At 32.1% G+C, this 72,089-nt stretch overlaps 1 long non-coding RNA gene and 3 pseudogenes across 1 annotated transcript; 1 reads left to right on the forward strand and 3 right to left on the reverse strand.

Annotated features, from left to right (window-relative positions):
* Positions 1–2,413: 2,413 nt before the first annotated feature.
* Positions 2,414–3,477, reverse strand: LOC143389110 (dnaJ homolog subfamily A member 1-like; annotated as a pseudogene).
* A 15,780-nt stretch (positions 3,478–19,257) lies between these two features.
* Positions 19,258–21,649, reverse strand: LOC143410081 (uncharacterized). The gene is made up of 3 exons (XR_013092699.1): positions 21,557–21,649; positions 20,507–20,578; positions 19,258–19,455 (listed from the first exon to the last, which is right to left on the reverse strand). It is a non-coding gene; the product is annotated as an uncharacterized LOC143410081 (long non-coding RNA).
* A 2,381-nt stretch (positions 21,650–24,030) lies between these two features.
* Positions 24,031–37,039, reverse strand: LOC143410796 (RNA-binding region-containing protein 3-like; annotated as a pseudogene).
* A 4,339-nt stretch (positions 37,040–41,378) lies between these two features.
* On the forward strand, positions 41,379–43,062 carry LOC143389113 (uncharacterized; annotated as a pseudogene).
* The last annotated feature ends 29,027 nt before the right edge of the window (positions 43,063–72,089 follow it).

The raw sequence follows: 72,089 nt of genomic DNA on the forward strand, positions 1-72,089 counted from the left end.
AGAGACATGAAAAATTGTGGTATATATGTGTAATAAGTATTGTAATGCAAAAAAAGCACATGTATAAAGACATGAATTGGCGTGAACATACTTTATATACAAAGATATGAAAAATTGTGTTCTATATGTGTAATAAGAATTGTAATGTATTCCGCTGTCATGTATTTAAAAAAATAAAATCATTGAGAAAAGAGATGCTGTAGGATTTTCTGCATAATCATGGCATTTGAGAACAAAACATTTTCATTTTTTTCTTTTTTTCATATCTATGCCTTTTCTTGCCTTATTGCATTGGCTAGAACTTCCAACAAACTATTGAGTAGTTTACATCCTGACCTTGTTCTTGATCTCAAAAAAGAAACTAATAGGGTTGGGTTGTGTATCCTTCAAAAATTCACAGGTTGGAGTCCTAATGCCCAATTCCTCAGAATGTGACCTTATTTGGAGAAAGGGTCTTTACAGAGGTGATCCAGTTAAACTTAGGTTATTAGAATAGTCCCTAGTTAAAGATGACTATTGTCCTTGTAAAAAGGGTAAATTTGGCACAAAGATACTATACATGAGGAAAGATAATGTAAAACCACATAGGTAGAGGAACATCATCTATAAGTCATGGAGAAGAACATATGAAGGATCCTTCCTACTCTGGCATTAGAAAGAAGCAACAATGCTGTCTCATTAACTTTAGACTTTCTAACTTCCAACAACAAATTTCTGTCATTGAAGCCACATAGTGTGTGTGTGTGTGTGTGTGTGTGTGTGTGTGTGTGTGTGTTTATGGTAGCCCTAATATAGAAACATTCAATTTTTTACCATTTAGAATGACATAAACTATAAAATTTTTACAAATACCTTAATCAAGTTGAGACTATTTTCTTCTTAAATTGTCTTTTACAATGAATATTTAAAGAATTTTGTTGAATACTTTTTTCATCTCCTTTGATGTAAAATAGTAAATTAGATCATATTGGTTTTTGTTGTTGTTTTTTTTTTTTGTTTGTTTGTTTTTGTTACCTGGGATTTCACTCAGGGGCACTCGAACACTGAGCCATATCTCCAGCCCTATTTTGTATTTTAATTAGAGAGAGAATCTCACTGAGTTTCTTACTGCCTCACTTGTGGTCCTCCTGACTCAGCCTTTCAAGCTGCTGGGATTATAGGCGCGAGATTAATTGTTTGTTGAATATTAAAAAAATCATTCCTAGGGCTGGAGTTGTAGCTCAGTGATAAAGTGCTTGCCTAGCATGTGCAAGGCACTGGCTTTGATTCTCAGCACTGCATATAAATAAATAAAATAAAGGTCCATGAACAACTAAAACAATATTAAAAAATTGCCTTGCTAGAATAAGTTCCATGTGGTAATGATCTATTATCTTATTTTCCATATTAGAAAGTTTATTTTCTTAAGGATTTTGCATCTATGTTCATGAAGTATGTGGATTTAACGTTTCTTTTCTTACAAGTCTTGTTAGGTGTTAATGTCCTCAAAAAAATAGCTACTTACAGTAGAATAGCATGATTAAAACTGACACATACACACATACACACACACACACACACACACACACAATAAGATACATGTGAGAATGGCATGATTAAAACTAAAAAGACTGACTAGGTCAAGTGTTGTAATTTGATAAGATATATCAGATTTTGAAGTATTATAAGGTCATTTTTTATCTCCATTTTTTTCTAATTTCTCTTGATTTCCTTTTGAAGGCAAAGATGACTCAGAAGTATGTTAATAAATTTGCAAATGTTAGGAACATTTCATAGATATCTGTTATATATTTCAATTTAATGATGATGTTTTCAACATAAACCTCTTCTTTTGAAAGTTATCATTTCTTTCACGGACACCAGAAGTGAAATTATGCATTATACATATACAACCTTCAAGTAGGTTGAGGCCATGCAGGAATATGCGAGGAAAGATAATGTAAAACCACATAGGGAGAGGCATTACAAGAGTCCCACTTAATACAAATAACTAGAAAGACCAACAATCTTTTACAAATTAAGGTTTCTTGTCAGTTAAATATAGAGTTTTAATTTTATAGCTTAACAACAAAGGGTCATACACTGAAATCAACACATATACCTAGTATTTCAGTCTGTTTTTCATCCTACACAGCTGAAATCAATTGTAAGGTATGGCCTAACAAATGCTAGGGGAACTTTTTTAAAAGTAGTTTTTACAGGTATTATACAACTTCTTGCACACTGAAGTCATCATACATACAGGGCAAAGTAAGAGCTTTTATATTTGCATTTCTTCTTCATTTAACTTTTAAAACACTACTATAATTAGACATTAAAACAATAGGAAGTAGTGAGATATTATGATTGTATTCCTTCATGCATTCACTACTGCATATAATATGCCTGCAGTGAGTGTTATTCACTAGCCCCATTAAGAGCTTTGACACTGAACACCACCTCTGGGATGATGTTCATCATCCTCATATGCTTCTCCATTATAATGGTGCTATTATTCCTGATTTGGATCAAAGTCCACCAGTTATACTTGACCGTTTTATCAGTCTCTTCTAATTCCTTCCTCTCAGGTAGGAGTTTTTCTAGCAAAGAGAGTTTGTCAGGAGAGAGAAAGCCATTTTTAGGAAAGTTTACCTTAAACTCGATGATTAGGCGACCCTTTTCACATTGTACAATAATTGGCATACCTTCATTTAGCACATACTTTATATTGCCGTGCTTGACAATCTGACTTGGATGACAGGTGATGATCTAACACATCTGATCTAACACAATGATAATATCTCCTGGTTCCAATCCTGGCTCCTGGTCTCCTTCATCTTCTGTCCATCTTTCATGCCTTTGTCAATATGAACTTTCAGGATCATCTTCTCTTGAATTATCTTCCTTCCATTGCAGCTTTACATCTATCTTTAGGACTGATTCATTCCCCATTGCCCTGGCACTCCACATACACAGACTGAATTTGCTGAACCATTCCAGGTCCTATCTGATGAATTCTTATTTGCATTCCAGTACTTCAGCAGTTGGAACATCACTCTACTGATCCTTCTTACCACCTTGGCCTTGACATTTGTCACAAATCACATTATTTTGTAGAGCCAGTTTTCTTGTTGCACCATTATATAAGTTTTCTAATGTTACTGAGAGATAGTACACAACATTTTTACCTCTCCTTTCTCTCTGCATCCTTCCTCCTCCTCCAAAAAGCATATCAAAGATGTCCATAGGGGAGCCAAAACCACCACCTGCTCTAACCTCCTTAATTGCCTGTTTTCCTCCTTTGTCATATAATTCCCTTTTCTTGGCATCAGAGAGAACTTCATAAGCTTGAGAAATCTGTTTAAACTTTTCTCCTTCATTTGGATTCTTATCAGGGTGGTACTTCAAGGCCAGTTTTCTCTAAGCCTTTTAAAATTCTTCCTGGGTGACATTGGGTTTAATCCCCAAAACATCATAGTAAGTGGTTTCTTTCACCATTTTCTACAGCCCATGAGCGTGCTGGGGGAATTGTGGGGGAGTGGGAAGGAGCACTTAACTGTGTACAGCCCAGGCAGCTGCTGCTCCTCCGCCTCCTCCGCCTCTCACTGAACATTCTGGAAAGTTCCCTCTTCTGGAATTTTAATAGTTTTAGATCTCACATTTGGTCATTAATCCATTTCAAATTAATTTTTGTGTGTGGTGTAAGATCCAACTCATTCTTTTTGTATGTGGCTACTCCATTTTCCAAGTGCTATTTGTTGAAGACAAATGTTTAGTCTAGGAATTTCTGTCAATAATCACTTGGCCATATGTGCAGGGGTTTATTTCTGGGCTTTCTGTTCTGTTCTTTTGGCCTGTATATTTCTCTTCATATCCAGTAGCACATTCCTAAACTATTTTTTTTCTTTGTTGTATACTTAAAATCAGGCAGTGTTGGGGCTGAGGTTGTAGCTCAGTGGTAGATTGCCTGGCAGGTGTGAGGCACTGTGTTCAATCCTCAGCACCACATAAAAGTAAATAAATAAGTAAAGGTAGGTGTCCATCTACAACTAAAAATATTAAAAAAAAGTCAGGCAGTGTAAGCCCTCTAATTTTGTTCCTCTTGAAGATAGTTTTGGCTGTCCATGACTCTTTGAGATTCCACATAAATTTTGAGACATTCTTGCTACTTCTGTATAAATGTTATTGGGGTTTTCATAAAGATTGAATTGAAATTAGATAATTTTGGGTAGTATGAACATTTTAACAATTTGATGTCTTCCAATTCGCGAACACAGAATGCATTTCTATTTATTTGTTGTATTCCTTTCATTTCGCTTAGCAATATGTTTAATGTATGTTTTTTCATCTGCTTAAGTTTATTCCTAAGTATTTTCTTCTCTTTGATGTCAAAATAAATAGATTTCTTCTATTTCTTTTATTGTTTGGTTATTGCTGCAACTGAATTTGCTGATATTGCATCCAGCAGCTTTGCTAAATTCACTTATTATTTCTAATAAGAACAAGTTTTATGTGTATAAATCCTTAAGAGTTTTCTATGGAAAAAATCATGCTGTCTGTGAGCAGAAATTGTTTAAATTCTTCCCCTTTTCAATTTGAATGTTTTTATTTCTTTTTCTTGTCTGATATGGCTAGAACTTCCAATTATATGTTGAAAAATAGTGGTTAGAGGGGGCATCTTTGTTTTCTTCCTAATCTTAGAGAGAAAAAATAATCCAGCCTTTCCCATTGAGTATGATATTAACTACAGGCATTTCATATATGAAATTTAATATATCAAGAAACTTTCTCTTCCTTTCTTAATGAGTATTTTTATCATAAAGATAAATTGAATTTTATCAAGTTCCTTTTCTGCATTATCATATTATTTTGTTATTCATTCTGTTAATGTGGTATATCACATTCATTGATTTATATATGATTAATTATTTCAAATTTCATGTATAAATATCAGTGGCCATAATGTATGGTCCTTTAAATGTACTCTTCAATTTAGTTTGCTATTATTTTGTTAAAGATTTAGATACAACATTCACCAGATATATTGTTCTATAATTTTGTTGTGCTGAGTATTTTGGTATTAGGGTAACGTTGGCCTCACAGAATGAGTTTGGATGTGCTCCTCCTGTTCCTTTCTTTGGAAGAATTAGAGCGAAAAAATGATGTTAATTCCTTTTTAAATGTTCAGTAAAATTCTGCAGTGAATGCTGTGATCCTGGGCTTTGCTTTGTAGTAGATCATACTTTTGTAGGAATTTCTCCATTTCTTCTAGGTCAACCAATTTGTCAGCATACAATTCTCATTCAGTTGTAATGTCTCCTTTGTAATTTCTAAGTTAGATATTCAAAACTTCTTTTTTTGTTAGTCTAGCTAAGTACTTGTCAACTTTGTTGATCATTAAAAAAAATCTTGATTTCATTGATTTTTATATTGCTAGTATTTATTCATACTCTTATTTTTTGTTTCCTGCTGATTTTGTATTTAGTTTGTTCTTCTTTTAAGATATAAATTTAGGATCTTGATTTGCTATCTTTCTTCTTTTTTGATGCAGGTGTTTACCACTATGAACTCCTCTCTCAGAACTGCTTTGCTGCATTCCATAAGTTGTTATGGTTTTGTTTCCAAATATTTTATAATTTTCCTGGTCATTTCCTCTTTGACTCATTGGTCATTTAAGAATGCATCATTAATTTCCAGATATTTGTGGATTTTCCTGTTTCTCTTCTGATATGATTTTTTACTTATATTCCATTATGGGGTCAGAAAAGATGCTTTGTATATTTTAAATCTTCCTAAATTTGTTAAGATTGATTTCATGATCTAATGTGGCTATCTGGGAGAATATACCATTGTTGCTTGAGAAGAATGTATGTTCTGTTGTTGGGTGAACTATTCTATATAGGTCGGGTAGATTTGATTTTTCTAGTGTGTTGTTCAAGTTCTGTTTCCTCATTGATACTGTTTTTCAATCCATTGCTGGAAAATGGAATATTGAAGTCTCCTGCCATTATTTTTAACTTGTATTTCCCATGCACACTATCAATGTCTGCTAAATACATTTAGGTGCTCTGATATTAGGTGCATATTAAACCATTTATCTTCTGTTTAAATTGATCCTTTAATCATCATACAATGTTCTTCTCTGTCTTGTGACAATTTTTGTCCTAAAATCTATTTTGTGTAAGTATGGTCATCTGTGCTATCTTTAGGTTCTAATATAACTGAAATGATCTTTTTCTACCTTTTCATTTTTAACTTTAGATGTGAAGTTAGTTGCTAATAGGCAACAACATATCATTGTATCTTATTTTTTATCCATTTAGCTTAAGTATTTTTGCTGGTTCATGCAACCCATTTTCATTTCAATAAATTACTGATTTTTTTTGTCTTATAGGATTTTTGTTGCTCTTTTCCTCTCTAATGGTCTTCCTGTGTGTTTCACTGATTTTTTTTTTTTGGCAGTGGCATGTTTTATTTCTTTTCTTATTTGCCAGTTTGCATATCACAATGGTTACCATTGCACTTATAATAATCTAAGGGCTTGGGGTGTCATGAGGACCTGGGTTATATTCCCAGTACTACAAATACTAAATAAAAATAAGTAAAGATATAACAATCTATTTTAAACTGATAAAAACTAATTTTATTTGTATATAAAACACTATTTGGTTTATACCATGTTTCATGCTTTAAAGAATGTTATACCAGATTTATAAGTGATTTGTTCACTTACATTATAATTCCATAGGCTTCTGTATTCTCTGTATATGTATCTTTACCAGGGATTTTACATTTTTGTGTGATTTTGCATTATTTGTTTTCTTCATTTCAACTTATCAGACTCTTTTTAATATTTCTTGTAGAGCAGAACTAGTTGTGATGAACTTTCTTATCTCGTTTATATAGGAGAGTCTGAATTTTTCATTCATTTTTGAAAGACAGCTTTGTTAGATATATTATTGTTGGTGTGACAATATTTTTCTTTCTGTACATTGAATTTATAATCCCACTATCATCCAGACTGTGAGGTTTCTGCTAAAATAAATCTACTGGTAATCTAACAGCTCCTTTTTACATGGGAATTTTATTTTGATGTTGTTAAGATTCTATTTTGACAGTTTGGTTATAATGTGTCTCAGTGTAGGTTCTTTATATGTATACTTTTGGAGTTCTTTGAGCTTCTTGAATTTGAATGCCCATCTCTTTTCTGATATTTGAGATATTTTCACTTATTAGTTCTTTAAATAGGTTTTCTGTCACATACCTTCCCACTGGAGTTCCATAATATGAATGCTGTTCCATTTAATGGTATGCCATAAGTCCTTTCAAGTCTCTTCTTGTCTGGTAAGGTCTGCTATTGAGTCCCTCTTGAGTTTTAGTACTTATTGTGTTCTGCAGCTACATAATATCTGTTTGCCTCCCCCTCATAATTCCTCTCTCTTCTGTTGGTATTCTTGTTTTGTCCATGCATCATTTTCCTTTTATTTAATTAACTATTAACCAAGTTCTCTTAATTCATTGTGCATCTTATGACAGTAATTTTTATTTCTTTGTCTATTTCTCCATTTTTTAGTGTTTGGTTCATGGAAATTTAATTAGTTCCTTTAAATGTGTCTGGGTCAACTGTTTCTTTGTATGATTTCCTTTTCTCCATTTTCTTTTTCTTCATTTGTCATTTTATTAATCAGCTGACACACCCATATTTTACAATTTAGTTTCACAGAGATTTCATAGAGTCTGGCTACAGTTTCTCTCAAACCATTGTTCTGAGTATGAGTCCCTTCTGAGCTTTTGCATGTAATCTCTTTGAAGTTTTCTCCTTTTTTTCTTGATGTTGCCTTAAATCAAGGATCTTGTGAGCCATCTACTGTCTACCAGAGGATTTGCAGACTCAACTGTGTTTCCTCTAATTATTCAATACCCACCACCTGGTACCTTGTTCTGTCATTCGGTGGATACAGACAAGACAGAAAAAAGTCCTTTAGGCAGCCTCCTTCAATTCAGTTGGCTGTATGTTCTACTGGTTTTCCTTCCTATAGAGAAACAGGAAGTTGCAGGATTCCTCCTAAATAAGCCTCTCATATGGATTGGAAAAGTGGTATGGTTCTGATGAATGGACAGAATACTGAATTTCCTATACAGCTTTTATGCAATTGGTTTTGTGCTTGTTTGAGACTCAGACCTTTTAACCAGTTTCTAGGTATCTCCTATAAGTATTTTGTTGATTTTCTGTAGGGAACATGTGAGGGCCTAGGACTTAGCTATTTTGCCATCTTGCTGATGTCATTTTTCTCATTTGGTTCTTTTTTACTGTTTCAACTTCTTAGCTGAGATTTACTGTGTTGAGTCATTATCATCATATTTCATTTGATTCTTTAAGCAATGTTTATTTTAATTCTTAGAACATATTTATCATCTTTATCTGGACACAGTTGTAGTTAACAATTGTTAGTATGTCATATTTGTTTATCTGAACATCTGTATTTGGGATGAGAACACAAAGTTCTAGGAGTATTCAAGTCTGCTTTGGGTTTACTTTCTAATGATCTCTTTCAATCCTATTGGAAAACAACAATTTTCTTAAGAATGTTTGTAAACCTTATCTCAGACTTTGGTTCTCTTATTCCCAGGATCTTCCTACTAAATCAAATTTATGGCTGTTTCACAACTCCCCCGAACTGGGATCATAATATTGCACTAACAAGACTGTTTTCTAAATGTTTCCTAAAGCATCTGCTACATTTATGGGTACTGTCACCATAAATTTATAGTCTCCACATCAAAACAGTTTCACTGTGTGTGGCAGAAGGGCTGCAGGTTAACCTGGAGAGCAGTTCTAGACAAGAGATCCAAACTGTATCTGTTCTTTTATGTTATGGCAGCATTGCATTGATACCTTTATTGCCTTTATTCAATTTTCATTGAATTGGGGATTAAAATCTTATCCATGCCATAATTCCTTAATAGTCAATATAAAAATAATTAAAATCTGTCTTACATAAAGAGATTTAAAAGCAAAAAGTAAAAACGTCTAACATCTGATTACAGAGTATTTACCTTGTCTAGTGTTATGGGTTTTAGAAAAAAGTTTATCAATTCACACTACATAGTCAAAGTGTTCCTATACATTAAAAAACTTGACGAATCCAAGTCATCTATACAAATCTAAATCTTGCTGTTACATATACCAAGATGTTTTTAATACATTTCTGTAGGCTTTATATTTTGTGTATTAAAATCTAACTTATGCCATGATTCTTAATGAATCAGTATTAAACATATAAAATTTAAAAATTTTACAATGTTAAGATATTTCCTTACAGCAAAAGGAGATATGTCTAAATTCTGATTACACTAGTAATGATCAGTATTTAATCAATAATACAATGAATTCACAGTAACTTAAAGAAGCTTAATGTCACTGTTTCAATTAAGTCTTGCCCCATTTATACTGTGATTATATTTACCAATTATATTTTAGGGCAGTGATTATAAAGCTCATAAAGATTACTTCTATATTTTTTTTATCACTTAACTACTCACCTCTCTTAAAACACCTCTATCTGAGGTAAGACCTGTCAATTCTGTTTCAAGATAGGATAATTTAGGAATGCAAGGCCAAAGATATTAAACCCTTACAAAGCTTAGGTTGGCACAAAGTGCTCTCAAAAGTCTTATCTGTGGGCTGGGGATGTGGCTCAAGCAGTAATGCGCTTGCCTGGCATGCGTAGGGTGCTGGGTTTGATCCTCAGCACTACATGAAAATAAGATGTTGTGTCTGCCAAAAATTAAAAAATATTAAAAAATTCTCTCTCTTAAAAAAAAAGCCTTATCTGATTTGAGGCACTAGATCAACAGTAAGAAATTTGCTTCTTTGTTAAATCCTTTCCTTAGTATTAGACAAACTTTGTTTGCTGAATCTAAAGGGGGATGTAAGGCTGCCCATCTCTTAGGAATGGCATGAAGATTTTATGTATGAAGGTTCTTTGTAAAATATGTCACAAACACGAATACATACATTTTAATATAGAGGTCACCTCATATGTATCTGGAGTAGTAACAGATGCTTTTTATATCTGTGGGCATGTATTTGCCTCCTAAACAATACTGCTGGGTTGGTTTAATTATACCCAAATTATATATGGGAAAGCCAAAAGTCAGAAAGGTGAGATAACTTATTGAGGTCAAGAATTAGTTTTTAAATTACAATTCTGCGTCCAGAGAGAGAGTAAAATGTTCCTTTCTACACAGAGATAGAGTAATGCACTATTAAATACTTTAAATAATGGTTGGTGTGTTTATAGAAATAAAAATTAATGAATACCATCTCCTTTAGCAAAGCTAAAGACATTGTTTACATTTGAAACTGATCATAAATTAAATTAAAAAATCCTTGAACTCATTCACTTGAAAAAAGAAATTCTTTCATAATTTTAAAGGTGAAAATAGCATGTTTAAAATTAAATAATAGCATATTTCATGCCAAAGATAACAAAGTGGATCAGAGCTTAAATTTTATCAACAGAGGTTCTATCCTACTTATATCAAACGGTGATAAAGGGGCAGGATTTCTTCATCAAATGCAGTTTTATTTTTTCTATAGAGTGAAATTCTTTGTGCAATGTATACAGATCCACAAGTTTTAAACACAGTGAATAGCAATAACCACAATCAGAATGTTTCTATTATGCCACCAAATTCTCTTGACCCTCTGTAGTCATTCAACTTACTCATTCACATCTGACTTTTGGCAACCAGTTATTTTCTCTGTCACACAAGTTACCTTTACAAAATTTCATGAAAATGTTGTCACAGTATGTAACTTTTTTGACTCTGGCTTTTTAACACGATGTACTTAAGATAAAGTCATATTGTTTCACATAGTAGTTATCAGTACTTTATACAGATGTACTACAATAGTTGAAAATACCTGGGTTTCCATTGTGAAAGATGAATACAAGCACTGCACTCACATATACATTTTTGTGTGAGCAGCTTTTCTTGGATACTTCTCTAATTGAGTCACATTTATATGTTTAACTTTATAAGAAACTTCCCCTCAAAGTGTTTTGCAATGTGGCTATCCATTTTGCATGACTACAAGCTATGTAGTTATAGTTGTACTACATTCTTGATAATTCTTGCTATTATTAGAATTTTTCAGGCTATTCTAAGTGTGTTGGTGTTATTGTAGCTATTTTTTTACATTCTTTTATAGTCGAATGATGTTGAGTAACTTTTCACATAATTATTTGCCATTTGTAAATCTTGGGCAAAGTGCCTGTTCAAATTAATTGTCCATTTTTTAAAAATACCTTTGTTTATTTATTTTTATGTGGTGCCGAGGATTGAATCCAGTGCCTCACACGTGCTAGGCAAGCACTCAAAAACACTGAGCCACAGCTCCAGCCCATTATCCATTTTGAGAATGTGAGTGAGATTTCTTTTATTAGTTTTGAGATTTCTTCTTATATTCTGGATATAATCTTCATCAAATACATGGTTGTAAAAATTTTCTCCCAGGCCCTGACTTAAAACAATATATATGTATGTATATGTGTAAACATATATATATATATATATATATATATATATATATATATATATATATATATGTATATGTATACTTGTAGGTGGATACAATACCTTTACTTTCTATTTATTCATATATGATGAATCCAGACTCTCACATGCTAGGCGGGCACTCTACCACTGAGCCAAACCCGAGTCCCCATGCTCTGTCTTTTTAAAATTTTACTGTCTTTTAAAAAGCAAAATATTTTTATTTGATGAAATCCTCTTTATCATTTGTCATTTAAAAATAATTGACCCAATATTTGGTGTTGTATGTAAGAACTCCTTGCTGACTTATTGTCACAGTGACTTTAGAGTTCACATTTTACATTTAGGTCTATGATCCATTCTGAATACACTTTTTTGTAAAGTGAGAGAAATGTGTTGAGGTCCTTTTTATTTCATACAGATGTCAAATTTTTCTCTTATATACTGAAAAAAACCTATCTTTTCTCCACTGATTTGGTTTCTCCCTTTGTCAAAATTTAATTGGCCACGTGTGAGCCCATTGCTGATCTTTTCTGTTTCAATGATTTATGTCATTTATTTTGTCAATACCACACTATGTTCAGTAGCTTTAAATTAAGTTTTGGGATTTGTAATACAAGCCATCCGGTTTTATATGCATCTTCAAACCTGATGGTTCTTCTAGTTCTGTTGCCTTTAAACCAAACAAATCTGAGTTAATCTGGCAACATCAACAAAATATCCTGCAGGGATTTTTTAAGAAAATGAACCAAGTGGGGAAAGAGTAGACATCTTAACAAATCTTCTTACCTAGCTAGGGTATACAACTTTCTATAAAAATTGGCAAAGATTTTTCAACATTCAGCCCTAGCAGATATTTCAGTTATATACACCAAATTTTTTCTTACATTTGGCATTATGAGAAGTAATATTAAAAAGGAAATTAAATTTCTAGTTGTTTATTGAAAATATATAGTACAATTGATTTTTTGATATTCACCTTAACTCATTTATTGTTTGTAGGAGCCATATTGCTAATTTTTAGTTACTTGTTACATCCAAAACCATGCCATCTCTAAGAATAACTTTATTTCATTCTTAATTTTTATACTTTCTTCTTTTTTCATTTCACTGGCCATACTGCTTGTGAGAGGCTGAACCGGAATCTAGAGTTTGTACCTCCTTTCCTTGTTTACAACTTTAGGAGAAAGACTTTCATTATTCAATATTTCGCTATCAAAATGAAGATAGGTTCTGTACACACTGGTAGTTTAAGGGTCTGTTTCATTCCTGGTTTCCTGAGTTTTTGTTGTAAGTGGATATTTAATCTTGTAAAACACCATCTCTTCTTCCCTAATTAAGATGATCATATGCTTTTTCTTTATTGTTATACTTGATTACAATGATTTTTAAGGCTCAAATAGTCAGTATTTCCCAAAATAAATCCCACTTGACAAAATGATTTTTTTCATATTCATGAAAAGTAGTAATTTGTAGTTTTCTTGAATGGTCTATATGCTGGATTCGTACTGTACTTTCTTCCTTTATTTTTTGGCAGAATTCACCAGTGAAACAATATGGGAAAATTATTGAGTTTTCCTTATGCGAAAACTTATCTACAGTAAGTAAATTTCTTAAACATATATAGAATTCAGATAACCTACTTTTTAAATAGGCAGCAGTTTGTGATCTTCATGAAATTGTTCTTTTCATCAAATTTTTGGAGATAAATTGTTCAAAATATTTTATTAGTACCTTCTTAGAATTTGGGGATTTAATGATAGCCCACATCAATGATAACCTTTTACTCTGGACATTTGTCATTCATCTTTTCTTTGTAGCCTAGCAATAACTTTTTCAATTTCTCAGGTTATTTATTGGAATTACCTATTATTTGCACAATTTATTTTCTCTTTCTGTTTCATGTTTAAGTTTACTGGTTCATGTTTCGTTTTTTTTTTTTTTTCTTTCTACTTGCTCTGGGGGTTTAATTTAGTCTTCCATTTTTAGTTTCTTAAAAAGAAAAATTGAGCTGGACGTGGTAGCACATGCCTGTAATCCCAGCAGCTCAGGAGGCTGAAGCAAGAGGGTCACAAGTTCAAAGCCGGCCTCAGCAAAAGCGAGGTACTAAGAAAAACTCAGTGAGACCCTGCCTCTATAAATAAAATACAAAATAAGACTGGGGATGTGCCTTAGCAGTGAGTGCCCCTGAGTTCAATGCCTGCAACCAAAAAAAAAAAAAAAAAAGAAAAGAAAAGAAAAATTAAATCAACTTGTGATTTTCTTTTTAAATACTCCTTTAGTTATATCTCACAAATTTTGATATTGTATTTTTATTTTTGCTCAGTTATTCAAATATTTTCTAATTTCCCTTGAATAGTCCATTTAAACCCATGTTAATTAGCAATGTACTTTTTTTCTATTATTGATGTCTAGTTTAAATCAGCTACAGTTAGAGAATTCACTCTATGATTTCTTAAGGTCTTAATTTTTAAAATGTTTTATTGAACAAGATCATGTGTCTTAATGTCGTATATAATTTGATTCCAGGGGCAGGGAAGGGAGAAAAATCTTACTCTGTATTCATAGGGACACATAAACAGATATACAGTATAGTGTGGCTTTAAAATACTGCAGAAGGTGATTAGGATTGAAAAAAAAGTCTAAAAGATGTTCCCTGGGGGCAAGGCCAATATAGGAGAAAAAAAATAGTTGAGAAACACTGGTTTATAGGCATTTGATTATTTTATTTTTGTTTAAGTTGTGAAACACTAATATACAGAAAGGCTATTAAAAAAAAAGAGGCCACATTTCCCATGACTCAGATTTAATGGAAGTTGATATTTTGCCAAAAATTTCTTTAAGTAATATAATAGACATGTATACACACCCACAGGCACACACATCTTTAAGTAACATAATACACATGCACGCGCACACACACACAGTTGTCTACAAACCATAGACTTTTTTTCATCTTTTCCTTCCACAGAAGAAACCATTACCTCACACAGTTGGTACTATCAATTCCATGCACGTTTTTGTAATGTTTACTTAGGTTCCCAAGAAAAATGTAAAGCAGTATTTTGTATACCAATCTTTCTAAGCTCTGAAAAGTTTCATACAATTGCTCATATTTTCTTCTTGAATTTTTAAATTTTTCAAAGATTCCAGTACATAAGGACCATAAGTGCTCCCTCATAATTTTAAAAAGATAGAATTGTTCTTTTAGAGTCAAATACCCCTTTTCTCATTTTTAATTGATATGTTTTAAAAATAGATATAATTGCCTCTCAGGTCTTTGTAATAATTAATATATTAAATTTCTGTCAATATCCTATCACTTTCCATGTTGCTTTAAAGCTTATAATTGTCTTGCTCCCTGTACCCTCATGACTTTCATGTGAATACTGTACCTCTCTACTTTGCATGAAATCTCAGGGTAGGATATACAGTAAAGTACTTGAAGTGGAAATTCTCTATTTCCCTTAAGAACCATCAGTTCTACCTTTTATGTTACTGACACATATGATTAGCTCTCATTTCTCCTGAATAATCCCAATGAAGTTACCATTTTTATATGCATTAGTAAAGACAATTGATGTAATGTATATGTTATTCTTACAGATGAGACATGAAGAACTTTCTACTACATAGGGAAGTGGAATAAAGATAAAATAATTACTATCACCATTAAGCAAAATGCCATTTGAGCGTTAAATGCTTCATAGGTACTGACTTCTTCCCTTTCCTTCTTTGAAAGAATATTTTGGACTTGATTCTGAAGGAGTCTCATTTGCACAACAGTATTTTCTAAATAGAATCTAAAACAGCAACTTGAAAACTATTGCCCTTTGGTGATTTACCTAATAAAGATTGATTATGCTGTTTCTGTTCATGTTATCAATACAAAAGACACAATCATGAATAGGACTAGGTGAAGGGTATTTGTGCCATTTTGAGAGAAACTGCCTCCTTATATATTATACCCTTGGTTCACATTCACCTCACACTAGTCCAGCCTTGGATGGAGGCACAAATGGAAAACCACGAGAATAAATTTTACATATCTTACATTGCAGTAATTTTTGTTTTCAGCTGCCTAAAACCTAGTTTCCCACTTGAATGTGTAGTACGATGCTTCTTCCTTTAGATGAAATTTCCTTTAGATAAAATTTCACTTTTCACCCTCAGCTGTAATGTATTTGACCTATACACTGCCAGTTACATGCCAAATCCTCTAGTAAGAAGAAAAAGAAATAGGGAAGTAAATAGGCTCAAATTATATTATCAGTACTTTCTCAATACCTCGATTACTCCTTTTTTGGACTCAGGAATGATCAGGAACTATCATTAGATTACTGACAGGATTATGGTTAACACATCTACGTCTATTTCTATCCAGAAGGGAAAAAAAAGTTTCTGAACAATTTCTAGAAATCTTTCAAATTCGACAGTTGGGCCATATGCTCTCTTTATGAAGAACAGGTAGGGTATATTTGTATGATACTTATAATCCTCAATATTTAAGTTCCTAAATTTGTTAAATAGCATCATCCTCCAAGTAAGGCAAGAAACTAGTGGAAGTGCTGGGCATCTAAGTGATAATTAAAATGGAAGAATGACTGAGGTTTTATAACACTTAAGAATATTCACACAGGGGCTGGGGATGTGGCTCAAGCGGTAACGCACTTGCCTGGCATGCGCGGGGCCCTGGGTTCGATCCTCAGCACCACATAAAATAAAGATGTTGTGTCCACCAAAAAACTGAAAAATAAATATTAAAAAAATTCTCTCTCTCTCTCTCTTTAAAAAAAAATATTAAAAAAAAAGAATATTCACACAACTCAGAAATGAGATGAGCTGATACTATAATATGGCAGTTTCAGCTTGTCCTCCAAGGGTATAAATGTTGGCAGCTTGTTCCTCAGTGTGGCAGTTTTGAAATGGAGAAAACTGTAAAAGTGGAACCTTGTACCAGCCTAGTAACCCTAATGACTGGGTCATTAGGGACATCACCCTCAGACAAGATTTCATAGTTCTTGTGGGAACCCAGTTAATTCCCAAGAAAGGGGTTCCTGCAAAAGAGAAAGACTAGCCTCTTCCCACTGTCTTGATTTTCCTGTTTCACTATGCAATCTCTTCTCACCATGCACTCTTGCCTCTGTGATGCCATACACTTTGGAACCCTGAGACTTAAAAGGTCAGTGGCATATTCTTGGACCTTCAGAATTGTAAGCTAAATACATTTTTCCTTTCAAAATTATTGTATCAGAAATGGAAAAGAAATTAATACAGTTGAAAACCACTACCATGAGACCTAACATAATACTTGAATAGCATATATCAGACTTGTATTCAATATTTATGTTCACCGAATTGTCTTTATAGCCTTAAAGTAGATACTATTATCCCCATGAAAAATGAGGAAAAAAGTCAAGTTAGGCTAAAAGTCAAGTCATAGATACAAGATTTCGATTTAAAACCCATACTCATAAAACCATTATATCTCAGTAAAGTCAAATAGTTTATTATTTAATTCCCTGTCAGTATTGCAGGATAGGGACTCAAGAGTTTTAAAGAGTTTTAAAGTTTTTAAATTATTTTTTCTTACATATTTGACATTTATATGCTCTAAGGATAATTTACTCCTTAGACCTGTATGTCGTCTTCTCTACTGCTTCTTACATTATCTGTATGCCTGTTTTTTAAAGTTTTACAGAAAATCTGTTGGCAGTGACTCTAATGTGAACACATACTCACAGATTATAAGTAGAACAAGTAAACTTTAAAAAAAAGAAATCAAATTTTCCCACTTATATATCCCTGGAACTAATTTTACTAAGAGGGATAGAATAAATCCATATGGGAAACATTTTCACAGGTGAATGATGTTCTAGTAGGTAAGAGATTCAGGGGAATAAAAATGAAATTTCAACTTAAGACAAGAGTACAAAATCCCTAAACTGGAACAAATTTCCCACTACCAAAGAAACCTACTAGAATAATTATAAGAAATAAGATTATTGTAGAAAAAGTGCACTGTATCAAGTTAAGAATGAAATGGTTATATAATCATAAAAGAGTACTTAAAATTTACTATTAAATTATCTTAGTGAGAAATTCAGATGATTTATACTTTTCTATATTTATAAACTAATATAATTAAAAATACAAGCAGTATTTTATTGGAAAGAAAATAATTTATTATATATGAGAGAAATCATTAAAACACATTATATATCTTCAATAATATGATCTAAAGGCATATAGATTTAATTTTTAAATATACTTTCAAAGATGTTACGCACAGTTCCATAGCCAGATGGTCAATTTCTTCTCATCAAAGTTGGAAGCACTTGAAAGATATGGAATTCAAAAGGAACCTAAAATATCAGAAAAGCACTTTAAAAATAATCATGATTATAAAATAATCTATTAGTTCAAAAATAACTAAAAGCTAAAACATTTTTACTTAGAAAATTAGTGAATCATGTCAGTACAACAAAATTTTTATGCAAATAAACATGTTTCACAGAAACTGATTTATAACATTAGAAAATAAAACATTTTAATTGTGCATATCAAAAAAATTGTAATTTCAGTTATCTATGAACTTTTTGAACTCTTAGGATTATAATGGTTCTTAACAAAATTTTGAGTAGTTTTCATAGTATGTATAATAGCAAAGTTTCCCAAAAAGAGATGTAGAGATTCTACCCCTTTATTTTTCTGTTTATAAAAGGTTGGATGACAAAGTTGGTAACAGATGGCCAACCATTTACTCTAATAAAGTAATATCCCAATAGGACAGTCCTTAAAATTACTAAGGAAACCTTTTCAAATTTGGTTATTGGACCTCTTTCTCAGAGGTTCTAATTCATCAGTGTTGTTTCACACAGTCTAGGAATCTTTATGCATAAAAATCCTTCTTTGGTGGCTTTCTACCTTGACTGCACATTAGAGAGGCTTGAAAAATTTCAACATCCATGGTACACCCCAAACCAATTAAATCTAAACTCTGTGAGAGGGAAGGAACTAGATATCAATATATATTTGAGGTTATTTTCACCCCTTTTAAAGATATATATACATATATATAGATAGACAGATAGATAGATAGATAGATAGATAGATATAGATAGATAGATAGATAAATATATAAATTTTTTTTAAGTTCCCACGGTGTTCCAATGTGCAGCCAAATTTGAGAACCACTGTGTTCCAGTGGATTTTGGACACCAACTGGTCTGGAAATCTCTGTTCTTATATTTCTACCAGGAAAAAGAAATGATCTTTTCACTTACTGAACTACCCTAGTCAACATTATGTTTTTTCTCTTTCCTTATTATTATTGTTTGTTTGGGAAAAGAAACAGGGAGAAGAAACTTCTACTGCTATCTCTGTCAAAAAAGATTTCAAAAAGAAGACTTCATATGTGAGGTGCACTACTCTTATTTGGCATTTATACAGAAATCCAGTTATTTCAATATATGTACATTAAAAAAATTTTCATTAAAATTGGAGAGCATGTTATACAGAACACCTAAACTAGGTGTATCATAAAATAAAAAGCATGTTACTGAATTAGATTTAGGAAATACATAAATAGAAGAAAGACCACATTCTCTGTTAAAACAAATGCATACATTCTCTAAGTTGACCTGATTCACTAACTTTCCTTGGCAAAACTATACAACGTAATGAAAGCATAGAAAATTCAACAACAAACCTGTTCAAGCCATAGAAATAATTTTAGAAATAGTTCACTTGAATAAAAGTATAGAAAAATGACTACTTAATCTGGATCAGTGGATAGGAAAGGGAAAAAATATCTCTAGGAAAAAAACAAAAAACACTGCCCCAAAAAGGATACAACAAGAAAGGATACACTTTGCATGACAGTATTACAGCAGTATTTACGCAGGAATGCTTCTAAAGAAGAACAGCAGAATGCAGTTTAATTTGTTTCATATTTTTTCAGCATGAGATTTACAAATAAATGACTTTAAAACATACTGAAATTATTCAATTTTTCCCCTAAGATACTTGACTTCTGGTTACAATAGTATAGATAGTTTGAAACAAAATTCAAATATCCAAGGCTTCTCAGAGAGACTAAACACTGTAAAATTTTCTTATTTAGCATTTTTTCAGCTAGACACAGTAATTTTGACCAATTTATTTCATGTCCTTCCAGTTTAAAAAGGGAGAAATTTTTTTTAAAAATAAGGAAAGTAATTTACTTTTGCTTATTTCTTAAGTAACAAACTTTAGAATATATAATGCCTAATTTATTATTTCTAATCATAACATTAAAATTGCTTGATCCAGAGGGGAAAAATTAATTCCACAAATTTTTTTTTTACATTTTATATTAATAATTAATTGTATATTCTCAGCACTGCAGAATTTTAAGAGTTGAAAAATCTTGCTTTAACTGTTTCCTGTCAGTTTCTAAGTGTGGGCTCTGGACCAAGTTGCCTTACTGTTATGAGGGAACACGCTACATAAATTACCAGGTGCCACCCAGAATAACCAGCTTGTTCTGGCATGCTGGATCTTTTTAGCACTGAAGGTAGTGTATACTGAGAAATCCCTCAGTCACAGGAAAACTAGGACGACTTGTCACCCACATCAGTTTTCCTGAATGAGAAATTCTTGGTAGGGAGGGAGAAGCCTAGCAGACTGTTCTACCAAGCTCTCTAAGGGATTTAATATTTTAAAGGTTAAAACCCGCTTCTTTATAAATAAATACTAATAGATATATACTTCATAAAATTCTTTCTCCAAACTTAATTTTTACATACAAATGAACTTTTTTCTGCAGTCAATAATTCTGACATTTTCTGGAATTAACTGTATACACAGAAATTTCCTTAAAATTCTTAAGAGGTATCATAATTATTATTTTATCAGGCTTTTACACTTCTTTAATTTTGATTGTATAGAAAGTCTTGTCTTTTTATGTTTTCTCCACACTTACCTTTGTTAATATTTAACACTTTCTTTTCCCTTCTTTCGCATCTTGTTTGGGTCTAGCAGATCGAGCAAACTGCTAATATTTTAAAATTAAGGTTTCCTTCATAAAAATGAAAGTAATTTTTTTCTACATAATCATTGTGGGGGGGGTGGATATAATGAGAGCAACTAAGAACAGAGCAGGGAGGAAGAGCAGGAAGAAAAGATTAACATTAAACAGAGACATGAGGTGGGAGGGAAAGGGAGAGAAAAGGGAAATTGCATGGAAATGGAGGGAGACCCTCATTGCTATACAAAATTACATATAAGAGGTTGTGAGGGGAACGGGAAAATAAACAAGGAGAGAAATGAATTATAGCAGATGGGGTAGAGAGAGAAGATGGGAGGGAAGGGGAGGGGGGATAGTAGAGGATAGAAAAGGTAGCAGAATACAACAGTTACTAATAGGGCATTATGTAAAATTGTGGATGTGTAACTGATGTGATTCTGCAATCTGTATTTGGGGTAAAAATGGGAGTTCATAACCCACTTGAATCTAATGTATGAAATATGATATGTCAAGAGCTTTGTAATGTTTTGAACAACCAATAAAAAAAAAAATTAGCCTTTCCTTTAGTATCATTAGTTTTTATATCTGGACTTTCTACCTTTATACATTAATAACTAAAAGATGATTAACCAATGATATGATCTGGATATTAAAATTATCAAGCAAAATATTAATAATAATACAAGAGAATAATAATGGTATAATGAATGTTTTTGTGACTCCAAATGTATTTCTAGATACCCTTTGTAAGGCTTAGTAAGAAGATGTACTTTTGAGCTGTGTAAGTGAAATATTAAGTAAACTTGGCTGAAATTTAATAACTTCATGCAATAAAAGTCTAAATAAAATCATCACCTGCCTCAGCTAAGAAAAGTTTAACTGTAACTGCATATTTCAAGGTAGAATGCCAGATGAGCTTTTTAAAGGGTAACAAGAGAATTAATTTCAGTTATACCCTTTTCCCCAAAATTAAATAGTTTTGAAATATATTGATATAAAGGATACAACCACCATGGGTTTTCCAAAAAGAACATATCCATTTGCTTCCTTTAAGGCTTTTGCTGCTGCTTTTTCATTTGGAAGTCCAATGAAAGCTTGTCCTTTCATGCGGCCTTCTTTCATCAGGCGTATATCAAACCTAGAATACAAGGAAGAAAAGTAGTTTTGCTTCAAAAAATGTAAAATTATTTTGATGCAATGAATAAGAATGTGTTCAACAATTCAAAAGTTGCTATTTCAAAATAAAAATGACTATACTCTCTGATTAACACAGTTAGGCTTTCTAAAATTCTATTTTGTATTCTATTTTTCTACAAGCAGGTAATACAAATTTCATGTTGTGTGAATCTCTATATTTTAACTCTTAAACATATATTTATGTTATTTAAAAGTTATAAAGTAACAGTAAAAGCACACACAGTTTTTGGTTGTTATTGTTTTGGAGCTTTAACTCAGAGTCCTGTGCATACTAGGTATGTTTCTATTACTTAGGTTTGCCACATATATCCCTATTTTCAAAAAGTTTCTTGCAATCGATTCAATACTTTCTGCTCAAAGTGACAACAACAAATAAACAAAAAACCATATGACCAAGGATAGAAGATTAATAGGAACCAAATATAAGCAACTGAGTAATTTATTATATTATTATTATTATTACTATAAGAAATTATAATGCAGGGAGAGGGGGAGAATAAATATTCAGTAGATTAGATAAAGTGAAATGAAGGGAAAGGAGGGCATGCAAGAAAAAGGGAAGACTGTGAAATAAATCTAAAATAATTTTCTTATGTACATATACGAACATACCATAGTGAATCTCACTATGGTGTACCTCCATAAAAATAGGGTCCTAAATCATAATAAGATATATTCCATGCTTGTACAATTATAGCCAAATGGATCCTACTGCCATTTATAACTAAAAAGAACTAATAAGAGGGAAAAAAAGGGAAAGAAATTATAGTATCAGGATAGAAAAAGACCTTACTTATTTTCTAGTCAAAACTATCATTTTAAAGTGATACCTAGAGAGAAGACTCTGAAAAGTAGATGGCTCAAATTACAGAGTTTATTCCTAGTACAGTGTTCTATTATTCTACAGCATACTCATTTTTTCAACATTTCTGAGAGAAATCTATACTCCAAAACTACTTAGAAAAATGAGTATAGTTTTCCACTAAGATATGGTATACTGGATGGGTAAAGAATACTAAGATGTAAAGGTATCAAATAAAAAAAATGCACTGACCTTTTTTAATCACATGGTCAGTCTCATGGGAAACAATATACTATTTTGCTACCTATAGTTTTCTCAACATAGAAATATATTTTAAGTTCAAATTCTTATTATAGACAATACTGAAAATAATGTTTACATATATACACAAATATATGAATGCATATATATTTTTTCCCCCTGTACAATCATGTCCTATTGGCAACAACAAAGAACAGCATTTTGCATGGCCAGAAAAATAAACTTGATATCCTGATGAGACATCTGCCATTAATGAATACAGACCGAGAATGTTATGATGTGGTCCTAACTCTGGATATCTATCGAAAAAGACATGCAGGTCAGATAAGAATTAAAAAGTACTTTTTTGACTGAAAGTTAAAACAAAACTAACTTGTTATTTTAACTCCACTCAAACATTTCTCATCTTCTACTTCATTCTACTTTTTATTTATATGACAAAGAATCTTTACTTTGAAATTAACTAGTATAACATTTTAAAAAATGAAATTTTAACTCCAAATATTAACTTTATAGCAATAATGAATCACATCCCTTTTTTCTACTTTCACAGAGTTGCTAGCTTTGACTAATACAGTTCAATTAAAAGATGAGAACTTTCTTGCCAGAGTACAAATTCTTAAAAAACTTTCCTGGTTACTGTATATTCTTGGATAAACCACTAAAATAATATTTTTCAAAGTGTCCTCTTTGGACCAGTAGCTTCATATCACCCAAAAGCTTTTGAAAAAATGCAAACTCATGAGTCTTATTACATTTTAGAAAACCAGACTCTCTGGAGATGGGCCCAAGAAACTGCTTCACCACAATCTTCAGGTGATTATTGTGCGGTATACTAAAGCCTGAATACCTGTGCTTTAGAGCAGGGTACAGGAGCAGAATTTACCAAAAGTCCATTCCTGTAAGTAAAGAAATACCTGAATAAAGCCATAAATATTTGTTTATGTATCACAGATATTTTGAAGCTAGGACTACAAAAATGATTAGCTACAGTCAACATGGCCTGCAATAAAATAAAAACATTGTATTTTTTCCTGTTTGTCCATTTAAAGAAGTTTGTCAATTCCTATTCTAGATGTCTAAAAAGTTACTTGTGAAAGAAAATACACCAATATATTCATTCAATCTTCATCTTTAAAAGGAAAATGGTGGCATAACAAAAAGTGTTAAATTCACAACAGAGAAAAACCAAAACATAACTTGAGGTTATGATTGCTACTTACATGATTCGTTGTGTCTCTGATGAAAAGTCAACAAAGCGCCCCAAAATAAATTTAAGATCCTGGAAATTCAATAAGAAAGAAATAAATAAGGAAGCCAGCGGGGAAAATGTAAAATAACAAAATCGATTTGTAAGTCCAACTTACCTTTTCTTGAACATGTTTAGCTAAATTCTTTACATATATTCTACAGTTTGGTTCGCCAGGTTCATAACTTCTAAAAACTGAAAGCGTTTCCATTTCTTATTTAAAGACAAAACAAAGATATAAAATTAAAATATTTTTACCAATTTTTCAAAGAAACTTATAACATGCAAATAACTATTAAACAGGTAAAATAGGCTTTATGAAAATGTTAAAGCCATAGATATTAGTAGCAATATTACTGATGGTTATATAATACAAATTAAAAATCTGAAATGATTATAAGGAAAAAAATTAAGTATTGTTTTGAAAAATCTCTGACATCTACAATAACTAAAATCTGTTTAATAAAATATTTACTATTAAAGGTCCTAAGATGAGTTACTTATTAAAGAACAAAGCATATCTGATATTGTTTGTATAACATTTTGATTAAAATAAATTTTCCAAACCACCAGCCACTTCCACATTCAAAAATAATTATGAAGTACTCCAAAATAACAATCGTGTTTTTTGGACAAATGTATTTCAGATTCCCTTTATAAGTTCCCCAAGTTTACTAAGCAATCTGTTCTTCATAACTAGAAGTTATATGCAAAAATACTAGCTGGAAGTCTATCTCTCATTATCGTGGGAAAAAAGTTACATGTTACGAAAAGTGCAAAAACCTTATATTTTTCTGAAATGAATTAAATAATAAAAAATCTTTTAAAAGTGAAAACTATTATGTGAGAATATAAAATCCTAATATATGCATTTTTAAACATCAACATTGTTTTAGAGTTGCTTTGTATGCACCTCAGATATAGTATGTTAAATCCACAACAGAGAAAAATAAATTATCAATTAACAGTTCTATATTTGTAACACATAACTCCAGACTTGTGGATATAATTATTTGTTTTACATGCCATATAAAAAAGTTTTAGGAATGAAAAGAAATATTTTTCCAAAATGAATATAAGCAGGAAACAGTATGGAAATGAAATTTACCTATAAAGTATAGGGTTTAAAACCCAAAAGAGATGAAAAACATTAATCAGATAAAAATTGATGTTTATGCTTTAAGTTATGTTTCTTGATATAAATGGATTTGTTTTGTTTCTGTGTAGTTAAAGAACTGTGAAATGGAATATAAACTGGTTTATTTCATAACATTACCTTCTTTGGAAATTCTGCCCTTTTCCAACTCCCTTCTAGAAATACATTCTGAGGGCATTTCATCAGAGTCTTCTTTAGTTTCTTCTGTGATGTTCAGATTAGGTTTGGGGAAGATTTTCCCAAATCCTATACTGGATGCATCAACTTCAAGTAGCAGGTAATTCTAAGAGTTCAGCATTAATATTAGCCATTAACTATCTCTCTTTTCAATATAGTTTTCAAGTTTCTCTTTCCTATTTTAATTTAACAAATATTTTTGGCATCACTGAATTTTTTGGTGTTTCTCAATGTTCTAGAATAGACATAGGAAAATAATATCCTGTAAAGGTCCAAATAGTAAATATTTTAGGCTTTGTAGGTCATATGGTTTCTATCATGACTATTTAATTTTGTTATTGTAATATGAAAACACCCATAGACAAGAGCTAAGCAGCTTAACTATTGCTTTGTGTTGCTACATAGAGGTTCTGCAAAGAGGAAAAAATAAATTTAGTTTCAACGTATTCAGTCTGAGGTGCCAAAGGGGCATCTGATGAAACGTTTACTGGGTAGACAGTGTGAAATATTAATAACTGCAGGAACAAAAAGAAATTTGCAATTAAATAAATTACATAATTCTGCTAAGATAGTCACTCAGTGTTATATAATAGTTATGAAGATTATATTGTTACATCAGAACATTGTGAAACAACCTCAATCTTTTCAATAATTATAAGATTAGGATAAGTAAACTATGCTGAAATAAACACCATAACAAGGTATGTCCTTCCATTAACCTCCCCACACTACAAAGAAAAAAAGATAATTATAATCTTGATTCTTTAAGAAGAAACCCCAAATTTAAAAATTACTCATTCAAATTAAGAAAATTTAAAAATACTAAAAACATTTTACTTTAGTTATCAACATACTGGATTTCATTAATAAAATATGAATTTTAGCATCAATAATAATTAATCTGGCATAGGGGAAAAATTCTTAGAAAGGGTTAAACATTCTAGTTAATATTACCTAAAAAAGAAAACCTAAAACCTCTAAAATGCTTCTACTATTAATTTTACTGCTTTGCCAATGATGTAGAATGCTCCCTTTTTGTACATGTATAAGTCTTTGAGCAAATTAAACCTAAGAAAATTGTACCACGTAAATATGCACAATTTTCATATACTAGTAAAGAAAAAACAGATTAATAAATTTTTATGTTAATGAGTGACTTATAAGATGAACTTACAAAACAAAAAATAAAAATATTGAAAAAAAAAAATGAAGCTACCCCCCAAAATCAATGCATTCTCACTAACCATCAGACGGGAATTAAAATTCACTAGAGATTTTCACTCATTATGTCTCTAATACCTACTAGAATTCTACCTAATAGTCACAGAAGTATTCAAATATATACGTAAAAAAGATGTATATTTTAGTGTTTTCTGTAACAGTAAAGATTAGAAAACTCATAATATTGTATGATTAAATAATGACTGATATTACTATACTCTGTTCTATTACACAGCCATTAAAAATTATGGTACATATTTTTATGCTCTGATATAGTAAGTTATCTCCACTAGACTGTAAATTATAAAATACAAGAGAAAATGTCTTTGTCCAGAGTCTGCTATATAACAAACTTTCAATAAGTCACTGAGTGAAAGATGAACACCGTAAAATATGATGTGCATATTTTATTCATATTCATGTTCAAAAACAAGAATAAAAGAAAAATGTGTTTACATGTACTGACTGCTATAGTTTGGATCTACACTGATCTTAAAAAAGACTATGTGGTAAAGGCTTGATTAGCCCATGGCAATATTATGGGGTCTAGTGGGACGTAGTCTCGTCACCAGGAGCTTGCTCTTGACAGGACTTATGGAACACTGGTCTATGACACTTTCTTTCTTTTTGCTTCTTGGCTGTTATGAGATGAGCAGCTTCCTTTGCCATGTGTTACAAATACCATTTACTGCCTCACCATAGTCCCAAAAGCAATGAGTCTATTAACTATGGACTGAAACTTCCTAAACTGCCAAAATAAACCTTTCCTTTAAATTGATGATCTCTGATGTTGTGTTTTAGCAACACAAAGCTAACCCACAAGATAAAGTCTTGAAGAATGCAGAAACAAAAACATTGGTTACCTCTGCACAGTAGAACAGAGAATAGTAGGGTTTGGGAATGCTAACTTTTTAAAAAATTTTACTTTATGTTTCTGTCCTGAGTCAATTTCTAATAAGCTTGTATGATTTTGGAAATAAAAAAATTAATGTCAAAAAAGCTGAAAAAAAACCCTGTAGTTTTTAATATGCTAAATTTAAATGTAAAAATAGTATCTGGTAAACAATCCTCCAAAAGTTTTGGATTAAAAAAAAATACACTAATTTTCTCTCTCTCTCTCTCTCTCTCACACACACACACACACACACACACACACAAATATAGATACATGTGTAAAATCTGCAACTCACAGGATAGCTATGTTGTTTCCTAATAATACAATGACATTAATAAAACCATAGAACATCACATTAAACAAGCAATGAGAAGTTATCACAACACAAAACTCTTGTATTATTAGTGTATATACCAGCCAGAAAACATAAATTTCACTCTAGATGTCATTACTAGCAAAAAAGTAATAGTGACAACCTTGCAAAGTAAGTTTTATGTATATAAAACAGTTGAAAATGTATATTATTTCATGATATTAAGGAAGCCTAATCACATATTTTAAGTAAAACTGACAAATACGAAAACAGACAAATATTATATATGAAACTTAATTCTAGTGCAATAAGACTGACTTTATCACGTGAAAGAACTCAAATATTCTTACCAGAATTTTTTTCTTCACAATTCTGTTCTTTCTCTAAATCTTTCTTCAATGCAGCTGGCAGGTCCGTTGATATGTGGAATTCAATTCTTTTATTACCTACAGGTTGTGGTTGGTCAAATACATCCGAAGGTAACAGCACAGGATGTACATTGCTATTTAAAAATAACCACAGCATGAATTTGTAATTGCAAATCCTGAGAATATTATTTCATTCTCAATTTAAAAGTAACAGTTTGATAAAACATTCAATACACTTATAAGCACTGCATAAAGTGTTTTAAATACTTCAGTAAACTCTAAGATATGCACTAATGTATTACTAAATTTCTGTTTTACAGATGAGGAGATTGAGGTTAAAAGATGCTAATAATTTGCATAAAGTTACCAGGTAAATGAAGGGCAGTACTTGAATTACTTGACTACTGATTTTATACACCATGGTATTTACTAATATACTCAAAAAAGTTAAATTTATATTAATGTATAAATTTTTAATGCACTATATTTTATACAGTATGCAGCAGCACTGTGTTAACAAAGTAAATAACAGCTATAAGTGGCTGCTGATTCTTTATGAAAAACAAATATATAATAAATATCTCAATTTTATACTGAGTTCAGCTTAAATAATATTTTGGGTATACATGTTACATAGTCATATTATCAACATTAATTTCATCTGCTTCTTTTTACTTTTTTAATTTGGCTACTGGAAAGTTTAATGTGGCTCACATTGTTTCTGCTGTTCAGTACTGCTATAGAGATTAAAAGTATGGAATTGCAGTGTCAAGTCAGGTGGGTATCAAATTATATATCACATTATTTCTACTTAAATTGAAATAAGTGATTAAAAATATATTCCCTTAAAAATAAAAAAAAATTTAAAACTCCCCTCTTAATTTATAAAGTTAATTATAAGACAAATATATCTAATAGAGAAACTAAAAGAAGTTAAAATTTCAATTAATATTGAGACACTAAATAGAAAAGACAAAAAGAGAACATGATGTTATAAAATGAAACGTGGAAAATTCTGAGACCCGGGCTACTCAGTATTATTAAACAATGGTAAACTGTGAGAAAATTATGAATAGTTGTGAATGTGGCAAACAGGAAGCCACTGGTGAATCAAGTAAATGTGTACTAAACAAAAGCTACATTTAGGAATAATGTAGTTAAGCAAGTAAACAAAGTACATATGGACAGCATTCACTTTCATAATTGTATATAAAACTACCTGTGTGAAGAAGATGAGGGTGTATTCAACATATCCTTTATTTTTCGCTTTTTTCTCACATGGCGCTGCTTTACCATCTTTGGTCTTTTGGGCTGAAAATTTGCTAGTTCCATTAGTTTGGTCATTCTATGTTGGAAAAGAGGGAGTGTAAACAAGATCCTTATCTAGAAGCATAATTATTCAATACTGTTGGTGTTAAGCTTAAATTTGAATTTGGATAAATAAAAATAAGTTATAACACAATTCACTTATCTAATATGGAATATATTTACATAGGATAAGAAATTCTAAGACATAAATAAAGGGATAAAAAATTTGACAGAGCTTAAATTCTAACTTTCTTTGAAAGATTTGACAGACCTTATATTCTAACTTTCTTTGAAAGAATTAAGAATTTACTTAAAATTTATCAAATTATCTTAAAAATATTTTTCATTATAAACATTATTAGTTGTCCAAATAAAATGGTGGACTCATACCAAACAGAAGAACTGATACCTTAAAACAATTTATGTAATTTTATTGATATTTTCTTGACCAGATATTCAAAAGACTTTACCAAGAGAGTAAAACTATTTTGATTCATATTCAAAGAGAACATAGACCAAAAAGTATTTCACTGAAAAGTATCATATGAATAAATGCTGCAAATAAATCATTATATAAGCAAGGTAAGGTAACAAGCTAAGTAAGAACAGTTTTCAAATACTTCACTCAAAGTAGCTTGCAGGGTTGGGGATTTAGCTCAGTGGCAGAGCACTTGCCTAGCACATGCAAGGCCCTGAGTTCAGTCCCCAGCCCTGGGGTAGGGAGTGGGGTGGGAGTAGCCTGCAGGTAATAATTAGGAAGTAGTATTGATACCTTGTACATAGCTTTCCTCCATTGTAAGTATGAATAGCTAATATATATATCTTACCTAAGCATTCTTGAATTTCCCATAAAGAAAGAGCTCAGAAGCCACCAGTCACAATTCTAACTCTCAGAATTTCATTTGTAAAATTTGGAAGCACAACAAATACACTCAACAAGAGAGGAGGATGGCTCAAATAGGTTTTAAATATTTTTCCCCCAGAGAAAAATGTAAACATACAATGTAAATTTTTAAACTCTCTTAATTACACAACTTACCAAAAATTTTATGAAAAATCTAGTGATTTAAATCACATAAATTGCTCACCTGAAGTACACCAAGTCTCTAAATCAAGGTCATGCACATATATTAGATACTCAAAAAACATATGCTGAACCAATAAATATTCCCTTTTTTTTTGAAAGTTCTGTTACAGAGTGACAGAAAAGCATGGAAACACAGGTTACTATATGCAGTTTTGTTTTCTCTCATAAAGATGAATTAATGGCAGAAATGAATACAAGGTAACACTTCAACACTAGGCAGCGATTCTAAACAGCAAAATGACCAACAAAAACTCAAAAATGTGAAAAATACGACACTGAACAGACTATGCAAAGAACACTTGTATATAGTATGAGAGCTAAAACAAGAAGACAGAGAGTCACTGACAAAGTTTGCATCTTGAACATCCCCCAAAGGCCTTGTGTTTAAAAGCCTGGTTTTCAGGGTGGCCCTATTAGGCAGTAATGGAATCTTTAGGAGGTAGGGCCTAGTGAAAGGTCCTGATGTCAACCAGGGCATGCCCTTGAAGTGTACTGTGAGCTGTGATCTCTCTCTTTCTGACCGTAAGGCAAGTAGTTCTGCTGTGCCTCATCGCATGCCTAAAATAATGAGGCCAATCAACCAGAACCTCCACAATTGGAGAGGCCAGTAAATAAATAAATAAAACCCTTTTCTAAGTTCATTATCTCAAGCACTTCATTATAATGATGTAATGCCAACAAACACAGCCACTTTATTTGACCTCATTTGATATCTGCATGTCAGGTGACTTAAATAAATTTGCACCAAGCTATACACATCCAGTTCCACAAAATACTTGAAAAGTATATTATAAACTATTTGGGGGCTAGTTAAAATATCAAGTAGGCAAATTCACAAACACAAATCAACAAATAATGAAGTTTCATGGTGTGCTTTTAATGCCACAATCACTCATCTAAAAAATTATGCATACTCCCCCAAAATACCCTTAGGTCCTAGTACCTATTCTTAGGTCTTAATTTATAAAACTTTACATGCTAGAGGGGTGATGGCTATGAACAAATTCTAATGATTCCAAAATCTGAAGAATTATGCAAAGTATAGGAAGAACAAAAAAGTCTTTCCCACATTCTATGCTTCTTACAATCTAAACAATTTATTCTTATTACTAACCTCTGTCGGTCCTCATCATCACTGCTTTCATATTCTGATTCTTTACTAGATAACTCCTCATCCTCATCTGGTAAAGGAGGGTCCTCAGGTGGCCGAGGAGATGTAGGTGGGAGAGGTGCATGCAATGGCATATAGTCTTCATACTAATTTAAAAAACAAAACAAAAATGCTATGGCAATCCGTGATATTTACAGAATAGACAAACCAATTTCCATGTAAATTCTTGATTCTTGTTTCCCTTTACTTCATAATATTCTTTTGCATATTCAGCACAGAAACATATTCATGTGTGCTGTGGCAGACTACTAATTGATCACAAAATTTATTTTGTCTTCTTTGGCCTCTAGCTGGACCAACTTTGAAAGCCCCTCTTAGAGTTATTGTTTGCCATGTAACCAAAAATAGGAGAAAAAAGAACTCTAACATAATTTTCCCTTCCTGATCTGCAGACTATTTGGTAATGCCCTCATCAACCTGACAAGGCACAGGGTGAAGACAACTCAGGCTTTTGAATAACTTAGAAGAGATTATCTTTCTATCATAATTTTGGAATGGAAACAACGTGAACAAGAAATAACTTACTGTATTAAAAGAGTTAAGAGTAAATTTTGTTCATTAACAGCACAATCTTTTTGCTTTTTTATATACCTTTATTTTGTTTATTTATTTATTTTTATGTGGTGCTGAGGATGGAACCCAGGGCCTCACACATGCCAGGCAAGCACTCTTCCACTGAGCCACAATCCCAGCCCCTAGCATAATCATAAAAACCCTGTAACAAGCACTGAGTAGGTGCTAAAGCTCCAAAGAAAAATTATAAAGCTAACACTACATACAGCAGAAAAGCAGTCAAGCCCAATGCAAATTCTCTTCTATGGTAACACTCAAAATAATTTTGCATTATTATTATCCATAAATATATACAGTATTACATTGGAATAATTTTAAGAGTAGACATAGCTTAATGTCTAAATTACTACAAGATTTGCAGGTAAATTCTAATATAGTATTAGCAACCTTTTTTTCTTGTCTTTCTCAAATGACACAACAGAGCGACAACAATGGAATTTTTAGATGTTTCTATTGTTGTGGTTATGTTGTAATGATGCAACATTGTCGGTTAAAGAATTGAACAATACTATAAGAAATTTTGGTCTCTATTACCAAAACTTTCATATTCTGGTTTTCCTCTTTCCCTTCTCAGCTTTATTATTAATATCACATTTACTTTATATGCATTTCTTATCTTCACTATACATCAGAGGTGGACATAATACTTGTATAATTTATCCTCAATAATTTCATTCAGTAAATGAAAGTTGAAAATTCTAAGTGGTTTCTTACCATGGGAGGTCGTGCAGTAATTGGTCCAAAAGGTGTAGGCAAATTCATTTTATTCATAAGATGAAGTACCTTAAAGTGGCAAGACATTTAAAATCATACAGTATTAACATAATGTTTCAACTCACATCCTGTATTTCATGTACTAAAAACCTTCTGTAAAAATACTACTGATTAATAGAGTGAAAAGAAAGGCCATTTCTTCTCTTTATGATCCCAAGACAAGGAAAAACAAAGCACTGATATATCTCAGGTTAGTCTTCCTAAATTTTTTTGTCATTTCTATCAATATAGTTATCCCCACTAATAAGAATGTAATGCTCTTATAATGTAAACTCTAATGTTACTCTATCAATGTTACTGATTACTGAGATAATCAAACAGAGTACAATAATGAAAAACACATATATTTTCTACTTCAAAGTATCCAATTACTGCTGAAATTATCAAGCACTTGCTGAAGGACCCACTCTTTCCTTACGAAATTCCATACTAATGGTATATTCTAAAATAACAGAAAATTATCAGAAATGACATTTCCCAAATTAGGTTCTCTTTATTAGAATCCATTTTCAATGTAGTTAATGAATGCATTGTATATCATTGCCTGTCTAGAATTAGTCTGATTGATATTATTATACATAAGTATGAAAATCATCGTGGAAAATATAGTACTGAGCTAAACAAATAAGTATTTTGAGAAAAATAAGTTTTATTTTATATACCTGTACATAGAACTTAGGTACACTTGCTAAAGCATTTACTATGTTTGCTAAGATTGTGCTTGAAGGTGGCGGGTACATATACTTGAGGCATGAATTCAGAGGAAAAGTCAACCTAAAAAAAATAAATTAAAAAAATTGAGTGCTTATTACATTTTAATAATTTCATATCAATAACTCACTTTAGATAAACTGACAATATAAAAATTGTTCAAATGATACACTTAAAGTTAGTTACCTTGTTCCTTAAAGATCCAAACAAGTACTTTTAAAAAGAAACTTGCCTTCTGATTGCATCACAAAAGGAGGAGACATCAGAGCTTATATAGTTCTGAACACATTAATAGGTGCTTCTTGAACTGAATTCAGTGACAAGCACCTAGCTCTAAATTTTATTCAACATATTACAATTATACATGACATGCTAAATTTATTCATTTAAATTTTTTTTATTTGCAATATATGTCTTATTTGCAATATATATATATATTGCAAATAAGAAAAAATTTTTGCATTATTGCAAAATATGTACACACACACATAGAGAGCAACAAAAGCCATAAAATCAACAAAAGAACAAACAAAAAATGCTAACCCGTGGTGTGGTGCAATTCAATTTTCTATTGTTAAACAACCAAATTCTTTCTTTTCTTTATCATCTTCTACAGTGTCATCAGACCTAGACAGAATATAAGTTGATCTTATCTTAAAATTACATACAGAAAAGAAAAAGAATTTTTTCAAACATGACATTATGAAAACAATTCAGTTATGGAAAAAAAAAAACCTTCAAGCATTTCTCAAGCAGGCATCAATGAAGAGAGAAGCAGAATTGTACTGAAAACTTTTGCATTATTGTAAAATTGGACATTCCACGTTTTCATTTACTTTTCACAGGAATTTATAAATTTGGTATGATAATTCTCAAAGATCAAAAAGAAAACTAAAATTTATATAGTACATAGTGGTACTCCATTTTTTTTTATATCTTTGTCCAATCTCACAGATGTCTAGCACTGTACTTCCTTGTACCTCCCCCTTTAGTTTCTGATTCAGTAAGATTGAGTATTAAGGCCTAGAATTCTGTAGAATTTGATATTTTTATCAAGTTTCTACATGATTCAGTTAGTCCAGGGATTTACTTTGAGACCCACTTGTATAAAGCAAATTTGTGAAGATTATATAACAAAGAGTCGTAACTGAGAACCAAATACTGGTCATCGTTTTCAAATGCCACACGTATTCATGACAGCCTAGTTTCATTACTGAAAGGAATCTCTTCTGTAAGTTGAAATACCAAATGCTCTCAAATATGAAACTTTTTGAGAGCCAACATCATGCCAGAAGTGTAAAATTCCATACCTAACCTCATGTAACAGGCACACTATTAATATTACATAAAGTTATCTTCAGGCTATGTATATGAGGTATACATGAAAATACATAAACTTCATGTTGAGTCTCATCCCTAAGATAACTCATTATGTATCTGCAACTATTTCAAAATAAAAAAAAAATCTGAAACATCTGGTGACAACCATTTTGGATAAGAAATAAACGAGCTGTAATTACCTCCTTTCCACTAAAAGTGGAATGCTTTCACCACATTTCCATCTCACTTTACATTTATTTTATCATTACTCAGGATCCCAATGCACAATTAAAAGTGAAATTAGATATTGTTTTACTATACTTGATTTAATGAAGAAATTTATCATTATGGCTTCTGAGAACAATGAAGTAATTACACAACTGGCTAACACACACGCACACTCCCCAACCTAAAATGGTAGGAAAACCTAAATGAATCTACGTACCTTTTCTTTTTTTCAGTGCTTGAAGTGGAACATGGAGAATGAATGTGATCTTGCTCTTTTGCAAATTCAACTACTAAAGTATGACCTAAAAGTTTCAGCTGATGAAGTCTTGTCAATGCCTTCAATTGGAAGAACAAGAGTAAAAAACTTTCTTATACCAAAAACTGTTTGCTAAGTATCACATTAAAAAGAAAAAAACAAACAAAAAACTGTACACGTTTTATTGTTGTTAAGGCTGTAAACATTTACTTACTCAGTATGTGTCGTCACAGGAGCTGGTCTTCTTAACACTCTTCTTTTTGCATTTATGAAATTTTTTTTTCTAGTTACCCTACTTCCTTAACTTTTCCCTCCCAGTCTTTTCTCTGGGTTCATCTTCCAATGGGTCATGATATCTACCATATCTATTCACATAGTTGAAGAAATTTTCCATTGTTGACCTTGCCTTAACTCTAGACTGGTATTTTTAAATATTTACCAAATATTCCACAGAAGTAGCCCAATGACCTCTCAAAATTAATAGATAATATATGAATTCACTACATACCTTTACAAACATATTCCTACTCCAAATTCTTATAGAAGATCCTCAGAAGCTGCATGGTCCCAATTTAAATTCTCAACCACAAAAATCTTGACTATTCTCTTTCTCTCTCAACCCCTACGCCACAAGACTTATAAACTCAATCTTTACCAAATGTTTATGTAATTTGCCCTTTGTTTTCTTCAGATATTTATTCTTGCCTTGGCCACTAAAACATCTTTCTATTTGCTTTTCTCATCTTCAATATTTCTCCAAATCCAATCTGAGATATAAACACCATTGTGTATTTTTCAAAGGTCTGGTTGTATTTTTAGCCAGCTCAAAACTATCCAATGCCTTTAGAACAAACTACTAAATAAAATTCCATACCTCTCTTCTACTCAAATTTAGACTCTCTATATTTTTGAAAAATATTTATTTTTTAGTTGTAGTTGGAAGCAATACCTTTATTTTATTTATTTATTATTTTATTTGGTGCTAAGGATTGAACCCAGGCCTCGAACGTGCTAGGCGAATGCTCTACCACTGAGTCACTACCTCAGCCCACAGACTCTATATTTTTCAAGTCCTCTTTCCATCTCAGGTCCTAGCTCCCACTTAAAACTTTCTATGGGAACTTTTCACTAATCCTGGGAAGCTGAACTATGTAAGCACTATGACACAGAGTATTAGTTGCCTGTTTCTTTCTCAAATCAAAGCTTCAGGTAATGTGTTTTCAGACCAAGAGTTGACATTCATTTCTGTAGTTTCGAGAAAACGGGACCCTATGCTCACTTTTCAGTCCTGGCCTCCTCCTAACACAACCCTCCTTTGCTTTTAACCTATCAGAGAACTATTCATTTAAATTTCATTTGTACCTTACTCTCAAACCATAAGGACACTGGAACACTTCCTTTGTTTTTGCAAAATGCCCCATCATTACTCTAATGTGTAGACTCTCTTACTATAACAAATTAATAAACCTAACTTTGTCAATCCATGGATCTGTTATTGTCTGGTGGTCTATAAAAAGATTAAAGAGTGAATTTTGAACATTTTCTGTGCCCAGCACTCTCCAAAACATTAAAATGACACGTACAGTACCATATTAGATGGAAACCAGTACATAACTTGAGTTGTTACAGTACTCTCCTGGAAGCTATATAAGGCCAAGAGAAGAAATAAAAACTAAAGGAGGGATTAATTTTATCTCCCTAATCCTTTGAGTGCTTCCATTGGCCTTAATTTATATTTTACTCTTGTATTCACCTCATGCTGCAGGGAAATTGAACTATTTCCTTCTTTTTGAAGATCCATTTTTATTTCTATATGCTCGTATATGCTGCATATGCCACTAGGTGATGATTTTCTTAATCCTCATTTAAATGTGGTCTTTCCTTTGATATCCTATATGTTTTGTTATTACATAGTTTCCCATAAAATCATTTGTAAATTTATTTTGTTTATTCAATTTAATCTTTATCCTTTATCTGGAATGTTGCAGTACCAATTAAAGAACTTATCTTGTCCTATGAAGTCTTTCTAGGCACTTCTAAAATCTCCTATCCTACTATGCTGCTTCATGAGATTTACTCATTTAGTCACTCTTGCTTCAGTGGAGGTGGAGATACACAATTAACTGGAATCCCTCCTGATGCCTTTGCATTCACTGTCTTTCTGGTATTCTGCTTCCAGATGCTCATATTTTTCATCCTTATTCAGATGTCTTTTCTTTACAGAGGATTTCCATGACTACTCTGCAAACAGTGCCTTCCTCATGTACCCATCCCTAATCACTTATTCTGCTTTATTAATTTCTTGTACTATAACAGCCTAGAAAGTAAATGCTAATGCCTGTGTATGTGCATGTTTAAGACATAAGCTCCATTAGGCTAGTCTTTATCATGTTTGCTACTTTATCCTCAGGCCAAAAGTAGTACCTGGCACATTGTAGATACTCAATATTTATTGAATGGATAAACAGATGAATAAATAATAAAGGTTGTCTCATCATTTGTTTATCTTGTCATTTATCAGTCTTTCAATTTTTCATTTAGAGATGACTAAAAGAACAAATTTGGGGATTCATACAAACGGGGTTTATATTCATATTCTACTGTATATATAAAGGAAGTTACTTAACTACTCTGCCATAATTTTCAAATCTGTAAATTGGAGATAGTGTCCAGCCTAATGGGCTTAGTGGTGGTAGTAAGTGGATTAGTATGGCAGAGAATCTGTGTCATAAAAGTTCTATAGAAGTTATATTTATTGTTTTTATATTTAATTGGTAATTATTTGACTACAAAACCATTCTTTTTCACTATAATTTTAGTATAACATTAATTTTTCATAATTGAATCTACAAATTTATGCTTATAATAGGAACTCTATAAATATTTTTCAAATTAATTAAAAAATGACTTAAAATTTAAGAACACCAACAGGTGTTTTGTGTACATAACGCACATTACCATTTTCTGTAGTTACCATCCATTGTCACTAGATGGAAGCCTTATCCTAGGAAAATGAAAGTTTTACTAGCGCTAGGCCCTTATAAACTAAAGACAGCAGGGCTGAAATAGGGGAAATTGTCATACATGTATTTATAGATTACTTAAATGATAAAAGGCTAAAAGTTTAGTAATAATTAATGTTGGCTTATATGATATTTATGCTTTTCCATTATATTGTAACCCTCATGAATAGTTCATTTTTTGCATAGTGATATTTATTATTTCCACTAATCTCTTGTTACTATAGTAATTTAATTTTTCTATTTAAAAAGCAATATTAGAAAGAAATCTTAATGTATTGTTTCCTAGTTCTTTCAGTCTCAAGCCTTTTACCTGATTATTCCAAAATATTTTTTTATTTTGACTGGAACATAAATTATTCTTTATCATATCCTTGCTATGCTCCATTACTGAGCAAGAACTCTGACATTATTTTCGGATTATTGGTCATTTGATTTTGATGTAAAGCTTATACTGCTTTTTGTTCTCTTCCAACTCTCCATGTGCCATCTTTGGAAAATAAATTACTAGGCCATTGCTTTTGTTCATATCCAACCTCATATTTGTGTAGTAAGATTAACAAACAAGTTTCCTAGTATAAGGAAGTATTCAGTAGCCTACAGATGAAATAACCAATCTCTAAATGTTTTTCTTTTGAATTATCAAAATTTTATACATAAGTTACTTATAATTGTTAAAGTCTGTGTGTGTATATGTGTGTGTGTGTGTGTGTGTGTGTGTGTGTGTACACATATGCTTTTGTAAGCTACATTTATCAATGTATATTCAAATTATGGGAATATCAAAATGAACAATAGCATTTTAAGACAGCAGTAATAGTTTTCATTATAGTAGTATTTAGAGTCATTATGTTCTTATTTCTTGAAATAATAGCTACTTAATGATGTAGACTTTAAAAATGTTTAAAATATTCTTTTATTCTTTATTCCTGGATGTGGCAGATTATTGACTAAAAGAAACTTTTTCCCTTCCCTTTCTCTTGTTTCAATCAGTCCATTTGAGATGATTTAGCAAAATACCACTAAGCATCTATAAGTGACAAAAATATATTTTTCTCAGTTTAGGAGGCTAATAAGTCCAAATCAAGGCACCAGCAGATTCAGGATCTGGTGAAGTATTTTCCTGGTCTCTTGGCATCTTTTCAGTATGTCTTCAGAGTAGAAGGGGAAAAGAAGCTCTCGGAATCCTCTTTTGTAAGGACACTAGTATACTCAAGACTTAATCTTTACCCCAAAGGCTACTTCTCCTAATGCCATCATTTTGGAATTAGAACTTTAGCATAATAATTTTGCAGAGATACAAACACCTCTCCTTAGTAAGAAAAGTGATTATAGATTATTCTCATATTTCAATTGCTGACATTAAATTTCTTTCTATATTTTTCAAGTTAAACTATTAATGATGGTAGTTGGGATTCAAACATACTGATAATCTTTCTCAGCTTAAATGATTCAAAATGGAAGGAAACATTTCATCAAGAGTAATTTCTTATATCATGGGTATATATAGTATTAATTTTGAGACTTAGAATTGACTTCAGCTTCCTCTCTGTTCTCACTATCCCATTTCCACTTCTCCTTCAAACATAATTCATGAAATTATTTTATATCCAACCTCAGGGAGGATTTCATGAGATGAGCTATTATAAGGAGAAGGTGTCATGCAAGTACGTTTTTCAGCTACATTATGTCCCATAAATATCCCAGACTTAGTCACCCTAAAGACCAGTTTTGAAAAATAATTATAACTTAGTTGAAATTATGCATTATTATTTTTAAAGTTAATATTTATTGTTGAAACTTTATACTTACTAGCAAAATGAAAAAAAAGTATAAACTACCAACCACTGAAAGTTTTTTTTTTTAATAACTTGGAATAATTCTAATTCTTACTCTACCTGTATTACAGGTATTTGTAAAAATTAAATATTACCATTTATACTATTTATTTTGCCTTAAAATTTTTAGCAATGTGCAGGTTACATCTTTTTGTGTGATGATAATTCTTTTTCAAATTACAAATTCTGGTGTTATTTCACATAGATAACAATAATAAACTGCACATTTCAAAAAGCTAGAAGAAATTATTTAAAAAATTTTTTACCAAAAATTAATGATAAATGTTTGAGGAGATAAATATGTTTAATCTGATTTAAGCATTACACAATGTATACATGTATAAAATCATCACACTATTCTAACAATTTGTATGAATTTTATGCATTTATGTGTAAGTTTAAAAATTGATAAAAATAAAAGGTCCTTAGTAGCAAATGTGTATATCAAATCATCTAAAATTTATACCAAATAAATATGTTAATGTACTAACTTTATAGCCTCAAACTACCTATGTACATTTTGCCTTTAATGAATTTTATTCATCTCACTCATATTTATCTGGCAAATTAGCAGCAAAGACAACATCTTGGCATAATATATGGTACAACAATATATTTTCAAGTAAGCGTAAAGTAAACTGAGGAAGAACTTTTTGTTATGTAATTCTATTTTAAATTCATTTATATTATGATTATTCTCAAAAACATTTATAGAGATTACTCACAAAATTTTTAAATAGGATGGGCCAATCTGAGCACTCTCCAGGAGCGAGTTGCGGAATCTGGGGTTGGGCAGCTCTCAGGGACCAGTGAGGACTGAGCATTCTCTGGCCTCTATGGACTCTCCTCCTTCAGTAAATGAACCTTGAGGAAAGCTGACCATTTCTTGAAATTCTAAAATTATGGCTTATGATTTGGTGATGTTCAGAGATGTGACTGTAGGGTTTTCTCATGAGGGTTGGGAATACCTGAACTCCTCTGAGAAGAATTTGTACGGAGATGTGATTTTAAAGAACTATAGCAATTCAGCACTGCAATGTTCCATTTCTAAAGCAGATGTGATTACTCTGTTGGAACAAGGGAAAAAGCCTTGGATGATTGTGATAGATGTAAAAAGAAGATGGAACCTAGATTTGGAATCTAAATATGACACTAAAAAGTTATTTCAAGAAAATGATATTTATGAAATGAACTTATCTCAATGAGAAATAATGGAAAGAATTAAAAGTTGTATCCTTGATTATTTCTTTTTTGGAAAAGACTGAATATGAAATGTTGGAGGAAAAATGCAAGTGACAAAAAAAAAACACCCTTTACAGAAAACTCACATGTCTTACTGTATATCAGAAAAGCACTGTATATAGAGAAAAGCACTCTGAATGCAGGGAATGTGGGAAGGCTTTTTAGAGTATGCCAACAACTTACTTTTCCATCAGAGAATCCATACCTGTGAGAAACCCTATGAATGCAAAGAATGTGAAAAGGCCTGAGTAGACATCAGAGAATTCATACATCTGGCAAACTCTATGAATGTAAAAAATGTGGAAAGATATTTACATGTATCCCAGACCTTCGAGTGCATCAGAGAATTCATATTGGTGAGAAGCCCTATGAATATAAGGGATTTGGGAAGACCTTCAGAGTGCAGGGACAACTTACTCAGCAGATTCACACTGGTGAGAAGCCTTATGAGTATAAGGAGTGTGGGAAGACCTTTAAACAGTATGCACATCTTACTCGACCCTAGAGACTTAACATTGATAAGAAGTGCTGTGAGTGTAAGGAATGTGGGTAGGCTTTTCTTTGCAGTACTGGCCTTCGAATCCATCACAAACTTCATACAGGTGAAAAACCCTTTGACTGCAAGGAGTATAGAAAGGCCTAAAGAGTGGGCAACAACTTAAACTGCATCAGAGGATTCACACTGGTGAGAAGCCCTATGATTATAAGGAGTATGGGAAGACTTTTAGTTGTGGTTACAACCTGACTCTTCATCAGAGAATTCATACAGGTGAGAAACTTTACAAATGCAAGCAATGTGAGAAGTTCTTTCATCTTACTCAGAAACTATTTCACAGGCTGGGTTTGTGATTCAGTGGTAGAGCGTTTGCTTCGCGTTCATGAGGGACTGGATTTGATTCTCAGCACCACATAAAAATAAACAAAATTAAGGTATTTGTCCGTCTATAACTAAGAAAAATATATATTAAAAACAAAAAGAAATTATTTCACATTAAGGCATTCACACATTGTAGAGAAACCTTACGAATGTGAGGAATCTGGGAAGGCCTTTAGGCTGTTCTCACAACTTACTCAACACCAGAGCATTTATTTTTGTGAGAAACTGTAAATGTAAGGAATATGAGAAGACTTTCAGACTGCTCTTACTATTCAAAATCAGAGTACTCACACTTGCGAGAAACCCTATGACAGTAAGGAATGTGGAAAGGACTTTAAACTTCATGCACTGCTTATGCAACTCTAGAGAATTCATTCTGGCAAGAAACCTTAAACTTGTTTAGAATGCAAGAAAGCATTCAGACAACATTCACACCTTACCACCAGCAAATTCATAATGTAACTTAATAATTATAAGAATCCTTCAAATGTGAACATAGTATTAAGGAGCATTAGAAAATAAACCCTGGAGGAAAATTTTTGCATGTAGAAATCCCTTTTGCTTCATGCTCATAACTTAGTTATTTAAAGGAAACAGTCGTTAATTTAATGACTAGAAGCCTTTCTTCACAATCAAACCAAGTTAAACTACAGGAAATTCACTCTAGAAAGGAACTTTGTTAAAGAACTAAATGTGAAAGGCTTTTGGCTTTACCTTTTATCATCCCTATTCTTCTATCTGTGTAGTGTACTTCTGAAATTTGCCAGGGCACCAGCTCACACTGAAAATGGATGAAAAGAAAGAAAAATCATTTAGCTTGTAATTCCTATATAAACTGTATTTAAGGAAACCAGATTTTGATAAGGTAAAGTTCTTTGTTAGAGAATTCCAGCTAATGAATGCAGAAAGAATTATAGAATTAGAAATTCTATTAGAAAAAAAACATCTTGTAACATATAATAATGGATATAGAACCAGTTCTACAGGTTGACTTGAGTGTTATGGTGAACAGATCAGGTTGACAGCATCTGAATCCACTGATTAGAAGTAGTACAAGAAAATCTTATGTGCTTCCCAATGTGATGCAATAAAATACACACATCTTACCAAAAATATTGAAACTGAATTTAAGCTTGAAGATCCAACTCCAAGTTTAGAGAAAGCAGGGAATGGAATAACAAATGTCATGACACAACAAGAAACAAATCTAATTGTGGGTGATTGTACAAGAGAAGTAACCCAGCTTTTCAACCAATAAAATGATATTGGAAAAAGAAGCTAGGACTCCTAAGATATTGAAAAAACTTTAGAGACATATCAAATGCAATGAAAGAATGGTTCTTCTTCAGGTTGTGACATTTTCACAACAATTGGGAAAATAGGAATATTCATACTAGTAGATAATATTAAGAGATTATGCTTTCATTGGGTGTGGAAAATAGCATTTGGTTATGCAAAATGCTTTTTGGTAGGAATAAATTCTGAAATTTCTATACACTATATACTATGATATCTGGAAAGTCCTTTAAATATTCATGCAAAATAGGGACCAGGCATATTGTTACATACCTGTAACACCAGCAACTTGGGAGGCTTAGGCAGGAGGATCACAAGTTTGAAGCCAGCTGCAGCAACTTACTGAGAGCTTGTATCAACAAGTAAAAAGTTCTGAGTATGTGGCTCAGTGGTTAAGCATACCTCCATTCAATCCCCAGTAACAAGTTTTTTTTTTTTTTTTTTTTTTTTTTTTTTTTTTTTTTAAAAAGCAAAAAGGAGGATATCAGAAGTTTGGTAGAAAGATGGCCAACTAAGGCTGGGGTTGTGACTCGGAGGTAGAACGCTGGGCTACCATGCATGAGGCACTGGGTTCAATTCTCAGCACCACATAAAAATAAAATAAAGATATTGTGTCCACCTCTAACTAAAAAATATATATTTTTTAAAGAGATGACTAAATGTTGTGTGTGCATTTCTTGTTTTGTTTTTGCAATTGTTTTATGAGTTTTTATATACTTGAAAATTTCTATAATGTTCTTCTAATGAAAATTAATGATGAAATTATAGACAGTTTTAATAGAACAATTTTTAAAAGCATAAATATTAAAATTTGTGGATGTTCCCAAGGCTCTACACATTGGAATATTAAATATACTATAATGTATTGATAAACTTATGACAGAGTGTCCAGATTTTGCTCATTCCCATCCTACCTCTGTATCTATTATAGTGCCTGTCACATAGTAGGCATTTAATATGTTTAAAAAATGGGTAAAGAAAAGCAGTGACTGTAATCAAATGTAGAAATGTGAACTTGACCTGCACTGTCTTAATATTATAATTAACTAGCAACATGCTGATCACTTGAATTTGAGGTATTTTATTTATTTATTTATTTTAATTAGCTATATATGACAGCAGAATGTGTTTTGATTCATTGTACATAATAGTAGCACAACTTTTCATTTCTCTGGTTGTACATGATGTAGCATAGCACCATATATGCAGTCCTACATGTACCTAGGGTAATAATGTCCATCACCATCATTCCTGCCCCCATTCACCCTCCCTTCCTCTCCCTCCCCTTAGCCCCAAGTTCCTCTATTTTTCCCATACCCTCCCTCCCTCCATTAGGGATCAACATCCACTTATCAGGGAGAACGATCTGCCTTTGGTTTTTTGGGATTGGCTTACTTTGCTTAGCATGATATTCTCCAACTCCATCCATTTACCTGTAAATACCATAATTTTATTCTCTTTTAATGATGAATAATATTCCATTGTGTATATATACCACAGTTTCTTTATCCATTCTGAAAATGGTGTTAAATGGAACATACAAACAAGATTTTGAAGATGAAGTTCTAAAAAAAAGTATATTAAGTATCTCAATTTTTCTTATTGAAATTATAATTGCATTAAAACTGTATAGTGCTTTTGGTAGTATGGCCATTTTGACAATGTTAATTCTGCCCATCCAAAAACATGGGAGATCTTCTAAGTTCTTCTCTAATTTATTTCTTTAGCATTCTGTTGTTTTCATTGCAGAGGTCTTTCACCTCTTTTGTTAGATTGATTCCCAAGTATTTTATTTATTTATTTATTTATTGAGGCTATTATAAATGGGAGAGTTTTCCTAATTTCTCTTTCAGCTGACTCATCATTGTTACACAGGAACACAATTGATTTATGGGTGTTTAATTTTATATCCTGATACTTTACTTTTTCACTTATGAGTTCTAGTAGGTTTCTGGTGAAATTTTTGAGTCTTCTAAATATAAAATCATATTATGGGCATATAGGGATAGTTTGAGCTCTTCTTTTTCTATTTATATGGCTTTAATTTCTTTCTTTTGTCTAATTATACTGACTAGTTTAAGGACTGTGTTGAATAGAAATGGTGAAAGAGGGTATTCCATTCTCATTCCAGTTTTTAGAGGGAATGCTTTCAATTTTTCTTCATTTAGAATGATGTTGGCCTTGGGTTCAGCATCTAAAGCTTTTAAAATAAGTTACATTTCTACCATCTCTAGTTTTTCTAGTGTTTTGAACATGGATGAATGCTATATTTTGTCATATGCTTTTTCTGCATCTATTAAGATAATCATATGATTCTTGTCTTTTATTCTGTTGATGTGATTAATTACATTTATTTATTTCCATATGTTGAACAAAACTTGTATCCCTGAAATGAACCCCAGTTGATCATGGTGCACTGTCTTTTTGATATGTGTTTTCTATGTAGTTTGTTAGTATCTTATCAAGAATTTTTACATCTAAGTTCATCAGGGATATTGGTCTGAAATTTTCTTTCCTTGATGTTCTGTGTCTGGTTTTGGTGTCTGGGTGATATTAGCTTCATATAATGAAGAGTTTGGAAATGTTCCCTCCTTTTCTATTTCATGGAATCATTTGAGAAGGATTGGTGTGTGTTCTTCTTTGAAGATCTGGTAGAATTTGGCTGAGAATCTGTGTGGTCCTTGTCTTTTTTGATAGGCTTTTAATGACATCTTCAGTTCCATTGCTTAAAATTGATCTGTTTAAATTTTCTATGTCCTCCTGATTGAATTTGGGTAGGTCATATGTCTCTAGAAATTTGTTGATGTCTTCAAGATTTTCTATTTTATTAGAGTATACATTTTCAAAGTAATGTTTGGTTATTGTCTGAATTTTGGTAGTGTCCATGGTGATATTTCCATTTTTATCAAGAATTGGAATATTACTCAGCACTAAAAAAGAATAAGATCATGGCATTTGCAGGGAAATGGATGGCAATAGAACAGATTATACTAAGTGAAGTTAGCCAATCCCAAAAAAACAAATGACAAATGTCTTCTGTGATATAAGAGTGGTGACTCAGAATGTGGTAGGGAGGAAGATCATGGGAAGAAGACTACCTCTAGATAGGGAAGAGGGGTGGGAGGGAAAGGGAGGAAGAAGGGAAATTGCATGGATGGTGGAAGGAGACCCTATGGTTATACAAAATACATGTATGAAGATGTGAATTTGGTGTCAACATATCTTGTATACAGAGATATGGTAAATTGTGGTATAAAGGTGTATTAAGAATTGTAATGCAAAAGAATAATGATAATAATGCTCATGTAAATAAATAAATAAATAATTTTTAAAAATTTTAGTAATTTGAATTGTCAGTTTTATTTTTCAAAGAGCCAAATTTTTGTTTCATTGATTATTTTGAAATTTATTTTTGTTTTAATTTCATTGATTTTGTTTTAATTTCATGTTATTTGATGTATTTTGGCTGTGATATTAATTCATTTCCTGACTTCTTCTACTTTTGGTGTTGAGTTGTTCTTCTTTTTCTAGGGCTTTGAGAGGTAATGTTAGGTTATTTGGTGACTTTCTGTTCTTTTAATGAATGAACTCAATGCAGTGAACTATTCTCTTAGCACTGCCTTCATAGTGTCCCAGCGATTGATATGTTGTGTCACTATTCTCACTAACTTCTAAGTTTGTTTTTTAATTTCATCCCTGATTTCTTCTGCTATCCATTGGTCATTTAATAGCATATTATTTAGTTTTCAGGTGTTAGAGTAGTTTATATTTTTTATTTTATCATTGATATCTAATTTCATTTCATTACAATCTGATAGAATGAAAGTTGTGATCTCTATTTTTTTGTATTTACTAAGAGTTACTTTGTGGCCTAAAATATCTGTTTTAGAGAAGGAACTTTCTTCTTTTAGAGAAGGAAGTGTATTCAGTCATTCATGCATGAAATGTTATTTACACACACACATATTTGTTAAATCTAAATTAACATTTGTATTATTTAGTTCTATAGCTTATTTACTTAGTTTTTGTTTGGAGGATCTATCCAATGGTGAGAGACACATGTTAAAGTCACCCACTCTCATTGCGTTGGGATCTCTTTGATTCTTGAAATTAAAAAGAGTTTGTTTGATGTATATAGATGCTCCACTGTTTGGTGCATAAATATTTATTAATGTTATGTCTTGTTGATGTACAATTACTGTAAACAGAATGGAAAGACCTTTCATTGATTCTGTTATTGAAGTATCTTTGGTTTGTTTAGGGTGATTTGTTCCCTTGTTTTTCATGTTGTTTGTGTGTCTACCCATCTAACATCATGGATCTGAGACAGTAGAGTTTCTACCCTGTGGACTTAATAGTGTCCCTGAAAGTTTCCAGCACCTCACCATGTACAGGGAGACAAATAATAACAACCACTGCAAACAATATATAGCATTAAATCAAATAGTTCCTGCTATGACATCTACAGTGTTAATTTTTACAATAAACAGAAATGATGTGATTAATTATTACCCACAGTAATAACATTAAGTTTGCAAATAGGTATACAGTTTCAAGTGGTAGAGAGGAGAGAACAGAAATGATGTAGAATGTGATGGTTATGAGGGAGGAAGAAAGAAAATAGAAGTAAAAAATTAAAGGAAGTATGAAGTGAGAACACTGGAGATTGGCCATTTAGTGGAAGAATAGAGAAAGACAATCAAGGGAAATAGATAAGTAAGAGAAAAAATATGTATAAAGCAAAAATTTAAATAATTAAAAAATTAATTAAAAATAAAGTTGAACTATATTAATCAAACATCCTAGTTCTCAAAATACTGATCCATGAAAAAATAACTAGGCAAAATGCTAGAAATGAGAAAAAGAAAATATATGGGTAGGTATGTGTCCATGAACCATTAAAGTTACAGTTAAACCGAGAAAATAGAAAAATAAATTAAATTTAAATCAAATAAAAAAAAAAGATCTTGATGAAAAGTTAAAGAATTGTTTCCGTTGGAGGTCACATGATTCTCAGCTTCCCATGGCAGTGGTAGGTGGGGTGGCCTAGAGTGCTGGAGTGTGATGCCTTCTCTACCCTCAGGGTTGGGTTGCTGGATTGTAAGAGGAATTCTGTAGGCAGAACTCCTGAAGGTGGGGTTTAGGCTTACATAGTATTTAGGTTCTTGCTTGAATGGCGATTGATCTGAAGATTTTAAATCAGCACAACTCCAGGGCCCAAGAGTTGCCAGTCCTTACTGGAAGACTGGACCCCACCCATCTCCCGTGGGTTTCACTCATGCAGTGGAGAAGCCAATTCTTAGTTCTCTCTTTCACCCGCAGACTCCATGTTCCTGGTTCCTTGGGTTCAGTCTTTAAACTCCAATCTCTTCTGCCCACCCTTTCATATTTCCAGTCTTGCACATGTCACCCATCCAGTCTAGCAAGCGGCAGGATTGGATGAGAATGGGGAAAGCCAGGTGGGTTTCCATGACCAGTAATCCCCTGTGTAAACCCCTCTCCATGTTTGATTTTCTCCTGGTCACTTAGGCATACTCTGTTATGCTGTGTGGGTTTGCCAGGAATCAGCTCCTCCAGCTGGTGGTCTCCCTCACTGTGGCTTCAGAATGTTTTTTTCCTCTGTTCTCTGAGGGTAGCCCTGGGAGATGTGGTTTCTTTCCCTCAGAAGTATATTGTGCAGCACACCTTTCAGACCAGTTGGACATTGTCTTTGATCTCTGGTCTCTCCATAATCAGACACTTCTGAGGCCTCCTAAAAATGTGGGTTCTTTTAATTCCCTTTTCTTTCCACTTTGCTCACAAAAGAACCACTCTGGCTGTTGCTTCCAGCCATTGCAACACATGGCATTAGGGATTTCTTTCTTATTTTATTATATCTAATGTCCTGAGTCCCTAATCTACTTTGAATGTCCAATATTAAATCCCAGTTAGGTTCCGCTCTCCTTTTTATTCACCCACCTTGCTTGAAGTTAGCTGCTTATCTGCCTTATTGGTTTCATACCACAGAGCAGCCAGGAAAGTGGCTGTTCTCTATTCTGCTATCTTGAAAGATTCTGAAAACTAAATTTACAGTTAAATTTGATGCTAAGCATATCTGGTCAATTTTGGATTTATACATCTCATTAAATAGTCACATCAAAGTTTCATGTTAAATGTCTCAATTGAAGAATATTGCCAGCAGCCACTTTTATAGAATGCCTGATGGCAAGGTTGCTGAAAATCTTCATTGGTTTGTCCAACTATACTAATTTCTTTATAGCAGACCAGATAAATTAGAAAAGAAATGGAATAAGAGCCATCAGTTATGAAAACCAAGAATATTTTAGAAATAAAAGAGTAATAAAACAGATTATAGAGATTATTCTGTTAAGTAATAACAAAAGAGAATCTAAAAATCGTCCCATTTTTGTCTTTTCCAAATGGGAAAGTCAGCTAAACATTCATTGAATTAATGCACGTGCTAATGAGACAAGAAATAACCTGAATCTTTTTTTTTTAATGTATCAGGGATTGAACTCAGGGGCATTCAACAACTGAGCCACTTCCCCAGCCCTATTTTATATTTTATTTAGAGACAGGGTCTTACTGAGTTGCTTAGTGCCTTGCCATTGCTGAGGCTGGATTTGAACTCATGATCCTCCTGCCTCAGCCTCCAAAATCACTGGGATTATAGGCATTCACCACTGTGCCCAGCAATAACCTGTATCTTAATTTCCCTGGTTCCAAGTGTGGTTTCAATGTATTCATATAGTTCATTTTTTTTGGATTATGTTCAAAGTACATATAAGAAAAATAAACATCTAATAATTGAGTACTACTTTTATCTCCTACCTGCTGTATTGGTTTCTTTTCTTTTGAGCTTCTATATCCACCTAAACTGGTGGTTTTATATATATATATATATATATATATATATATATATATAATTTTATTATATATTATATAATGCCTTATATATAATATATGGAAGCATATATAATCACACATACACAGGAATAGTGGAAATGTAGATAGATACATACCTGCATACACACAAACATATATAGATACATATATCAGCATTTATAAGAAATTAGAGTTTGGTTAAATTGTTTCCCTTCACCTACCTGTAATCATTCACCATGTAACCTTTCAGTTATACACACACATACACAGATACATAAAATAAATAAAACAATAAATAAAATGTATGGGATATACTACTAGATGTGTGGGATATACTACTTCAGCTCTTAATTTAGAACTTGAAAATATGACCAGCTCTGCCCTATGCACTATTAGCAAACATGATACAAGTAAAAGTTTTAAAATTAATGCAGCAATTGGGCTTACTCTCCTACACTTCTGTTATTGTTATATAAATAATATATCTTGGGTAGGCCACTAGTCCCATGAGTACAAGAGAGACAGAGAGAGAGAGAACTTCAACTTATACTATACTTGGAGCCAAGATCAGCCTAAATAAGCCAACCTCTAGTCAGCATACCCATTTGTGAACAAGAAAAAAATGATTGTTGTTTTATGCCTCTTAGTTGTGGGGTAGGTTGTCACAAGCACAATTGTGGCAATGGCTAGTACTTATGTATGAAGAGATTTTTTTCCCAAAGTAACTAACAACCCATAGTGTCGGAGTCCAGCTCCAACAGTGGGTCTCAGGAGACAAACGGGTGGTGAGGAATCGGCGAAAGAGGGGTGGAGAGACAACACAGACACCAAAGTGCAGGTGTTGATCCCAATCTTTACTTGTGAACTTGATCATATATACTTTTCATTTTGGCAGGCTCACAGTACTTTGTGGTTACAAAACAGGAATCATTATTCAAAGAAACAAAATATTACCTAGCTACAATCAGAATAGAAGAATGCATCTTGGCTTATGCATAAGCAAACATTTGTACTTTCAGTTCGCGTTTTGCTTTGAGCTGTTTCTGCTTAGTTAACTTTTAATAATAGTTACAAATGTCCCAAACTATTGGCCTATACCTTGACTATTCTTTCTTAACTTACTGACTGGAACCGGTGCCATGGTTATGGCAAGTGGTTGACTTGTTATTAATTTTAATCAAACAAGAGTAAGAGCACAAACCATTGTGCACAGGAACAAGTTGCCCAGTACTAAGGACTAATCTGTCTTCTTAACATTAATTTTTCTTCTCTAGATTTTAATTTAATTTCTCAAAAACTTCCTTGACAGGAATACAGGGAGTTTTCCATTAGACATTAACAATTTACACTCCACAGCTGAATCATTGCATTTAGAGCAAACAGATCCATTCTTTAGAAGTAGTTGTATTAATTGGGAAAGTCATGTTTTTTCCTTCATACTTAATGGTCATATGAGAAGTCACAACTATACTTATTAAAGGAATACAAAAACAAATCAGCCCATTCCCAGAAATATACTGCGCTCCTCCAGAGGATGGACGCCTTGCGCCATCCACCTCAGTAGGGCCTTGCCATTGCCTGAGTCAGGGGAGGGGCGCAGCACCATAGAATTTATTTTTCAGTGTTTGCAAATAGTCATCATCAAAATGAGTGTAGTATGCCTCATGACAAAATAAATCCTTACCAGAGGGAGATGAATTATTTTGCCACAATAGCAAATGTGTAGTTATAATTTTAATGAACTTCAGCCTACAAATCACATCTACTTTTCCTCTCTCTCTGTACTAGGGATTGAACCCAGAGGATCTTAACCACTGAGCCACAACCCCAGCCCATTTTTTTATTTTTTATTTTGAGACAGGGTCTTGCAAAGTTACTTAGAGCCTTGCTAAGTTGCTGAGGCTGGCTCTGAACTAGTAATTCTCCTGCCCAGCCTCTTGGGCTACAGGGATTACAGGCATGCACCACCATGGCCAGCTATTTTTCCTCTTAATATGTATGTATACATGCACTCTCACGCATGTGAATATCTATGTAATTATTACACTGAAGTTCATATATGTGGTCAACATGCTGTTTGTTTATGCTCCACCCTGCAGAATCTGTGCTTTCCAGCCTGCATAATCACGAGTCAGTTCCTTAAGATAAGTCTCTTTTTGCATGTTTGTACACACACACACACACACACACACACACACACACACACACCTCATTGTTGCTGTTTCTCTGGAGAACCTTGACTAATATAAGGGACATTATAGTTACTAAATGTGAAGTATGCTAATGCTTTTTTCTAGGATAAATTTTTATTCCACATGAAAATAAAATGGTGATGGCAGTGGTGGTTATGGTGATGATGATAATGATAATTACAATAAAGCTACATAAATTAAAATTCTCTTGAGTACCTCTCAATGTTATATAGTCCTTGAGAGATAACTGACCATCTACTTAGATTCCATATGTTATTTATTAACTTATCTCACAAAACTATTGTGTATAGTGAAATAATCATAAATAATTAATCAGGACAAGTAAACTGGAGTGTTTACCCAGTAAGTTTACCTTCAGTTTTGTCTGCAACCAGTGGAGAATGCTCCCTTTTACTAATGAATAGATTCAGTGAAGCTAGCCAAAGCACCTGCCAAAAATACCTTTAAAATGTTTCCTTTACACAATCCCCCAAATTAAAAATGTTCAAAATGTTAATTTGAAGTACTGAGGAACAAGCCCATAGCTTGTGTCAACCAGTGTTTATATGAAGTTGGAATTCAAGTTATTGAGGCTTAATTATGTAGCGTTATCTGGATCTTGGCAATCATTTTGGGGTAAGGGTAAGGCACTACTCATGTAAGTAAATGTCTTCTCTCATTTTTTTTTTTAATTCAATGAGGTACCTTTCTAAGTTTCCACTTATTTTACTGCTACTTTTTTGAGGGTGAAGGCAAGGATGTTTTTTTTAAAACACCAAGAACAGAAAACCCTAATAATGATAATAGCAGATGCTTACAGACTTATGAGTCAACATGAATATTGTTCAAGCTTCAGATAGGTCACTCAACATAGGCCACTCCAAGAAAATCTTTTCTTAAGGATTTGGTTCTTCTACATCAATATCTATCCCTTCCTTCCCATAGGAACACAGACTAAAGTCAACACATCTCCTATGCTTTAGAGCCCACTCACTCTCATTAAGTTATCATTTCTCTTTTCATAGATTTTCTCTCTCTTCACTCTTTTCTTCTCTTTATGAAATGAATATACTCAATTTTTCCTGCCATGAAATCATGCTCCCTTTCTCTGTTTTGTATATACTGACCACACTCATACTTCATTTCACAGCCAAGATTCTTGTAAGGGGTGTGTCAGTTTACTCTCACTATCCCTTCATTCATTCATTCGGAAATATTTCTAAACCAATGTTAGGGATTAGGCATCATGTATGTTACCAGATTTAATTCTTTATTTTTGGATGAAATACATGCACCTGTCCTCAATTTACAGATGAGGAAACAGATTGAAAGAGGCTAAAAGATCTGCTGCTGAAGGTAACTTGAATCCAAAGCATGCATACAATAATATGGATATTGTTATTCTCCCCTAAAATTTTTTAACTAGTACTCTTTGGTTATTTACTCTGTGATGATCAAGAACTCATTAAGTTCTTTACCCGAGTTTTCTTGTTTTGTCTTCATGACATCCTCCTGAAGTGAGGACTCCTGTTCATTAACTCAAGGGGTCTCAAATTCAAATAAAATGTTTTTTTTAAGTTGTGAATAAACTATTGAATGCCAGGTCAAATAATTGCTTTTTTAAAAAAATTATTTTCTGTGGTATTTAGTATTTCTTGGCACTCTTTGCAGAGAAAGACGTCTTCACTAATGTTAAAGTTAAAAAACATGAAGCTTGCCTTACATTTATTTATAATAGGAAAATTTTAAAATAGTAACATAAAGGAAAAAATAATAAAAATATTATATAATTATGCTGATGACTCCTTTAACATTATGTGTGTATATTTCAATATGTTCAGATATCATTATATATGTTAAGATTTTCTTTTCTGATGCACGTTCATGTATATCTACTTAAGGTATGGAAACACATATATATACACACATACAAACACACATGAAAATGTAATGTCTTCCTCACTAGTTGCATGGTTCATGGCTGAGACTCTTAGAGCAAATGACAGACAAGAGAAAAGCATATAGATTTATTTAATATAAGTTTTACATGATATGGTTGCCTTTAGAAATGAAGACCCAAAGAAACATGGAAATCAGTATATTTTATGGACAGTTATGCAGAAGTACAATTGAAAATCAAAAGGTTAACATATTAGAGGAAACTTAGTGAGACCTATTTGTTCAGATTCTTGGTGTGTCTTACTTCAGAGATGAGAACATTCCTTTCTTCCAGAAATTGGGTGTACTCCTCTGGAATGAGGGTTTTATGACCTACATCTGGGAAAGGTTGCTTTTATGGACTGCTTTAGAGGAGAAACTGCTATAAGCCAGGATTTATGGCCTGCTTTAGAGAAGTAGAGAAACAGGAGGTATGAGAGTGAACATCCTTCTGTTATTTGCTGAAATGCCAACCAATATCCAACATTTTGTAATTGCACAATATGTCTGTGTCATCATTTATTTAATCAGTACTTAATATGTTATGGTTTTCTTTGAAAATTTCTATCAATCTAAAAAATTCTCTAATTTTCTGTAGGATAATTTGATGAAAGTGCAACTATAAGTCAAAAGTACGTATATTTAAGAATCCTGGAATCCATATTGTCAGATTTCTCACAGCTTTCTGGCCTCTTCTTTGAATGTTGATTTGCTTGGATCATTCTTTCTTGGTTACATGACTACTCTCCTAAAAATAAATAAATAAATAAAATGAAAACCTTTCAATCTCCTTTACTTAGACCTTCTTTCTGCCTGTATCTTTACATGTTTCTGTTTCCTAGGGATTTGACTGTTGGCTTTCTACTGTACATACCCTCATCAGGATATATCATCTAGGTATATGATTCCTTCTCCTGACTTCTTAAAGCAGTTTCCCCACAATTTCTTTTTTTTTTTTTTTTTTTTGGTTAGGGGCACTAACAGCTTACTTTATGCTTTTTAAGGCTCAACCTTTTACCTAATCCTAAAGCTAGTGTCATCTGTTCCAGATTTTTAATACTGCAGATTCCAATCTTCAGTACTTATTTTTATTTTATTTATCAGCTTTTTATTAATGTCTGATAAACCACAAAGAATCTTGGTGGCCTAAATCATCAAATAGTTGTATGGATCAGCAATTGGGCTAGGTTTACTTTGGATCCTTATAATGATTATAGTCACCTGAAGATTCAGTGGCAGGTATATGGTCTGAGATAATGTATTCATTTCCTATCACTGCTTAACAGGATGCCACAAATTGAGTGGCTTAAAACAATGCAAATTGATTTTCTCACAGTCCCACAATTCCACAGGTCAGATGTGCAGATTGGTCAACTGGTTTCTTTGCTCTGGCTTTCAGAGGGTCAAAATAAATGTGTCGGATCTTATGGAAAAGCTCCAAAGAGAATTAACTTTCAAGATCATTCAAGATGTTGGAAGAGCTTAATTCCTTAAGGTTGTAGGACTGATGTTTCTACTCTGTTTTGATTGTCAGGTGCGGGTTATGCCAGGAACACAATTAAAAATTGTAATCTTCTAGCTGGAATTCCAACCTTTCATATGAAGTGGCATTATTAAAGCTTTCCACTATATGCACTTTTGTTTATTCTGTCAAATTCTTTTGGTCTTAAGGTACAGAAACTAATGTAAACTAGATTTTAAAAGAAGTAAATGTTGCTGTATCCTGTGGCACCACCTATAATCCCAGTGGCTTGGGAGCGTGAGACAAGAGAATTGCAAGTTCAAAGCCAGCCTCAGCAAAAGCAAGGTGCTGAGCAATTCAGTGAGACCCTGTCTTTAAATAAAATACAAAATAGAGCTGGGGATGTGGCTCAGTGGTTGATTGCCCCTGGTTCAATCCCCAGTACCTCTCCCACCAAAAAGGAATTGTTTACTGTAAAGTCTCAGATGTCCTAGAATTCCAAAGAATGAAAATGATAATATTGGGCCTCATGGGGGCTGAATTTAGAATGTCAGACACTGAGAATGCTCTTTCTTATTCCCAGGTACCTTATTCATTAAAATCTGTTTCCTAATTTCAAACTGCTATTTGGCTATCTCTAACACCACTTCTTTACTCATTGTATGTTGTCCATTGGAATCACTAGCAACAACTCCTATGTCTATTCAGCTCCTATCCTTGTCAGTAATTACAATTTCTCTGTCTCAATTACGTTTCTGAGATTTAGATTTTGGGTTATCAGTACATTGACTTTTGGCTAGATGATTTTTCATAGTTGCATATGAGGAGGTGAATGAAAAGTTCATGTGCCTTTTTTGATTCATGGTTATAGCAGATCCAAGAAAATTGATGTCTAAGAATTAATAGACATGTTTAGTATACTTGTTAAAAATTAAAGGAAATAATCATTTTAAGGAATATTTAAATAATATATAATTGTTATTATATATTCATAATGCAACTAATTCTTTCTTCTGTGAAACAGTATGAAAGGGTCTAACTCATTTTCTTGTGAAAGATCTACTCATTAAGTCACATGTAGTGTGTATATATACATACAGAGTATGTATAGAAAACTATATATATAAACTAAATATGACTTTGCCATTCTGTTTTACACTAATATTACACTTCGTTATCTAGTCTAAAATAATTACAATATCAATGACTGGTACCATATCATCTAAATCCTCATCTTAAGGGTCCACTCTGGCTGTTGATATCTCACAATCTTAAACTTTGATTATTGGTCTAGTGGAACCTCCTTAGTAGGAGAGGTAAGATTGAAGACTTACCTCTGAATTCACACAGACAGGGTGTCCAATTCTTTTTTTTTTTTCTTTCACCTGTAAAATAGGGAAAATGACAGAACTCATGTTGTTGAAAAGAGTAAATTAGTTACTACTTGTCAGTAATTTGGCCCATAGCAAGCACTCAGTGTTGGTTAATAATTGATTTATAAAGCTCAAAAATGTTAGTGAATAATTATTTCAGCCCTATGAACTTTCTGTTATTTTTTCTAAAATTTGTACTCCTAAGCAAATAAAAATCCAGCTCTTATATCAACTTAATTTTTTCCATGTTTTAAAATCTTATTGCATTTTTAGTTTTAATGATAAAATTTTCTGTATATGATGCAAAGTATAAAGTGGAAGTCCATTAGGTAATATAAAAAATTAGATTTTTTAAAAAAATCATGTTATTAGTTATAATAAAACATTAAATTTAGTAAAATTCACTTTATCAATACAGATGATGATGTAGTACAGAACTTAGTAAAATCCTTCATGTATATGTTTACTAGTTCAAATCAATTGCTGACCTTCCCTGAAATCTGTCCACAGGGATATTGGTTCCAGAACCTCCTACCCCCAACCATATCAAATCTTGGCTCATGTTCCTTATATAAAATGGCATAGTTTCTGCATGTAACATACACACCCCTTTTGTGTACTTTTGAGTCATCTCTAGATAACTTGAATACCTAAAATGCAATGTAAATGCTATGTAAATAGTTGTCATAATGCATTGTTTAAGGAATAATGACAGTTTCAGTACAGATTCATCTTTTCTAAATATTTCCCATCCTTGGTGGATTTAATCTTTGAATGAAGAACCCATGGATATGGAGTGCTGACTATAATTATTTTTGTAAGCACTTTCTTAAGAATAAAAAGCAGACCCTGATATTTGGGAACTGGCCTGGTATTGAGGAATTTGGAACTCAGAAAAGGAAGAGACTTAAAAGAGAAGGGTTTAAGATATGTTAGAATGTAGGATTCCTATAAACCTCTGAGATGTAAAACAAGTATTCCCTGAGCAACCCAGCCTTTGCCCAAGTCCATGGCCCAATCCCTTTGGGCCACATACTTGCTTGCAAAATTAACAATTCAAGCAATTTGCAAGTGCAGTAAAAACTGACAAGAAACTGATAATTCTGTTCTGATAACAACTCTAATCCAGTTCCTAGTAACTGTTCCTCTATAAATATTATCATACTACACCAAGGAGTTGCTTTCTTTCCCTCTGGAAATGGCTGGCATTCTCCCTTGAGTGTATATTCGTACTTTATCATAAAAGACATCTCTCTCAAGATAGGTGACATTCTCTCATGGTTTTCTGCTTTCTTAAATAAATTTGTGTCTCTGACTAGGGTATGCTGAAATCTTTTCTGTCACATTTTCCAAGGACCCCATGTGTCCAGATTTGAGTTGCCCCTCTCCAAGAACTCCTCAGGGATAGTACTGTCAACTAGACTTTGGTGTTTCTCTTGTGTGCTTTATCTACAGATTATATTTACTGAGATACCAATCATTAAGTGTCCCAACTTTCTGATAGAATCCTATCTACATAAGGATGTTCTATCCTTATTTGATCCTCACAAAACTGTCCATGCAAAGTTCTAATTCTCTAAGTTCTTTCTAACATCTCCTTACAAAAAAGTCCCACAATTCTCCATAGCATGCACTCTTTCTTGCTGTAACAATGCACCTAACCTGTAAGTATGTTCTTGGTGTTTGGTAAAGGACATTATTGAACACATAAAGTTGTTAGTCTATTTAGATATTCTTTACTTTTGCCCAACATCAATTATTATCCATTGTACCAAACATTGTACCAGACTACGTTCATGGTGTCCTAGTTGGTCCTTAAAAGGAGATGTTAGAAAGAACATAGAGAATTACAATCTCAAAAATTTCATATAGCTTTTGGAAATTTTTTTAAATGTGCTCTGTTCACCGTTTAGTGATTGCCACAATATTCTTTTACATTTAATAATATCCTTCAGACACCATGTTTACCAAGCTTTAACATTAACATTAATTTAACATTAATTTATTTAAGGTAAGTTCATTTAAGAGATCATTAGAGCCACATTCTGAATTGGAATGCACAATTTAATGGCATGCTGAAACAGTTAATGGTTTGTGATTTTAAAGTACAATGTGAAAACTTTATAATGCTATATTTTAAGCAGGATAAAATAAGATATAGTTACACTAATTTCCATATTGAACTGCTGCCTAAAAGAATTGTTTAATCACAAGTTCCAAAGACAGTAATATTTAATGAGATAAACATTTAGTTAAATGAAGGTTTTTAGTACTTGGTTATCAATTACAAATTTACTTTAATAGGCAAAACTTTTCTCATGAATTCCTTTTTACTCTTATCTAGTCCAATTACACCAGTGTGGCATCCACCACCCCCCATCCCCCCTGCTAAATTGTTTTAACAGAATATCATGGATTGGAAGAAGAAATAATAATCCTATTGTACATGTTACAAATTAAACATTTAAACTAGCAAAATTTAATTTTTATATATCATACTTAACTATAAAATTTACATAGAGAAAATCTTTGTTCACATTTAGGATAACTAATACTCTATATAAGCAATAATATTTAATATGGAAATATAGAAATTTCATATAAAGTTAAATTTTTATTTCAGTCAACTAGATCTTTTTAATTAACTACTCAGGATCACACCAGTAGGGGGACAAAAGAAATGGGGGAAATACTTTTTTAAGATGCTTTTAACAAAACTTGGTTATTCTGTATTGGAGAACTGGAATTTCTGGGAAAAGAATGAAAAATAATTATAGCAGACACTAATTGAGCTCTTATCATGAAAGAGATATCCCATTAAAGTGCTCCATGTGTAATAATTCATTTAATGATTACAAATACCCTCTGAGGAAAAATTACACAACTGCTAAGTGCTCACCCAAACCACAACTTTCTCTTCTTTTCAACTGACAAACATTTCCAGGATTTCATTGCATTTGGAAGTAGTCATGTGACTGAGTTCCAGCCAGTGGAAATAAAAGTGATTCACTGTCCTTTCAGGTCTGGCCCATAAAATCTTTCTAAATATGACCTTCCACACTCTTTCTATTCTTCCTGTTGACAGAAATAAAGATGTTTCCTCAGATACCCTTACAAGGTCCAGGTTAAAAATGAAGCACCTTTATCTTAGGTTACTGAATTTGAATCTTTGATATATAAACCAAACCAAATTTCAACTGATTAAACATAACAGAGATGATGAAATCTTTTAATCCCTAAAGGTATACAGTGCCCTTAAAATAACATCTAATTCCACTTTATACCATATATTATTACTTTTTATCATTTTGTTTTCTTGGTGCATATTTTGTAACTATATATTTATCTCCCATAACCTACAGCAGAGTCCTGTGTACATAAATATATTCAGGTATGTAAATAAATAAATGAACTGGAATTTATTGCATATATTTTCTCTAAATTCTAAAATACCTTAAAATACTTTAAATCATAATGTACTCTGATTTCTAAAATACCTGAAACAGCTAAAATACTTTGAAGGTAAATATGAAAGATAAAACAACAGTTTAAAAAATTGCATGTAAGAATGTTATTATAGGGCTGGGATTGTAGCTCGGTGGTGGAGCGTTTGCCTCATAATGTGAGGCACTGGGTTTGATCCTCAGCACCGCATAAATAAATGAAATAAAGGTATTGAATCCATCTAAAACTAAGAATATTTTTAAAAGGAATGTAATTATAGTCCAAATAGTTGGACTATAAAGTTTTGCCTTTAGTTTGTTAACAACAGAGAATGACTTATTTTGTTAAGGAAGATTGTTAAAGAAGATGTCAACTTGAGATTTCAGTTTTAGTCTGAATATTCTTTTAGTCTCTAATCTCTGCTTTCTGTAAGTTGTTTATATACTTTGAAAAGTTATAGTGCATTTTGATTATTTCTGTGTGCTTATTTCTGTGTGATTATTAAGCAGTATTAATATAGAATTTTAAAAATGGATACAAACACTATAAAGATTAAGATTTTAAAAAGAGAATTATCAGTAACTTAATGGCCATCATCAAGAAAATTGTATTTAATTACTTTTATGCTGGAGATGCAAAGATACAATTGAATGTTTATTCTCAACTTTGTGCAAGCCTTTCAACAGTTTTGTCTGGAAGAGCCAAGGAAATTTAACTAAATGATAACAGCCTTTAAATTTAAAACATAACCTTGAACTTCTGGTATGTAGTTAACTTGTCTTTAAGATTTAGAAAAAAAAAAAGAGAAAATTCTTGTGGTATAATATGTTCTTCAAAACTTAGCATGATTAAGTCCAAATAATGGATGTAGAATATGAGGAAAGGTCTGAACACAAATATGAAAGAGAACAGGTCAACTTTGTATTAAATACATCTCATAAGCTTTTATCTAGACTTTTGTAGATGAGTTAGTAGATAGTATTTCTCTTGGTAGCACTGCTACAGGACAGTAGCTCTCTCTATTTCAAACTATGAAGTTTGAGAACATTAAAAATAAAAATGTTCCAGTTAGAGGGGCTGGATATACAGCTTGCCAAATTAAAGATACTCATTTTTCCAAATATTAATGTATCTAAAACAAGGATGCATTTTATAATTATTGTCAACTAAGTATATCAATTGTAGCATAGTAGTCAGTGCCTGTACATGTTTTACATGGTATAGTAATTTAGATTGTATTTACTTCATTAATTTATGTGTTTTTGAAACTGCATGTGATGTAACTACATATTAAGTAATGCACTTGAACCAGGAAATATTACTGAATTTATTGAAATAGATAAATTGCAAAGCTAAGAGAAGCTGCAATGACCAAATCCATGCAACACACAAGATAAATGGCAGAATATTGAAACATTAATTTGTTAAACAACATTCTGTTGGTTTTGAACAGAACTGCTTAAGGTTTCACAAAATGTAATAGAATTAGAGGAAAAGCAGTTGAGCTTATTTAATTAGGAAAGCAACAGGATCTCCACTTCAGAATGGGTGCCAGCAACTTGAAAGAAAAATCTGAAGAAAACAATATGGGACTTTTAAGAATTGTATCATCAATATTTTTGATGACATAGGAACGATATTGTGTTGGAACACAGTATGGTCAAACTGTAAAGAAGATTTTAATAAATGAACTAAGTTTTTTTACAAATATTTTCTTCAGGTGATATATATTAAAAATGTGCATAAATTTAACTATAAGCTAATATTTTCAATAAACTTGTAAGTGGAAAAAGCATTTATTCAGAATTTAATTAGGAGGGATTTGCCAATGTTATGTTATAAATATATGTTGTGATTAATCAGGAGCTTCTTAGAGAAAATGTTTCAATAATATTTAATACAATATTATTTAAGTATTTTTGTAAAAACATCAAGTCCAAGTTTAAGGATATACAATATTTATATGTTAATATATCCACATATTGGTTGATTCTTTTTCCCCATTTGGGGTTACAAAAGAATTAGGCTGTCTCTTATTTAATCTACCTCACCCTACCCTATCTACTAGGAAGTTATTTCATTATCATAATGATTGTGCTGAGTGCTTTAAGTGGACTGCTTCACTCAACCCTGATAAAGATTTGTTATAATTTCAGTATGCAAAGGAGGAAGCTGAGGCTAAGAGAACTTATGTTCAAAGTCACATATTGTATGTAGTGAAGCTGAATTTTTAATTCAGGCAGTCTGGTTCCAGAGTTTATCCTCTTCACCACCACACCACACAGAGAAGATGTATTGTGTTGTGATTAAGGCATAGAGCTTGAAACCTGATTGATGGCTTCAAGTTCCACTTGGCTACTAAACAGTTGTATGAGCTAACCTCTGTCTCAACTGTTTCTTCTATAAAATGGTGATGAAATAGTTAAAATAGTATTTTCCTCATAAGGATGTTGTAAGAATCAAATGAGTTAATATGTATGATGCATTTAAAATAGTGTCTGGTGATTAGCATTATCTAAATGTTAGCTATTGCTACATCACTTCCTTTACATTATGCTCAGAATGAAGATTATTTTCCCTGAAAGAAACAATCTGGGTATCACAGAAAAATCAATCAAGGTTTTAAAAAAATTTGCTTTCTGCCTGCATTCAGTTTTACCAGAACACCAAATAGGATGGCCCTTTTCCAGTTGTACTATTTAATTGGTCAATTACCATTAAAGATCAGCATTTTCCAAAATGAGTTTCCTTATAACTGCATTAACCCTACACTTTAAGATTGGTATTCAGTGGACCTTTTTAGTTTCTCATTGATGGCAGCAAAATCTAATTTAAAGTTGTTGTTATATTCCTTTACTCTAGAACTAGATATGGATAGTTCCTTTGCCTTATATTGTTAAATATTTTTTTTTTGCAAAAAGCAGAATGCCAGGAAAGTTTAAAAGTATAAATGTCTACTCACAAAGACAAATTATGTAGCTGTAAAAATTATTGTTGAGATACATTTAGAATTGTATTCTTGTTTCCAAGAGTCATCATTGTTGAAACAAACTCTTCTGGGTAGAAATAAGTTATTTGGTTCAGCTTAAAATTTGACTAACTATAGCATTGAACACAGACCTGAATTTCAATCCTGGTTCTGTTAATTACTAGTTGTATGACTTTGAGCAACTTGTTTTCTAAGTTTCTGTTCATTGTTAATCAATGAATAAATGTCTATCTTATAGACCAATTGTGGGGATTAGATGTGTAATTAATATAAAATATCTAGGGCTGGGGATGTGGCTCAAGCGGTAGTGCGCTTGCCTGGCATGCGTGCAGCCTGGGTTCGATCTTCAGCATCACATACAAAGATGTTGTGTCTGCCGAAAACTAAAAAATAAATATTAAACTTTCTCTCTCTCTCTCTCTCTCAAATACACACACACACACACACACACACACACACACACACACACACATATATATATATATATATATATATATATAATATCTAGTACAGAGACTCAAACATAGTTGCTAATTCTACTGTCCTTGAACTCTCTTACACACAACATTGGCCCCTGCATTTTCCCAAAAGTAGAGGCACTGCTAGAATATATAGGACACAATAAAAATAAGTTTTTGGAGACTCATTGTTGAAATAAATAATTTGACTTAAAGCATTTGCAAAGTTCATAGATCTATTAAGTCTTAGAAATTTATTGATTAAGATTTAGAATAGTGGATAGAGAATGACACGTACATATTTGTTTGTTGCAATCAAGAGCAAATGAAGATTCTTCATAGTGTTCAGGCTCTATCCCTGCCTGTTTAGATTTAGGAACCATTTCTTTTTTCTTTATTGTCAAAAGTACAATTCTTACATAATCAAATATTTCCCATCACAATAAAAAGATGGCAACACTTATTATTCACAATACATGGCTCTCTGGAACCCATTTGTTTAAACAGACTAATTTGCCTCTGTATTTCCAGTACTATTAATTTAATGATGGTTACTAACTACATATGATGCTGTATCATCCATCATGCTGCTGTTAATACTGGTACACTGTCTTTCTCAAAGTATTTCATTGTGGTGACACTCATACAAGTCCTAGAACTTGCAATAATTATAAGAATAATTTATTTTCTAGTTTTGTTAAACTTATCATTTGTCGTTTTATAGAATATACATACAGCAATCCATTTCCTACCATATCTTCTCTTGAATACTTTAGTCTGTAAACAGCATTCCTAAAATGTTATACTTTCAATGTAAATTGAACCAACATGTACTGCCAATAGTGGACAAAACAATGAGGGTCCTGTAGGTGGTACAAGAAGAATGGTCCCATTTGTATGATGATTGTTCCTTAGACCTGGGAAGGTCTAAAATTTACCCACAGTAGCATCATATTATCACACTGATTAAATATTTAAAAAGAGCATTAATTGGAAGAGACCATTTACAGTGAAAGGTCTAGTTTCAATAAAAGTCTCTCATCGCCAACACTGAAAGTTGGCTTAACATGTGATGTGAAGTCTGTTGAGAGGGCAGGTTGACAACTCTCAGTACCAGAGACAGAAAGTTAAAGAATACTGCTATAACAGTCTTCTTTGGGTGTTGTTTACCAAGAGTGGTAAATGTTTAGAATACATGTAGGTGATAGCCCATGCACAGGACTATACATACAATTTAATACTAAGGTTCTATGAGGGACTAAGGAAGTATACAGCTTTGCATGTGTTTCACATGAGTGAGTAAAAAAAAATTATTATCATACCAGGAACATTCTGGAGCCAATCCCCAATATCTTATTTGAGAGATACTGCTCAAGGTAGTAAGAATAATCCCCTTTGATTCAGAACTTCCTAGGAATCAGGACTCGGCTACAGTTCCTACAGGTACAAATCCCATAGTATGTATGCCATCTGGGGAGTGTCAAAGGGAAAAAAAACTGAGATAAGGTCTGTTTGGAGCCTGGTCTGAACTTCAGATGCCTTTACAAACCTGATTGGTTTCGGGAACTTAGAAGGTATTCAGAAGTTGCTCCAAAGTACTAAAACTCTCAGGTATTATGTCTTTAAGGGTGGTCCTATTTGCCTATGTCTAGGGTTAGTTCTCTGTAAGGGTTATTAATCTCTGAGATACTTGAGTAACATAGTGAGGATCATTACATTGATCAATTATTCTGACTTCCAAACTCTCAGGTAAATATCTTGATATTTTAATTTATTTTTAATTTTTTGAAATTTATAAGACATTTTCCACAACAAAAAATAGTGTTTAGGCTATCTCAAGCCATGTTGCAGCAAGTAAATTTTCTCAGATATTTAAAACCTATCTTTATTCTATAACCTTTCTCAATACTCTTCCAAATTCAGCTTCTTCCCATTGACCGTAACAGGTGTTAGTGTTATCAGGATAATCAAAAGAGTGGACCTACATATAAATCCTCTGCCCTGTATTTACAGGGCTTTTCCCTAAAGGTTTTCCATAAAGTATTTTTTTTCATCTAGTAGATGTTTGGTATTTTGTGCCTCTTAGCTCACAGTCATTAACACAGGTATATTTTTGGTTCTTGCCAAACATCTTTGTACTAAGATGATCACCTCTCTCTGTTTTACAAACATAAATATTACATGAGGAATTTTAAGCCTTATTCCATTCATAGCATGTTGCTGCAATCAATTCCAAAAGAAAAGAAAACTAAAATAATTATTTTACAAGTTAGCTGATTATGCAGTACATTGAAGAGTGAAATGCATTACCAGGGGAACAAAGAAAGGGGAAATTGGTCTAAAGTATTTAATCTCTCACTTCCACTTTGTTTAATATGCTATAGTTTGAATTCTTTTTCACTATCCTTACCTTCAAACTCAGACACTTTACCTACTTTTTAAAAATTCCACTTAAATTCCTTTCATAGTTGTTTAGTTATACTTCTTTGTACTTCTTTTGTAAGCACTTTTTCTAGGAATTACAATATGCATCCTTAAATTGTCATAGCATATTTCAAGTTAATACTGTGCTACTTCACATAACTTTAAAAACCTGTAATAACCTTACAGTAGTAAAATTCCATTTGTACTTCATCCTTTTGGCTACTGTTATCATATATTTTAAATCTGCAAATGTAATAAACATCATAATATAGTGCCCTTTTTTTACTTTGAAATATTTTGGAACAAAATAAAATGACTTTTTGCTTCTTTTAGTGTTTACCCATTAATTTAACATTTCTAGTCCTCTTCATTGTTTCTTAAGTGATTTTCCATCCAGTGCCATTTTCCATCAGTCTGAAGAACTTCCTTTATCATTGTTGCGGGGTACATCTCATATTTTATTTGAAAATGTCTACATTAAACTCTTATGCATATGGGATATATCACTGGAAATAGAATTCAGGATTCTCATTCTTTTCCTTTAAGCACTCCATGCATATTAAATTACTTCTGTTTGCATTTTCTTCCTTTTATGAAACCAGCCACTATTATTATTGTTCTTTCACTGTATATATAGATTTTATTACCCCTGGGTGAAATATTTGTTGTTTCTGTTTTTTAAAAGCTTGACTATGACAGTCTCACTGTAGTTGTTTGTATTTAGCATGTTTTACACTAAGATTCTTGAATATTGAGTAGATTTTTAAACCAAGTCTCGAATAATTTTTGATAATTATTGATAATTATTTAATAATTTTTGATAATTATTTCCTGAAATATGTTTTCTGCACATTTATTGTGTTACCTAAATTGCTTATAACTGTGTGATACTTGTTTACAAGACACTGAGGCTCTGGTTATTAACTTTTTAAGCTGTTTTCTCTGTGTTCTTTGTATTAGATAACTGATATTGACCTGAGTATCCTAAGTAAATTTACCCTAAGTAAATTTTTCTTCTGCAATCTCTTATCTGCTATTAAATTAGAGCCATAATTTTTAGATTTCAGATAGTACTTTTCAACTTTAGACTGTCCATTTGGGTATTTTTGTTGTTGTTGTTGTTGTTGTTGTTGTTCCCATTCCCCATCTCTCACTATTTTTTTTTTAGTAGATGGACACAATGTCTTTATCTTATTTATTTTTATGTGGTGCTGAGGATCAAACCCAGGGCCTCACATGTGCTAGGCGAGCACTCTACCACTGAGCCACAACCCCAGCTCCCCCCATCTCTTTTATTAAGTCTTTAAATGGAATTGATTTAAGTCCTTATCTGCTAAATCCAACATCTGGCTTTTGGGGGATTTGTTCTGTTGGCTACTTTCTCTCTCTTGATGACAATCACCTATTCTTATTCTTATTGTAATCTTTGTAGAAATTGTACGTGTTACCTGGGTAGGGATCTTGTTCCTCAGTGTTCTGGAGGCTGAAAAGTATAAGGTAAAGATATAGGAAAATTTGGTGGCTGATAAGGGCCAACTTTCTGGTTCACAAATGATGCCATCTTGATGTGTCTGTATATAATAGAAGGGATAAGAGTGTCTTGTGACCTTTTTAATAAGGGAAACAATCTCATTCCTGAGAACTCTTCCCTCATGATCCAAATGCCCTCCAAATCCCCTGCTTCCTAATACCATTGTCTTAGGGGTTAGGATTTTAACATATAAAGTTGGGGGCAGGGGCATAAGCACTCAGACCATAACAGAGCTCTCATTTACATAAATAAGTAGCAAAGAATGGAAGGAGTTTATACTCAATTTTCCAAACTTGTTTATATACTAAATTGACATGGCAGATTATTGAAAATTATTCCTAATCCTTTATCTGCTGATAACTTTATCCTTTAGTTTTATTTGAAGCAAAGATTTGAAAAATACCTGACTTAGAGGAGTTTTTATCAAGTCATTAGAATCATGTGCTTTCTCATTTGAGCAGAGGTAAATAAAGTAAATTAAGAAAATTTAAGACACACTAAATTGTCTTATTAGTAGAGACTATCTTCATTATGTAGCAGATCAACCAAATTCTGACTACTCTTTGTCAATAAATCTACCTTTATTTTGAAATTCAAATAAATATGTTACTGTGTATATGTTAGTTATCTCAGTTCATAATTAGATTGGTAAAGGCATAAACAGGCAAGGTGTAAATCCAGCCATGAGATCTTTACTCGACAAAATAAGGTGAAACTACTTTCGATATTTCCTACAGATGTTCCTTTTGTATGTTCTCATGGAACTTATCCTAAAGAATTAGTATTCTTTGGCAGAAGTTAGGGGAATAGAGATGGTGTCATTAGAGAAAATTGACCATCCCTTTTGCAGTATATCTGAATAAATTATATAAGGCATCTGATTTTAGAATATTTCATCACAGGTTACAATATCACATTTGTACAGCCACATTTACCCTCTCAGTCATCTATGTCTATATACCTTCTCCTTTCCTCCCTCTACGTTCTTTGTTATAAAAGTTTCTTCCGTTCACAATATAAATCTTTATCTATCCATTTGGGCTAGAAGATCCAGTATTTAATTCTGTAATTTCAAGTAAGTAATATTTATTTAATGGGCACATAGATGCTTATTATTTTGAGAATCTTTCTATATATTTAGAATATTACATAATTTTGAAATTTTTAATTGTGGTAAAAACATAGAATTTACTATTTTACAGTTTCCACTGTACTCATTAATAGCAGTAAATATATTCACATTGTTGTGTAAACTTATGTCCATAACTGCTTTATTTTGAGTAGTTGAAACTCTATACCCATGAAACAACTCCCACTTCTCTCTCCCCATTGTCCCTGAACTCCATCTTTCTACTTGCCTCATCTATAAATTTTATGAGGTATGGCTACTTCATGTAAGTGAAATCATATATACTATTTGTCTCTTTGTGACTAACTTATTTCATTTATCATAATATCCTCAAGTTTATTTTATGTAATAGCATATATATTTATATCACATTTTCTTTCTTTATTCATTGAGGGATACCGGGATTGATTCCATTTCTTTTGTGTATAATGCTGCCATGAATGTGTAAATATCTCTTTGAGGGCCTGCTTTCAACTCCTTTTGATATTTAGCCAGAAGTGAGATTTTTTTTTTTGAGGAATCATCACACTGTTTTCCACTGCAATTGCATCATTTTATATTCCCAACCTCAATTCACAAGAGTTCCAGTTTCTCCATATCCTCACCTACACTCATTCAGTTTTCTTTCTTTCTTTTTTGTTTTGATACTAGTCATGCTTAATGAGTTTGAGGTTAAAAATTAAAATTGAATAATATAGTCAATGTTTTATTTATAATTCTTAGCATTTTAAAAAATATGCTTAAAACCTATTCAATAATTAGCAAAAATTATATGGTGTGCATAAAATATTTCAGTTTAATATGCAAAATTAGCAGAATGACTTTAAAAGACATGAAGAAGGAAGCATACTTCTAAGATTTTTCAAAATTCTAAATCATCACTGTTGCATGAATTTTATTAGAATTTATTTTCTTTAACATATTAAAAGTAATTCACTGTTTAAGTGAATTTCTAATGTACTTACATTTTATCATATTAAGTATCCTATTGTGCTCATTTTACACAAGAGGAAACTGAGACATGGAGTATTTAGCAAGAAAATGACAGAGGAAGAATTCATTTAATACTGACTAGAATTAACTTTAGAAAACCAAGAGTATCAAATAACCCTAGATATTTACAAATAACTTCTTTCATAACTATCATTAAATGTACATCCGGATAATTCTGGACATATTTTTTCATAATTCATTTTGATCCCAGATTTCAGATGCTTATTATTATTCATTATAAAAACTAAATAGTTATTTTTCAATGAACCCTATCTTGTTGTTTTCAAGAGATCCTGACTAGCTTTATTGGGCACTATAGATTTCTTAAATATATCCTTAAATTGTCAAATTCTTCTGTCTGAAAACACACCTACTCAGGATAGATAGGAAAGTATAAGGGTTAGAGTCTGTTAATCTAGTATCATGAATGGAATAGAGAGGAGGAGTTTCAGATATTTCAAGAGAGTATTTGAATTGTAGGACCATATTGGGGAAAGAATAAAGAGATCAATGAATTTGAGAAACCAATGATATGAAAGATAATGCAAGTGTGTGAAGGAATTAAAAGGTTGAAGTGAGAAAGTTTTTGTGCATTAATTTATAATTTTCAGGTGTACATTAGAATATCTAGTGTAACTGGCGAATAATAACTAAAACTAGAGAGTCAATTTATTAGATTAATTATTTTGATGACTTGAGCTAAAAAGAATTTTAGAATGATAACCCAAAATGTTTAAGTAGTTTAAGCATTATTGCAGCATTTCCTAGCTTACTTATAAAGAACTATCGAATTTAATGTTGCAAACAGAAATATTTATCTTGTGTGGACCTATCAGTATATTTTCATTAAAAAATCAATAAATTAATAACATGTTAATTAAAGCGTAAGTCCAATACCAAAGATAAAAATTCCACAACTACTTATTTTCACTGTTTTTTTAAAGAGGTCCTTGGTGAATGAGTTAAAAGCATACTGTTTAAGCTTTAAGATACATTTTTTATTATCAACTTTTATTTTCACATAATTTTCAGAAAAAGAATTCATAATATTATGTTTTCATCTTCATTTTTCATAATGAAAGATTAACATTAACATACTCCTTAGGTTTCTCTGCTTCTAAGCTCTTCAAAGGTAATTAATTCTATTTGAATAAGTTAATTAAGACCTTATCAAGTATTACTTTATTTTGAAATTGAGTTCATAGATGTTTATGAGACTACTAATTTTATTGGTTTAACGATATAAAATATAAATTGACATTGAGAGACTTAGAAATTTTAAATTTAATGTTACAATTTTATCCCTTGTCTTCTCTTAAATCTTTCTCCCTAGAGTGTTATATATGGATGCTTTGTTGTTGTTACATTTGACCTGTAGAG

This window comes from Callospermophilus lateralis, chromosome 11, assembly GCF_048772815.1.
Source record: "Callospermophilus lateralis isolate mCalLat2 chromosome 11, mCalLat2.hap1, whole genome shotgun sequence".
NCBI lineage: Eukaryota > Metazoa > Chordata > Mammalia > Rodentia > Sciuridae > Callospermophilus > Callospermophilus lateralis.